The sequence below is a fragment of the Trichosurus vulpecula genome, chromosome 9, assembly GCF_011100635.1.
Source record: "Trichosurus vulpecula isolate mTriVul1 chromosome 9, mTriVul1.pri, whole genome shotgun sequence".
Taxonomy (NCBI): domain Eukaryota; kingdom Metazoa; phylum Chordata; class Mammalia; order Diprotodontia; family Phalangeridae; genus Trichosurus; species Trichosurus vulpecula.
In genome coordinates, this window is record NC_050581.1 from 124,287,991 (window position 1) to 124,360,079 (window position 72,089).

Here is a 72,089-nt window from a genome sequence, read left to right on the forward strand (position 1 = left end):
GTGTTAGTAGGCAGGTAGTGATAAAACAAACCTAAAGCTATTGTTCTGCACACACAAGAAACTAAGGCTATTTGTTTAGAAATTTGCAGCTGTTTAAGTTTTACATTTGAGGATCCTTGAGATTATATGTCATGTCCTGTTTTGTTAACACTATAAAAAGGATTTTGAATTTGCTTCCTTGAGACAATTCCGTCCTGATCCGAAACATTTTACATGCAAATGTTAAACGAGTAATAAATGCTGAGATTAATCTTGGGAGTATATAAAGACTTTTTTTTCTTTCTCTGACCGTATTATGTCACTATCAATCTGGGAGACCACTCTTCTCGCAGCTGTATGATATGATTATGTATGATAAATATGTGCCTCTAATGTAACTGATACTAAACACAATGTAAAATTGTTTTTTCCCTCCCAACAATTTAACAAAGGAGAAGAGGTACAAAGAACATCGAAATAGTGTCCTAGTAGCCCAGGGTATAAAGTGTCAGCCCAAGAGGAGTCAGTGCCCTTCCGATTTGACAGATGTCTCACTGCCACATGAGTCACCAACCCCGACATGCTTGATGACTAGATTGGGGGTGGGGTTAAATGTCCAGTGTTGTATCTTTACTGAATTTTCTTACCATGCTATGGAGAAATAAACCTTTTATTAATTGTTATGTGACCTTTAACTGTCTCATTTTATTCCAGTCTCAGACCTGAAGCATCAGAATGGCCTGAGTCATGCTTGCCCTACAACTGTCGATAGTAAAATTGTATCTGAATGAATGGTTCTTGTTGCTGAAGTGAAGGAAGGATAACTCAAAGAAGCAGACTCCTCTGAAGAAGGGAAAGCATGACCTGATACAATGACCACAGGCAAGTCCTCTAGTGAGACAGAGAGGAGGCTGAAGGGAGTATTTGCCTAGTAAGTGCTAAAGTAGATTGACATGGAAAATAAAGGTAATGCCAAGGGAAGCTTTCCCTGGTTATTGTTAATGGTCCTAGAAAATATGAATTACCAGCATAAGGAAAATGTAAGCAAATGGTCCCAGTGCATTAAACAACTAGGGGCAGAGCTCTAAGTCTTTAAGGATCATGCCCTGAAGCAGTAGGGTAGCTGGTGAACTTAATAATGCAAATTCTCTTATTCCTCTTTTTTTCTTTTTAAAAAATTCTTTGTTATAAGGGATGGCTCTTGGGGGAGAGAGAGGAGTTACAAGGGGAAATCTAGGTGACAAAAATGAAAGAAATCATTAAATAATCTATTAAAAATACAAGTGAAGGCAAAGCTGTTTTGGGGGGCAGAAACCAACAGACCACAGGCAAGTGGTAACCCAGAATCCAGGCTGGCAAAATGTGTTGAATCCCACTGAGATCAGGAATATAAGGAAGAGAATGGAAGTGGGAATGAAGACAGGAACTAGGAATCTAGCCCAGTAGAATGAGAGAATCTGACTTACCACATTCCTACCTCCACAGGCGGATCAAAGGGTTGGTAGACTTCTCGCACCAAGGAACTTGGGAAGTTGATGAAAAAGTTTTAAATGGCAGCCTAAGTCTTCAGAACAATGACTAGGGAGGGTGTGGCGTAATGGGGGCAACCTGGAGTTTATTCTGCTGGCAGAGGACCGTGGGTTTGGGGAGCTTATAGAAGACTTACTTTTGCAAAGCCAGGTAGATCTATTTAGAGGTCTAAATGAGGCCCATCTTTTGTCAATTCTTACATGGCTAATGTGGGGTAACTCATGAAAGTGTCTTCTCCATCTTTTGATGTCCCATAGTGTTTAGCACATGGCCTTGCACACAGTATGCGTGAGCTCTGTAAGTCTTAGTCAAATGGATGGCTGAATGATTGCGACTGAATTTCCATTACTGTTCTATATACCATTCTACTCTCTGAGCATCATGGGTCGGCTCTATTCTTGGGTTAGCCTGGAAATTTATCATATTTATTATAATAACTAAAGGTAGAAATAATTATGCCAACGACTGGAGTTGGTCATGTGGCAAAGGCAAAATCTTTCACGAATAAAGTGTCAGAATGGTACTTGTTACAACAAAGGAGAGCAAGGCTTAGGAGGTAAAAAGAAGTCGGGAAGACTTAGCAGCTGTGTGACCACAGGCAAGTTACTGAATGTATCTGAGCTTCCTACAACTGTCTAAAACTTCTCTACTAAGTTATAAACAGGCTACAATTTGAGTCAGTGGAAAGAGTTTTCATGCCAACAAAAGTCACAGACGTTTGATTATTGACACTGTTACGACACTATTAAAACCATTTTGTTTTCTAGGAGGGAGAAACATGGAAAAGAAATATGGTAAATGAGGGCTGCTTTTCTACACCATTTTCATTACCTATAAAAAGAGCAAGTCGGCTACAAAGGCAACATCTTCCTGAAGAGCCAAAGGCAGCTCATTCTGGTTATCTCTCTTCAAAATCCCATGTTCTAAGATGGTTAGTCTAGTTGTTCATAGTCAGCTAAGGTAAATGCCATACTTCTTCTACCTCGAATTCTATATTTTACTTTCCTGAATTTCTCTTTATTTCCTAATAATTCAAGTGTCTTAGAAACATACATCTCAGAAAGACTATATGCTTCTTTTTCCTGACTTGTGGGATGAATGACATTTGTTCTTCTCTAAAAGAAAAGACTATACATTGATGGCTAAAGTCAGTAAAAGCATCACTCAAATATCTTAGTTTTTGTTCTATAAGCAAAACTCTGCATTCTTCCTTTCTTGGGGAAAAGAATTAAATGTTTTTAAGAATAATTAAATGATCAGATCTCTTTTGGAGAGCCCTAAGTTTACTCAACTCTAGAGAAATCAGAGATTATATACTTGGCTATTAAGCTAGATCATATCAAAAAGGAATCAACAAAGAAAAAAACACAAATTAGTACAAGATGATGAAAAGACAATTGAAAATGCTACTATTATTCTGATCTGTTTCAAAATTATATCCTTCATTAACATTTAAAACTCCAAATAGACTGGAAAACAAACCAAATATTATGCCTACTATTTCCCAATGGGTTCCCATTTTCTAGTTTCTTATAAACTTATCGTTTTGTTAATACCAGAATCTCAGTGGATTCTTATTCAATGACATTTCTTCCTTTGAACAGGAAATGAGTCTCTGTACCACAAACCATTCTGATAGGCCTGCAGAACTAAATATAGGAACTGGTCCTCCTATATGTTCATGTTTTTTTCTGTGTGTATTTGGGTAGGAACTGAGTCCGAATAAAGAAGATCAGCTTGGTCTCTGTGAAGAATATGGTCACAAGGGTAGCTCCCAAACACAAAGCCCCCACAATGATGTGCAGAAACCTGGCCAGCCAGCCTCTCTCACAGCACAGAAACACCTAGAGGGAAAGAAAACATCATTAGTGCCAGGGGCCTACAGCCCAATCCAATCCTCCTAACATTTCATTCCAGAAGTTCCACTAGGACCATAAATAACTCCGTGACATTAAAAAACCTGAGAGACAGCCCATATTCTAGGAGTAACTGATGGAAAAATAAAGATCTTGTTCTCTCTAGTTTTTTTTTCAAATCGATTAACAAGAACTTAATCTATTATGCCCGCAAGCCTGACACTTTATTGCATGGTCTATCACTGACAAAGTACATACATAGGAAGAACAAAGTCCAAAGCTGAGGGGGATATGTGAAACACTTATATTGACAAGTACCTCAAGTTAGACAGCACTGAAACAAACAGGGCTATGGTCTGAGCCACAACGTGAAAAAAGGAGGGAAGCTTACCTCTGAAATTCCAGTAATCACTCCACTGAGCACATAGACCACAACTAGAAATGGTGAAGGAAGCAGGCCTACCAGCGGCCTGTGAGGACTCTCTCTGTAGTACCTATAGATATAACGTATGCTTTGTGCAATTCGAATCCCCATGTTCAAACAATTGGCAAATATGAAGCCCACACTGCCTTGCCACTTGGTCAGGAAATAGGAAGACAACAAGAACGTGAACGACAGGACCAGCATGATGAAGTTGTGCCTGTGAGAGAGGGAAGCAAATGAAACTAAACAAGCTGCTAATATCATCTATACATAACAACTTTAGCCTTCCTTTATTCTTTTTAAAGACAGAAATGACACTCTCTAAATAATTAGGCAGAAGTAAATTAGCACTCACCAAATTTCAACAATATTATGCTTTGAACATATAATACATATCACAGATCTAGTAGGACAGAAAGGAATTGGGAAATATAAAATCACAGTTTCCCCTAAGTTTTAAACCAAAAATTAATGGTTTAAGTGGGGCCTTTTCATTTATTAGTGCACATAAAAACATTGGCTGAGTCCCTGTTGTGAATGACAAGAATGAATATGAAATTCAAACATAATGCAAAACTCAATAAAACTGTCACAGGCACTGACAGTTTTAATCAAGGCAGAATATTTTATTTTAAAATGAGGATTAAATTTCATACTAGAAATGTAGATAATGCCCTAATGAATGAATTTTCTTTAGTGCTTTCTTAACAAACACATATTATAATCACATACACAAAGACTCACAAATTTTGTGAGGGTTAACAGGACCAGAGAGATTTTCTAGTACAATTTCTTCAATTTTATAAACTTGGAAATGGAGATACATAATGCTTTGTATTCTATCCATGTTTTATATTTTTTTTATTACCTACATGATTTTATAGGCACTTTAAGACATTCATTCCTTAAATAAGGGAAACTAAGACCCAGAGGAAATGAGCCTTACACTAAGTCATGGTGGAACTATTAACAACCTTCCAATCCCATGGATTTCTTCTAGTCTATAAATGCTGCAATTATTAAGTTACTTTCAGTGCCACTTCAAACATGTGACTGGGTTCACATAATAAAGTGTTTGGCAGAACTGTGCCCTTCTAACATTTCTCTGTCTCTGTGCTTTTGTTTGGCTGAATCAAACCAACCCTTCATGGATCCCTGTCTTACCAGTTGAAGAAGGAACTGAAAAGAGAGTCTCAATAATTGGCCCTCTATCTAGGCTTCTAGAAAAGGAGCTTATTTTCTTCTCACCCAGGACAGAAAGTCTTACTGGACAATCTGAGAGCAGAAGCCACAAACACCATTAAATGTCAGGGCTGGAAGGGTGCTCAGAGGTCATGTAGTCTAATCTGCTGATCTTACAGAAGACAGCACAAAAGCCGATAGACGGGAAGGAACTTGTTCAGAGTCACAGAACAAGCCAGTGACAGGACTGGAACTAGAACCCAATGCATGAGGCAGTTTCTTCATTAAATGACCAGCAGTTACAAAGACCAACTTTACACTGCAGCTAATACTCAGGCCAATGGTAGCCTACTTCTTTGACATTTTTTCCAATTAAGAAGCTGTTATTTATGTTACCTGTTATAATTCCCCATTTCTCTGAAGCTATGTCTTGGGAAGGCCTGACTAATATACCATTCCTTGGCATGGAATGAACAGCTTCAAAAAACTCTCAAAGTCATGTCTCCTAGTAAATGGTAAAATGGATGGAACTAATAACTAACCCATGAAAGCAGAGATTAATTCCATATTATAACCTGCTCAGTTTAGAATGCTAGAGTGAGCAACTTTTGGGCTGCTCTGGTACAGCTGATAATGAAGAGCCCTGCTGTCTTCCATCAGAAGAGCCATGTACAGCTGCTGCACTTCCCAATTAGTTCCAACCAGAGCTCACCATCTTAAAAGCATCATATACTTCTGGGGCAGAAATGCAAATGTGAAAGAAGTCATTAAAATACCACTTTCTCAATCAATGTAAAATTATTACATGGTGACAGTAATTATTGTTCTTTAAGACCTAGTTAACATAAACAGAAAATTAATTTTTAATGCTTCTTTCTCAACACTAAAAAGAGATTAGACTTAAAACTTGGACTTAGCAGAAAAACTGAGATTTCAAAAAAAGACACCATGCTTGAACAGTGAAGAGAGTTTAACAAATTAAATGTCATTTTATGCATCTTTTGGAGTCAGTCTCTACATATATAAACTTCTTCCATTGTTCTAAATATGATAGATTGCTTAATAAGATGGAATAAAAATTCATATATATATATATGTAAAATATTCTGAGAAGTCAACTTCAAAAAATTTATTAAATCTGCTAAAATAGTAATGTTAAGTAACTAAAAAATATTAATTCAAAGGAGCTACTATTCCATATCCAGCTACATGTCCTGTAGACATATCAAACTCAACATGTCAAAAACGCAACTCATTATCTTTCCCTCCAGACACATCTTCTTCCAAACATCACTATTATAGTCGAGGACACTGTCATCCTTGAAGTCACCAAGGTCCGCAACCTTAGTGAATCCTGAATTTTTCACTTTCACATGCCCCACATAGCAAGTTTGTTGCCAAATATTGTTTCTATCTCTACAACATCTCTTGTATACACTCTATTCTCTTCTCTCTACTCACATGGCCACTACCCTAGTGCAGGCCCTCATTCCTTTTTGCCAGGACTACTGCAATAGTCTCCTAATTGGTCTCCTTGCCTTCAGTCCCTCCTTACTCCAATCCATTCACCACAGAGCCACCAAAGTAATTTTCTTCAAGTGCAGGTTGGGTGATGTCATGCCCTTACTCAATAAACTCCAGTGGCTCCTTATTGCCTCTAAGATCAAATGTGAACTCTGCCATTTGGCATTTAAAACTCTTCCTACCTTCCTAGTCTTCTTACACATCACTCCCCCTGCACACATTCCTTGCTGACCAAAATGATACAGGAGAATTGAAAGGAAAAAAGACAAATAGGAGTGAAATGAAGGTCTTCATTCAATGACACTGGAACTGCCACATTTGGACTTCAGTGTGTGTCTATTATATGAGGATACAGAAACGGAACAAAAATGATTGGAAAAAGCAGATGGACAAAACTAAATACATGCAGACAAATTTAAAGGCACTCTGGAATGCACAGCAAGATATCACAAAGAAAACAAGATTCCAAGATAATGAAAAAATGATTATGTGGCTTTGTCTAGCAGTGTTGAGCAGCATGTAAGTAGTTGTGAAGGAAGGTGGGGTAACACAAAGATGGAGTTTGGCAAGTTGTGAACAATGATGGGATGGGGAGGCAAAGGGTTCAGGATTCAAAGGATTCATGGGATGTGTTGAGGTTTACTTGAAATAATCTATATAAAAGGCTTGTAAACCTTAAATTGCTATACAGATTTAGTTATTCTAAGGTCAAAACCATTAAGGAAAGAAAGAGACAAAAACAGGGGGTGGGGAGAGAGGGACTGGAGGAAAAGAATGGATCAGAGGGACTGAGGCTCCTCGTGAGGGAAGTAGAGGGAGAGACGGTAATACAGGAGCTTATGATTAGAGGAGGGAATATCAGAGGAGGGATTTCAAAATCATGAAGGTAGCACAGTCATGGGTAATGATGAGGTCTAAGATGTGGCTATCCTTGTGCATGATGAGGATGAGTGAAGATCAAGGTGATAGTACTTGAGGATGCTGATTAATTGGGAGGCCAGAGTGTTCAAGTGAATGCCAGTATATATAGTAAAATTTTCAAATATGAATGGGCATGGATCGAGTTGGAAAGGAAAACTATGAGTACTAATGTCTTCTCATTTGCCATTTTTTTGGAATTCATGCCAACCATTTTTTTTCATCATCTTGGAATCTTTTTTTCTTTGTGCCATCTTGCTTGTTTCCTCTCTTTTGATCATCGACAATTTTTCCTTACTCGTTGGCTCCTGCATGCCTGCCTAAAGCATGCCATGGTGGCCCTATCCTTTAAAGACTTATTTGTCCCTGCTAAACCCTTAAACTGATGTCTTCTATTTCTTTTCCTTTTTTGCAGCCAAAATTCTCAAAGAGTCATCTACCCTTGCCGCTCACAAAGCCTTGCTTCTCAATTTCTCAGACTCCAGCTTGTGACCTCACCACTTGATTGAACTTGCTTTCTCTAAGGAACTCTCTGAATCACCCGATACTCTTGATCAAATCCTTCTCCTGGATCCTTCTGTTCCTGTGGCTTGTGATACTGCTCTTTCCTGCTGCACCTACCTGCCCCTTCTCTGACTCCTCTGATCTGTCCCCATCCAGCTTCCTTGGGTGTCCCCTAAAGAGCTGTCCGAGGTTCTTACTTCTCAGGACCCCGTTTCTTTTAGTGACTCCACCCGCTCTCATGGGCTCAATTCCCACTAGAATGCAAGCTGCTTATATGGTGCAACGATGAACTGTAATAGACTTGGCTCTTCCCAGCAACACAGTGATCTAAGACAACACCAAAAGACCTGTGACAGAAAATGTTATCCCCACCCAGAGAAAAAACTACGGAGTCTCGATGCAGACTGAAGCACACTATTTTCACTTTTCTTTTGTTTTTTCTTTCTCATGGTTTTTCCATCTTGTTCTGATTCTTCTTTCACAACATCACCAATGTGGAAATATCTTTAACATGATTGTACATGTATAGCCTAAATCAGATTGCTTGCTGTCTTGGGGAGGAGGGAGAGAAGGGAGGGAGGGAAAAAAAATTGGAACTTAAAATCTTATAAAAATGAATGTTCAAAACTATCTTCACAAATAAAATACTTTCAAGTGTAAAAAAAAGACTGAGAGTAAGGATTTCATTCTTTGGATTCATATCCACAATACCTAGCACATACCAGGTGCTTAGTGTTTACTGGTTTATTCAGACAGTTCCCATATCCGTACATTCAGCCCTAATTTCTCCTGAATTCTAGTCCCATATCATCAACTGCCTCCTGGATGCCATTTTAGGCATATCAAACTTAACATGCCCAAAATGGAATTCAGTATCTTCCACCTAAACCTACCCCTCCTCCAAATTTCTCAATTTCCATTGAGGACACTAAAGTTTTTCCAGTCACCCAGGTAGTAACTGACTCTCCCTTCTCCCCCACCTGACATCTATCTGATCCCAAATCCTACCAATTCTCCCTTTACATCACCTCTGGCATCTACCCCTCTTCTCTATTTGCAGAGCTGCTACTCTAAGTTCAAGCCCTCATCACCTCTTGCCTGGACTAAAAGCAAAAAGCCTCTTAATTGGTTTCCCTGTTTCTAATTCTTCACTTTCCAATCTATTTTCCACACAGCTACCAAATTACTATTCCTTGTACGTAGGTATGAAAAATGTCTACCCCTTCCTCAAAAATCTTTAGTAGTTCTCATTTGCCTCAAGGGTAAAATATATACTCCTCAGCCTGGGGTTTAGGGCCAAGTGGCTCCCATTTAACCTCCCTTGTTTATATCTATTTACATAAACACTGTCTCCCCCATTAGAATGTTAGTTCCTTTGAGGGCAGGGGCTGTTTTTACCCCTCTCTGTAACCCCAACACTTAACACCACGCTTGTCACATAGTAAGCAATTTATAAATGCTTACTGATTGATTTTCTTACTCATTCCATATGATCCCCTTCAAAAACTACATTTCAGTCACGCCGGCCTATTTCCTTTTCTGCAAACTCGGCCTTCCTTTCCCTTCTTTGCACCTTTGAGCAAGTAGTCCCCCATACCTGGAATGCAATCTTTGCTTCTCAGAATCCCTAGCTTCCTCCAGCTCTCAGCTCGGGTGGTACTTTCTACATGAAGCCTCTTCTGGAAGGGAATAAGCATGTATTCAGTGCTTACTGTGTTCTAGGCACTGTGCTAATAAGCGCTTTACAAATATTATCTTATTTGGTTCTCACTATTTCTTGGGAGGTAGGTACTGTTATTATCCTCATTTTACAGTTGAGGAAACGAAGGCAGACAGAGGTGAAGTGACTTGCCCAGGGTCATACAGTAAGTGCCTGAGGACGAATTTGAACTCAGGTCCTCCTGACTCCAGGCTGTGAGTTCTGTGTGCTGTGGTGCTCCCTAGTGGCTTCTCTGATAGCAAAGGCTGTTTTGTTCTTGCCTTCTGTAGCCAGAATGGCCTTTGTTTTCTTTGAATGACTCAGCTTACCTCATTGAGCCTCTGGACACTGTGGCTTGCTCTTCCGGGGCAGGACCAGAACTTCCTGTGTGATGAGTCATGGGGCTGGCTGAGGGGAGGTGTTAACGGCTACACTAGGGGGAGGGGCCAAGTCAAGAACCAATCGGCCCTGGTCGTTCAGGCGGTGCTTGATGATGTCAAAAACTCTATAAGAGGGGAGAGGACAGCTTGAAGATCCTCTTTTCCTTTTCCGGTTGGAGCCAGAGACAGTTACAGCGACAGTTACAGCGACAGTTACAGCGACAGTTACAGTAACAGTTACAGCCACAGCCACAGCTGAAGCAGGAGCTGCCAGTAGCAGAGCTGACCTACGGGAGGAAGCTGAACAAAGACTTCAGTCCAGTGGGTAATCTTATTACAATAGAGGGGGAAACATGATTTTGCTTTACGCAATCATGCTTCTCTGTAGCCTCCTGGTTACTCTTTCAAGGCGTACTTATTGGGCCTGGAAGCTTTTGATCAATATATCAAAATGGGGTTGCTGGTTCATGGGTTGGTTACTGTGGAGCCTAAATAAATGTTTTGATTCTTCTGCCTTCTACTTTGAGAGTTTCTTATATCCGGCGGTTCCGAACGTTTCAGACATGTTTATGATCCTCTTTGAGATTATAAACTCTGCCCTCCTAATACATTTGGCGACGAGGATGGGATCGCTAGGTATAAGATCTCTATTTAGAAGCAGAACAATTCCAGAGGAAGAGATGAATATCCCAGGATGGGAGGATCCATTTTATTCCTCCCTAGCAAAAGAATTGGCTAAAAAAGCTGGACCCTGTGAAAACTGGGAACCAAGGCTACGGAGAGGAGATCCTAGGGATTTGGAAAAGTGTTTACGAGAAGTTGGGATTCAGTCAGGGGCATCACTATCTAGGCAAAGCTGGATAGTGTTATCAGCCTACCGGCTAGTATACGAAAGATTGAGATTAAGTGAAAGACATGGGGGCACTCCTACCCCACAGGAAGAAGGGGAATCTCAGATAGCAGGAGACCAAACTGACTCAAATGAGAACTTTTCTATTAATGTGGCTAAGAGCAACAGGAGACCAAAAAAGCCCAGAGTGCATTTCAACCCAGCCCAGAAAGAGCCTGACTGCCTGCTTCGTCCTAGCCATGGTGGCAGAGGAAGTGAGTGGGGGGAGAATGAGACAATGTTAGGGGCTGAGGCACAAAACACTACTGGGGTTCAGGATGTGCCTCACACAGAGAATAGGAGATGGTTAAATGATCAGACAAGGGCTCGACCCATACAAAGGAGGAAGACAGAAACCCGAGGTGAAGATTCAGTTACAAGGGAAATTCAGGAAGATTTCTCACCGCAAGAGGTCACAGATATTTTGAGTAGATTCAGCCAAAGAATAGGAGAACCATTGATATCTTGGATGGTAAGACTCAGTGATCAAGGGGCCAGTGGAATATCAGTAGATGGGACAGACTGCATGAGATTCATAGGTATCAGCCATGATCCTCTAGTTCAACAAGCTTTTAGGGAACATCATCAGCAAGGAGATGGTGATAGCAGGACTACTCTGTTGGCATTAGCCGCTGTGGGATGCAATAAGAGATATGCTACTGATTCTATGTGGCCCACTGAGCACAGACCCTGGTATTCACTTAGAGATTGTATCATGAGACTAAAGGAGGAGGTAATGAAGACTGCCATTATGATAGGAACTGCAGACAAATATTACAATGATTCAATGGAACTGCCTCATAGGAATTTAATAATTAGGACAGCTCCCCCTGCTTATAAACAACTAATTTTGAATTTATTACTTGGAGAAGTAGGGAGCCGTCTTACAACAGTGATAAATAAGATTTTACAGTTACATGACTTAGGTGACTGGGGAAGGGATAGATCTCCTCGAGAGAGAAGGGTGAATAACCAGCAAACTTGGCGCCAAAGGAGAGTAACAAGGAAAGAAATGTTTACTGCTTTATTGAGAGCAGGGGTAGGTTTTGAAATGATAGATGGAATTCCAACCAATGAATTATATAGAATGTACAGAGATAAAGGCCTTGATAACAGGAGAGATAGGGAAATAAGAACTGCTCCTGCAAATGCTACAGATGTTGAACCTTCATACCCAAGTGAATCACATGAAAGGGAATACTAGGGAACAGGCCAGGCCCCAGCCCAAATTAAGGAAATACGTAAGCTGGATTGCAGACCTCACATTAACTTGACCATATATTGGAAAAATGGGTCAAGTACGGTAACTGAGGCATTAATAGATACTGGGGCCGAGGCCACCCTTATTTATGGAAATCCAGACAAGTTCAGCCATGGAACTCCTATTACCATTACAGGACTAGGAGGGACTGAAATATCAGCCAGGCAAGTTAAATTAATGATGAAAATTGGACAGTTGCCCAAGAAAGAATATAGTGTGGTTATTGTGCCTATTCCCGAATACATCATTGGAATAGACATATTGAAGGGTATGACCTTAAATTTACCTCAAGGGAAATACCAATTTGCTGTGAGGAAAATAGGCATTAATGCAGTCTTAGTGGGGAAAATCAAGATGGATCCAATCACTTTGCCCGAACCTTCTGAAGTAATTACTTTGAGGCAATATCGTGTGCCAGGTGGGCAAGATGAAATTGCCAACACTATAAGAGAATGTGTTGAGGCAGGAGTGTTAGTCCCTACAACTACTCAATGGAACAACCCTGTCTGGCCAGTCCGAAAGTCAGATGGAACATGGAGGATGACAGTAGATTATAGACAGCTGAACAAAGTGACTCCTCCCTTGTATGCTGCTGTCCCAGACACGGTTACTTTAATAGAGAGAATACAAAAACGTGAAGGGACTTGGTATGCAGTTATTGATTTGGCCAATGCCTTCTTTACAATCCCAATAGACCCCAAGCAATGGAATCAGTTTGCTTTTACTTGGCAAGGCCGACAGTATACATTTACACGCCTGCCGCAAGGATATATTCATAGCCCAACTATTTGCCACAGGATTGTAGCTGAACATTTGGATGAATTAAAGTTACCTGGTGTACAGCTTACACATTACATAGATGACATCATGATACAGGGAAAGAATATAAAGGAGGTGGAGGAGAGTTTAGCATTATTAATTGACCATATGAAAAGCAAAGGATGGGAAATCAACCCCGCAAAGGTTCAAGGGCCAGCTCAAACTGTAAAATTCTTGGGGATACAGTGGAATAGAGGACTGCGAGAAATTCTCCCACAAGCTCGACAAAAAATCCAGGATTTTCCCACCCCTACCAATAAGAAAGAGGCCCAAAAGTTCATAGGGCTGTTTGGTTATTGGAGACACCACATCCCACATTTGGGACAGATTTTAAAACCCTTGTATAAAGTCACCAGAAAGAAATATGAATTTGACTGGGGACTTGAACAAAGTAGAGCTTTTGAGGAAGCAAAGGCTGCTATTCAATTAGCTCTAGACTTATGGCCTATGCAAAATGGGCCAGTGGAGTTACAAGTGACTGTACAAGATGACTATGCAAATTGGAGTCTGTGGCAAAAACAACAAAGCCGAAGTGTACCTTTAGGCTTTTGGTCAAGGAAACTGCCCTCATCTGGAGTGCAATATACACCTTTTGAGAAGCAGCTGTTAGCTGCATATTGGGCTTTAGTAGAAACTGAGCAACTAACTCTGGGTCATGAAGTGGTATTAAGGCCTGGAATTCCAATTATGACTTGGGTAATGAGTACCCCAGCTTCTCACAGAATTGGACATGCACAAGAGGCAAGCATAATCAAATGGAAGTGGTATATTCAGAATAGGTCCAGAGCAGGCAAAAATGGAGTTTCTGCTCTACATGAATCTGTGGCGAACATTGATACTGAGAGCAATGAAAAGCCCCTTGAATCTAAGCAACAGATGGTACCATCCTTAGTGAAATGGAATAATGGATATGACGGACTAAATGAAGAACAGAAGAAACATGCTTGGTTTACTGATGGGACAGCAAAATATTTAGGACAGAAGAGACATTGGAAAGCAGTAGCCTATAACCCCTGTACAAGGAGAACTCTGGAAAGTTCTGGGATAGGTGGAAGTAGCCAATATGCTGAACTGATGGCAGTGCATCAGGCCATCAGAGCAGAGAAAGGAGGACAGTGTCATATATTTACTGACTCGTGGGCAGTAGCTAATGGATTAGCTACGTGGATGCCTATATGGAGGAATCAGAATTGGGAGATTCATGGCAAACAAGTTTGGGGTAAAGAGTTATGGGAAAATATATGGGACATGTCTTTGGTTACAGATCTGTCAGTTTTTCATGTTGATGCTCATGCAACCCTAACCACACCAGAACGTGAGTACAATGCACATGCGGATCGACTAGCAAAGATTGCTACTGAATGTATTGTCCCTACTCCGACTCCAACTGATGACCCAGCCTTAGCAAGATGGGTCCACCAGACTGCTGGCCATTTAGGGGTCCAGGCCACCCATCGATGGGCACAGGATCGAGGTATCAGTATTTCTCATGCGTTGTTAAAACAAATAACAGAGGAGTGTTGTATATGCCAATTAGAAAAAGAACGAACTCTTCCTAGGATAGTTACTGGAGAAATAGCAAGGGGAAAAGTTCCAGCCCAAATTTGGCAGATAGATTATATTGGCCCACTACCCCAGGATAAAGGATGTAAATATGTATGTACGTGTGTTGACACCTATTCAGGTGTACTAGTGGCTTGTCCTTATAAAGACGCAACTCAGAAAAACACCTGTAAAACTCTAGATATTGTAAGTTTATATTATGGAACCCCAATGCAGATTCAAAGTGACAATGGGTCACATTTCAAGGGCAAAGAAGTGAAAAGATATTGTGTGTTGAATAATATAGAATGGATATATCATATTCCATATTACCCACAAGCATCTGGGCTAATTGAAAGAATGAATGGATTGTTGAAAGAACAGCTGAGAAAATTAAGCTCAAATAATTCATATCGACATTGGAAGGATAATTTGTCTATTGCCTTACGTAATTTGAATAATAGGCCCTTAGGGGGAAGTACACCTCTAGCCAGAATGATGACCCCAAATCTGCAGATCAGAGAACAGCAAACATGTGAGATCCACAACATTGAATTTTGGACTGTGAGGGAAGATGTCCCACTACCAAGTCCAGGAACACCTGGTTCAGCAGGATATGATTTACATTGCATAGAGAATTTTAGGTTAAATAGGAAAGAGATAAGAAAAACCCCTACTGGAGTATGTATGAGAATCCCCAAGAATCATCTTGGACGGATATTACCTAAACCAGGATTAGCGGCTCAAGGAATACATGTATTGGCTGGAGTGATAGATTCTAATTATCAAAAAGAAATTGTTGTGACACTCCAGAATATGGGTAAAAAACCTGTACAATTTTGTAGAAATGATAGGATGGTTCAAGTCATTATTATCCCCTGTGAAAAAATACCCTTTGTGAAAACTGACCCTCCTCCCAAAATAACTACTAGAGGGGCAAAAGGGTCTTGCTCCATTGATAGAATAAAGTCAGGAGCTAAGGTATGGGTAAAACGGAAGCCAGATGATATTCCAAAGGCTGCAGAAGTTATAGCCCATGGGAAGGACAACACTGTAACAGTTGTCTATTCAGGGGAAAATAATTACCAAATCGTACCCCTGAACCATATATTTTACCGTGAATAGGTTATAATAATAGATTCACAGACTCCACAGGTATGGCTGATGCTGGTAAATGCCATAAGCCACTCAGAGGAAAGGTAACTTTGTGTGATTAACGGATGAAAACTTGTACATTTGGGGAAAGGCTGGGAGGACAATCTTAGTCTATATCTAGGGTGGGATCCTCTTGGCTTCCTCATTATGTTCCTTTTGAAAAGAAACATTTCCCACCTGAGTTTGGCTCTGATGTTGGATCTTTGCATAACTGAAATCTCAACCAAACTTGAGATGATTTTATTTGAAGAATTATAGTCCATACTTGTCTATTCTTTTTGTCCTTTGTTTTGGCTAACCTTGTTGCTAGTTTTGTTTCCTTCAGGCTTAAGCACCCTGCACTTTCCGGTGACTGCCTAAGCATGTAGCATTCTTGGAATTCCTGCCAGCTCGTTAAAGAAATGACTTCTGGAATGGGACTTTTTGGGGGCAGGGCCATCTCTACATCCAATTTCAGCATGAAGAAGCTATGGAAAATGAGACCTTCACCCCTCACCCCAAGATTTTGAGCCCCAATCGTTCAAGGGGGGTGGAAATGATGATAGTGTTCTGTTTACTTATTTTGTGTTATCCTTGCTGTGTTGTTTTATTGTTATAATATTATTGATTCTATGTAATGGATACAAGGATTTAGGGGTGGACATTTGAATTATTAATAATTATTTTGGGGATGATTGATTGAAGAGATTATCTTGCTGGGACCTAGGGGTGGATCACATTTGAATCGTAAACCAATATTTAGGAATGTCACCAAATGATATGTTTTGCTTTATAATGAATGATATGTTTTAGTTTCCTTTGTAATTGGATCACAATGTATGTTCTAGGATACATGGCTGATTAGATTATGTATCCTATAACAAGGGGTGGAGTGTAGCCAGAATGGCCTTTGTTTTCTTTGAATGACTCAGCTTACCTCATTGAGCCTCTGGACACTGTGGCTTGCTCTTCCGGGGCAGGACCAGAACTTCCTGTGTGATGAGTCATGGGGCTGGCTGAGGGGAGGTGTTAACGGCTACACTAGGGGGAGGGGCCAAGTCAAGAACCAATCGGCCCTGGTCGTTCAGGCGGTGCTTGATGATGTCAAAAACTCTATAAGAGGGGAGAGGACAGCTTGAAGATCCTCTTTTCCTTTTCCGGTTGGAGCCAGAGACAGTTACAGCGACAGTTACAGTAACAGTTACAGCCACAGCCACAGCTGAAGCAGGAGCTGCCAGTAGCAGAGCTGACCTACGGGAGGAAGCTGAACAAAGACTTCAGTCCAGTGGGTAATCTTATTACAATAGAGGGGGAAACATGATTTTGCTTTACGCAATCATGCTTCTCTGTAGCCTCCTGGTTACTCTTTCAAGGCGTACTTATTGGGCCTGGAAGCTTTTGATCAATATATCAAAATGGGGTTGCTGGTTCATGGGTTGGTTACTGTGGAGCCTAAATAAATGTTTTGATTCTTCTGCCTTCTACTTTGAGAGTTTCTTATATCCGGCGGTTCCGAACGTTTCAGACATGTTTATGATCCTCTTTGAGATTATAAACTCTGCCTTCCTAATACACCTTCCTATCTCTAGTACCTCCTGGAGTGCTTGGCACACAGAAGTAGGCCCTTAATCAGTGTTTGAATGAATTTCCCTAAAGATCCATTTACCCACTTTCCCACCTCTCTCAAATCTTTAAGAGGCTGGTCTATGTAGGTACCAAGATTGTCCTTGATGAAAGTATGAGAAAGGGAATCTATAACCAGACTTTTGCTACCACCCCGTTCTCTACAGCAGACCACATCTTCACAGTCACGCAGCTGACTGAGAGGTATAAAGAATACGACATCTAGGTTTATTTTCTGCAACAGTAAGGCAAAAACACAGCCTCTCCAAAAAGTTCTCTTCCACACTGACCAAGCTCCGCTTGGTTCACTTAAGATTCATTTTTTCCAGTCCTTTGCATTTTCCATTAATTTTTTATTGTACTATATCTATCTTCCAAATTGAGTTTTTCTTCCATTTAGTTAAAAAAATTCACAGTTAATAATGTCAAATGATGAAATAATTTTAGTTATTTTTCACACAACTCCTGTGGGAATAAAGTATTTAATAGCCCATACCACAATTATTTTCATCCAAAGTATTGGCTATTGATCTTGACACTATTAACCAATCCGATTCTGTCTAAATCTCGGACCTCACACAGCAATTTGCTTTGTACCTCTCAAGTGCATTTACTGCACTGTTGTACATGATCATTAGTTGTGTATATCTCTTATTTCCCTACCAGACTGAACAGCAGGTAAGGACTGAATATGGGCTAAAGTGTCCATCAACTCCAGTACTTAGCACAGAGCAGGTAACAATAAGGGTGGGAGAGAACAGAAATGAAAATTTTCTGGGAAAAATTTGCTGGACTAATATATTTAAGGATCACAGTATCTTAACTTTCAAGAAAGTTAATTAAAAGCCAGATGAAAGCTCCATTAGGAAGGCACTCTGCTTAGCATGAGTACTGAATATTAACATGAAAATAATTATGTAGATGTTGTAGAAACTCCACTACAAGCAAAATAAAAGGAATTTCCTCTGGTTTATTATAATGGAAGTTAGCTGGAATAGATGAGGGAGGAAAGCAAACAGCTAGTGTCTACATTCCACAGTTTGGCCATAACGAGTCTCCCCACCCCCACCACCCATTTTAATAGGTTTGGTATTTAACTGACTGTCTCACATACAGCACTCAGTGCTCACTCTCTCGCTGTGTGTGTGTGTGTGTGTGTGTGTGTGTGCGCGCGCGCGCGTGTACACATACACAGAGACAGGTAGATATATATATATATAGAAAACTAGGGAAAAAAAACCTCAATAATGCTGAAATTACAATATACCAAAAGAACTTTTCCCTTTCAAAAGATGGACACAAGACAGAATGTTATATGGACACACACTTAAGTATCCCTGAGTCAGGGACTCTTAACCTGGTATTAAGGTTATGGATGCATGTGTACATGGGCACATGAAGAGATTTCTGGGAGTCTTGTGAACTTGGATGGGAAAAAAAATTACATCTTTATTTTCACTTACCTCTAACTAAAATTTATTATTTCCTCCAATTATGAATTTTTAAAAAGATATTATGTAGAGAAGGGGTCCATAGGCTTCATCAGACTGCCAAAGGGTCCAATACGCAACAAAAGGTGAAGAACTTCTTATGATAAGTAAAAGACAGAGGGGACCATGATTCAATAAGGAAGGCACCAGAAGTATATCCATACAATTACTACTGTAGGCCACAGTAGGCAACACTCTTTCCTTCCCTTCCTCCCCTCTTTCTCTTACTTTTCTCTTTTGATTTCCCATTTTCAAATACACTTGCCTACAGATGGCACTTCTGAGCACTGCTAACTCCCCACTTGTGGAATTTAGGGTGAAAGGGGTAACTGACCCACCCTAGTGGTTCTAGGTTCTGTTAACACTGAATGGGAAGAGAATGAGTTCTTTTCCTAGTTCTTCAGATTTACTTTGTGATTCTGGAAAAGTTGACTAATTTCTTAATGTTCAATTACTGAGAATAACAGAATTTGCTGCCTATTTATATAATAGATATGATATTATCAATCAATAAAAATGTATTAAGTACCTACTATGGGCCAGGCACACGAAAGGAGGCAAAAGACAATCCCTGCCTTCAATGGATTGTAATATTGATAATAAAATATTAATTGTGTCATATCTATATTGTGGGGGATGTCAACAATCTATTATTTTGAAAAGATACAAAGAGAAATAGAACCTCACTTTGAAGTGGATAAATTGTTAAATTATTTCATTTTATTAAGATCTAAATCTACAATTCTTTTTTTCAAATTTTTTAACATTTTTATTTAAGATTTTGAGTTCCAAATTCTATCCCTCTCTGAGATGGTAAGCAATCAGATATAGTGATTTGTCTGATATATCTGATAGCTATACATGTGCAATTATGTAAAACATTTCCATATTTGTCATTTTGTACAGGAAGACTAGAATAAAAGAAAAAAAGTGAAAAATAGTATGCTTCAGTCTGTATTCAAATACCAGTTTTTTCTCTGGAGGCAGATAGTATGCTTCATCATTAGTCCTTTGGGATTGTTCTGGATCATTATATTGCTAAGAATAGCTAAGTCATTCACAAGTCTTCACTGGACAGCATGACTGTTACTATGTACATTTTTCTGGTTCTGTTCACTTCACTATGCATCTTTCCAGGTTTTCCTGAAATCATCCTACTTGTCATTTCTTGTAGCACAATAATATTCCACTACAATCATATACTACAGCTTGTTTAGCCAGTCCCCAATTGATGGGCATCCCTAAATTTGCAATTCGTAAGTTACCCACCTGTCAACATCCTCTTTGCTCATAGAGGCAAATGTGAAACATTCAGTTACGCCATTTACAGCAAGCAGGAGGACATACAAACAATAGCATCGAAGGAGAACAGGACCTGGAAACAAAAAGCCAGCCAAAAGTTTAACAAAACCACAAACGGAAAGATAAAAAACATGACATCTTTCTTTCGTTTCTATTTCATGTTCACAAGAAAACCAACAAAAACAAACCAGTACTCTTCTCTGTTGTTGCTAGGACCAGTGTTTCTACAGATTTCATATTCAAATCTACAGTCTAATTATTTGGAAAGATTCCCAGTATTCCATGGCACTGAACAGAGGAAGCAGCCAAAAACAAAAGAACAATTATGAACAAATAGTCCAGATCTTCTCCTTGACAGCTGAAAGCTTGTTTGGATAGCAATTGGATTTTCTCACTTTTTAATAAACATGGAACTTTGCTAGTCTCAGCACCACACAGAAGCAACTCCCCTGAAAGCTAAGAGATCACAAGTGTAGAGGCTATCATGAAGAACAAACTTTGAGAAAAAGCACAGGGCCAATGGTCAAAAGCAAGCAACTGGGGCAAAACATCCACATATCTGCAATGAGAACCAAAGTTTGTGCCTTACTCTTGGTCAAGATGAAACAGATCCAATTTTACAATTAGCCAACAAGTTTCTAAATGATACTATCAAGGCAAGGGGAACCTTTTTATGAGATTAAAGCGCCAGATTTGTAGAATCTGGAATTTATCCACTGTTTATAAAGGTTGTTAATATGAAATGTCCCCATAGGGACCCCCCCCCCAAATTTTACAAAGATCATAAATTGCCAAATAAATACAAACAATTCAGTCTGGAAAACTACTAAGAATTATTTCAATATCCCAATCTTGAGTTTTAACTAAAGAAAGGGTCATTCCCCCAACGTCTTTTTAGGTCTTGCAGTAGTATCTGCCTGAGATAAGATAAAGCAAAGTACTCTGGCCTGCCACCTCTGCTGGAAGAAGCCCCTTGTAGTAGAATCTACAATGCTTGCCCTCTGGATTTTTTAAGAAGTTCATGGTCAAAAAGTGAGTTTTACATCTGATGCACGACTCCTTATTGCCACTGCTACTGTCTACACCTGTCCTTTACACCCTCTCTGCTGAAAGGGAAGGATACTGGAACTCTTTCACCAGAAGCCTCCAGGCTTATCTGACAGGAGAACACCGAGCCATTTTCAAGTGGGAAAAAAAAGCAAAACAAAACCCAGAGACAAAGAACATGAGAGAACAGATTTGGGTTGAGGTACTGAGGCGATACTAGGGTTCCCTAAGAGAGAAGATGCTGAAGCTAAAACATCCAAGCATAACCTAAGACCAGAATCTTAATTATAAGGCTAGAGAAGAAGGAAAGTTAGACATATGATGAAGGGCCAGATCTGAGAACAACCTGGCTTTGGGAGGAGAAAAGAGAGAAATATGTAAGGTAACAGTACAGATCCATCCTGGAGAAATGAAGGAATGATTATGCTTTCCCTTGTGATGGGAAGGTGGGTAAAAGAGGCTTCTGAAAAAAAAAAGGCAATTACCATATGGGATCTTAGTCATCGGTACCTATAAAAACATCAAAGAGCACCTGGATTAAAAGATTTGGCAAAAGGCTATGGAAGGATGAGCGCAAATCAAAGAGAGACAAATAAGCAGCTTCTGCCTCTTAAATTTCTCCTGTTTCACATTTTTAGTTGCATTCATTAAATGCTTACTATGTGCCAGGCACTGTGCTGAGTGCTGGGGACATGGGGGTGAGGGAGAGACAACAAGTAAACAACTACATACGAGCAAGATGCTTACAGGATAAATTAGAGATAATTTCAGAGGGAAGGCACTAGCATTAAGGGAGATTGGAAAAGGCTTCTTGTATAAAAATTTAGCTCTTTAAAAATAGCAATTTTTTAAAAAAAAAAAAGAAGCATACTTGTAATGTTTCTTTAATGAAGTCGCCAGAAATGACCTTCAAACACCTGGCTACCAAGTTTAAATGTAACTCTCCTCACCAGAGAAGAGACTTGGCTTTCATTTGCAAAGGATAAGAAATTAGAAACACTAAAACAGAACCTTTATAGTCTTCTACTCTTCACTCTTAGTCATCAATCAAAAGCATTTATGAAGCACCTGATTTTGTACAGTGTTGCGCTAGGTACTATAAAAGGGAACTAAAGTTGGGGATCCCTGCGGGCAAGGATTGTTTTTGCCTTTCTTTATATCCCCAGCCCTTAGAACAGTGCCTAGTACACAGCAGGTGCTTAATAAATGCTTACTGCGATTAACATGTGGGTTAGGCTCTAAAGTCAGCACAGAATGCAAAAACGGTTTAGAATCAAAATTATCTAATGAAGAACAATCAAGGCCTTGCTGCTCCTGGGAGATAGTGGATTTTTCTTCATCAATTAGAATTCTAGCTGTGAGCTAAAAAGTCAGTGCTGTTCCTCTGCTCCATCCCCCTACTGCTGCCTTTCTCCGTTGGTGCTTTCAATCTGGTACTTCTCTCCTCCTCACCTGCCGTGGTTGGGGACATCTGGAGGGAATCACTTTGGGGCCTGGGAGCTGCTAGTAGTGACCCTGGGCACCTACCACCCAAGGCTACTCAATGGTTCTGTATATATATAATCGTATATAGCAATATATGTGTGTATGTGCACACACATACGGATGTATAGTTCTGTCTCTTCCTTTTTGCTAGGCACCTAGTTGAATATGTGTAAGTTATCATGCTTTAAAGTTTGCAATAGGCTTTTCAAATATGATCGCATTTTATCTTGGGAAGTAGGTGCTATTATTATCCTCATTTTACAGACGATAAAACTGAGGCAAATGGAGGTTAAGTAACTTGCGCAGGGTTACACAGACAGTAAGTGCCTGAGACTGAATTTGAACTCAAGGTTTTCCTGACTCCAGGCCTAGCACTCTATCCACTGACCGTCTAGCTGCATTTGTTTTATCTCAGACTCAGAGAAACATATAGAACAGAGAGGGTAAAACTAAAACATTGTCAGCAGTATGGAAAAAAGGATTCCTTCTGTTGTTACTCTTCTCAAATTATCTTATATTGGAGAAAGGACTGGACTTACTGACTTTTAACTTTCCTTCTAACTCTAGAGTTTTGTGATTAAAATAATTTATGAAAAGATTAAGAAGGATATACCCTATGCACAGGACAAGGAAAAATCCATATCTGAGTGGCGACAGCAAGAAAGTTTACAAAATTGGATGGGAAATAGAGGTGTGTGGACATGGGGATTCCACATCTAGGTTTGGGAGCTGAGGCTAAGCCATGGAAAGTTGTCAGACTTTTCTGACCAATCTAGGAAGCCCTCATTGAGGAGGAGGTTTGAAGTAGCTTAAAGAATTGAGAAGTGAGAAAGACCTTGAAGATCATCTAGTTTAATCCCTGCCCCCCTTTTACAGATAAGGAAACTGAGAAGAGATGGATGTTTTGGTAAGCTGACAAGGTAATTTCGCTATGTGGCAGCACTGCTTAGGATAAGTCTGAAAATTAAGAGTGAGATAAGTGTATGATCGGGACTCCAAACTGATGGACTTGCAATGAACTGAGGAGACAAACTAAGGTACAGTAAACAAAGTCACTTGGTACACCCTGCTGAAAGGTTTTGAATCTTGGACTTAATGTGAAACTACGATTAATTACAATTAATATGAAACTACTGGAGAATAAATAAATACATGAATAAAGAGTTATCTGTGGAGCCAGGAAGACTCGAGTTCAAGTGCTAACATTGACACGTACTGGCTTTGTTGGGTAACTCTCAGCACCTCAGACAATTCTTGAAGACTATCAATTGCAGAGAAGGTGCCAGCCTGCAATGGAGGAGGGAGCTCCTTCACTGGAACTCCCTATATGATGATGGGATGTTCAGGCCCTGGACTTAAGATCATGTCTCTGGGAGCCTCCCAATTTCTCAATAGGCCCCTGCCCTGTGAGAAAATTGTCTCTTGTTGCAGAACACAACCTCTTATCAGAACAGACAGAAGGGTGCCTGGCCCAAGGGCTTTTGTCCTTGGCTGGCCCAAGGACTCTTCCTCCTGCCAGATTCCCAAGGCCCATGCCTCAGACAACTCCCTCAATGTCTGGTATACTCCTTACACTGTCCCATCCATAGTTCCCAAATACACCTGGACCCTTAGATGATCTAATTAGCGTCCCTGGCATTCCTTTCCCATGCTCCTTTTCCATATAAACCCCAACACCATCCTCACTCTCTAGCAGGTTTCTTAAGGACTCTTGCTCCCTTTTGCTAAAGTGTTACAATAAACTTTTTGCCACTTGACTAAGAGAAGGCTTGAATGTGTGAATTCATTCCAGGCAATTCTGTGTTGGCATTCTTGGGGTCCCAGAACCCCCAAACCTCTTCACTGAAATCAGAGATCTGACTGTCCTTCCTTTCCCTCTCCCTCCTAAAAGAGGAAGCAACCATTGGACCTTTATGGGAGTATAATTAAAACAAAAAATAGGAGCAACTAGGGGAAGCTGGAGGGTCAGGAAGAAGATAGTCTGATGAGGAAGACTGTATGAATGATCCACACCAGATGGAACAAAGTCCTTGACAATTTAATAAATACTTATTAATCTACACTTTGTGAGAGGTCTAGAAAGCAAATACATCTTGTTCACGTTAGAACTCCTAGCTGCTTGAAGAATAGGCTTTGAGAGGGTCTTTACAGGACTAGAACTCCTTCAGAGAACCCCTCACGACTCTGAAGTTACATCAGGTGATGGATTAGAGACTTTGGGTGTGTTCACCTTAGCACTGACTTGTTTTTAACTAGCAAATCTGGTTCTAACTTTTGCCATTGGTTCATATGTAAAAAAGGACTGCAGAGAATTTCTCCACTTTCTATCAATCTTTCTTTCATAATAAAATAATTTCACCATATTAATGCCAAACCAGACACAGCCAACCCCTCTCACTATGCAATGCTACATAGAAAGCTGGCATATTGTTGACTACACCTCCCAGCAAGCAGAATTGCAGTGAAAAAGCTGAGTCACCAATCTCTGAACACCAATTCTGTAATCATTTCCTACTACAATTTCCTTTCAGCGGGCTGGTTTTAATGAGGTCTCCATGTACTTCTCACACAATACCCTAAGAATGACGCCAGTGACTTCATGTGCTTAAAAGCAGTTGTTTCTCTAAACTTAATTACCTTTGTTCTTGTTTACACAAACTTGGGTCTTCCCTCTTCCCCCAACACCAAAATGTTGGGCCCCATTATCCCAGGCAGCTTTAATAACGATTTATAGAGTTCTTTTCAGAGACTCAAGAGCAAGAAGAGGTATTTGGAGTTCTTTTCTACTTATCTGAGGAATTAAAATAAATTTTCTAAACCTAAGAAAAACTACAAATGAATGGCCAAGCTGAACATAAAGCTGCTATCTGATATAGTCTGAAATGGATGAACTTTAATTTACAAAATCACAAACTAAAATAATAGAAAGCAATTGCTAAGAGAAATTTTGTCTGGAGTTGCTTAAAAGTTAAATCTATCCAGCCATCTTTTTCTTCCTAAACTCAGAGTTACTGTAATAAACACACCCCTCACTTTCTTAATTTGATCTAATTCTTCAACAATTACTCTGAGTTATACTTTAGAGGCTTTTATGCATGAAGCCATTAGACTTATATGGCATTTATTATCTTAAGAAACTCATTAACACTGTTGCAGTCATTCTAAGGGAACTTGGTGAACTGCTTTGCAAGAAACTTTTTGTGTCTGGAAGAAGGACAGCATTGAGGTAGGTTCATCCACCTCCTTCAGGCTGAGGCCTGTCTATCATGAAGAATTTCAGAGTTGTCCAAGTACTAATTAGGACACCTGGTTGTTTGTGTAGGTGATACAAGAGCCCTATCCAGTGACAAAACAATTAACCAGCGTGTACACAATCAATGAATTGTTGTTTCCTTTAGAAAGAATTACAAAGTAGATAAAAATGTGGAACGTACCTGACCCAGTGCTAAGCATGGACCCTCCGTAAATATCCAAAGCCAACTGAGAATAGGAATAGCCAAAAACAGTTATTGTCAGACCAATCAGAAGGACAAGCTTCAGCAGGGACTCTAAAACTGTTGCTGCCATGGCAATATCCTCCTGGGGCAGGAAGAAAAGTAAAGGAAACCATAGGAATCACAATCTAAAGGAAAAGATCTCTATTTTTGGGGCTTTAAAGCATCTAGACTTTCTCCTTCATCAATATACAATGTATAGTACGTACGCTCTTACAGCTGTTTAATGATCTCCAGAACCAGCTTTTGTAACCTGAATATGTTTTACATCAATTAGCAAAGGAAGAGAAATGGAGAGGAACAAATCACATATGAGGTAAGGCTTTTTCCAACTGCTTCTGGATAAATTTACTTCAACTGTCAGAATGTTACATTATGGAACACCCAAGGAGACTAAATTCTTTGAAACACACACTTTTCCCTTTGACTTTTTCACTAAACTAAAACTGCAGTGTGTTGTTATATCTGCTGGCAGAAGCACCCCCCCATGCCGAACCATTCAGCTCTCAGTATTCTGAAGGTGCTGTCAATGTATATTAAGGTCAGACTACATACTAGATGATGGAACGGTAACAACAACATGACGTATTTGTTAAGTAATCACTGCGTTCCAGGAACCCTGCTGAGCACTGGGGACATAACGACAGGCAAGGACACGATCCCTGACCTCAAGGAACTCACATTGTAATGGGGAGACAACATGCAAACAACTAAATAAATACATAATTTACAGATCTTGACACATTTGACAAAATCTCTTAGGATTTCTCAGGGCCAAAACTTTACTGAGCCTGATTATAAGCTGAAGATAAATCAGAATTTTAAAGCAGTTTCCTAAGAATGTATGGATTTTCCATTTCTCGGAATCTTCCCTATGTTTGCCATATAACATGTAGGATCTTAAGCTGAACATTTGTCTGCAAGCATCTAATGTTTTGCCCAAGTCTTGGTAGCTTCCATGCATCAGAGTGGGGAGGGGAACCATATGACAGCCTGTTCTCACCATTCTGCCTAAGCTTCGGTTCTTAAACTTCTTCATCCTATATAGATCACCCTGAGGCCTTCTTTGGTGTCCCATATCCTTCCACCTAAGAAGGAAATGCGATACAATTTTTGTTTTTCCCAAGGGAATTGCCACAGTAGTGGGACAGCTCTTTTAGTTCTAAGACAGGGTATTAGGGCAGGCTCCCAAAGTAACAAAGACGTAGGGGCAAACTAGAGAAAGAGGACAGCAGTACAAAAGGATGGGGTCGTGGGGAGAACTATCCCCAAAAAACCATGTGGAGTCTGGGACTATGCAACAGAATAACAAGAAGGGGAGGTTAAAACCTCAAAGGAACACAACTCAGATAGAAGGCATAAAGAATAACTGACACTTCTGTTTTTTCCTTCAGTTCAATAAGTGAATTGAATTTAAAACTAATATGAGAGCAAAAATTACCTGTTTTTGAAGCTTGACACTCTTTCCCCTCTCCAGAACTTTAGCAAAGAATACGTAAAAACTCTCCTCTATTGGCTGGAAAACCAGTCTGGCCACAAGTGAGCCCAGGTTATTCACTATGTCATAAACACCTAGCGGAACAAAAAAGGAACATAATGCAACATTACTACTCTTTTTGTCCCATTTGAATCTTCTACAGTGGCAGGTTTTTAAAACTCATACAATGCACATTTTATTTTTCTGTTCAGTTTCCATTTCCGTTAGCTTTAAGCAAACAGGTATTCAATTTTAAAAGAAGTACCTACAATCTATAAACATATTGATACATAAAGGAATCTCTAGCTACATAAACATACTCAAGAGCAGCTCAGCCTAGAGACGGTGAGTTCCATCCTCTACCAATGTAAACCATGTTCTCTTTTGGGATATCAGAGTCCCAGGCCCAGCAAAGCAGTAATGGAGAGTACCTCAATAGCTAAAACACTTTAGTGCCACTGCTAGACACTTAAAAAAATATTCTAAACCTTTCATAGACTTACAAAGAACAACAGTTTGGTATCTCTAGAAACTGACAATCTCATTTTCACAAAAATCAATAAACCAGAGAGAACAATATTAAGTATTTATTAAGTGCTATCTTATAAACATTAACTGTGGTAAAGCTTACCTTGGTCTCCAAAATTTAACACATTCAAAAATGTCATCACATACCGCTCACCTGTAAGTTTAAAAGCAAAATAATTAACATTTAAAACAGAGAATTCCAGTTTCTCTTTTCTAGCTGGCAGAATTTTTAAAGTGAAAAGTCTTAATCTCCAGCTAAGTGTAATTCCTTGTGCATGAGTCCAGTTTCGATGCTGCAAAATGTAATGAAAAATATTTTGAAACTATTTTTGAATATGTTATGATGAAATCTAGGACAAGATTCCAAGTGAAGGTAATTTCCTCAAGTTTTAAGCCAGAGCAAGGAATCTGGATCTAAATGTAATAGAAAGTATTCATGTTGCGGTGGAGCCAAGATGGCAGCTGGAAAGCAGGGACTTGCATGAGCTCCCCCCAGGTCCCTCCAAATACCTATAAAAAATGGCTCTGAACAAATTCTAGAACTGCAGAACCCACAAAATAGCAGAGGGAAGCAGGGCTCCAGCCCAGAACAGCCTGGATGGTCAAGGGGTAAGGCCTATCACACAGAACTGGGAGTGGAGAGGAGTGGAGTGGAGCCCAGCGTGGGTGGCAGCAGGACCAACGAGAACAGGAGCTGGGCGGAACAGGCCCTAGCGCCCTGAATCAGTGAGCTGTGGTAGTTACCAGACTTCTCAACCCACAAACACCAAAGACAACAGAGAAGCTTAGTGGGAAAAGCTGCTGGGACAGAGTGAAAGGAGTTCGCAGTTTGGCCACCAGGGGCAGCAGAGATGATGCAGCTCTGAGGCTGCTTACAGAGCTACAGCTGCAGTTGCTTCAGGCCCCAGGCCCACCTGGTGGGAGGAATTAAGTGGCAGATCAGAGCAGGAGTGCAGAGACAGCTTAGAACTGAGTCAGGTCCAGGTTGGTGGTTCTTGGGGGAGGAGGAGCGCTGGTGTGGCAGAGCTTGCTGTGTAGAAATAGCTTTGAAAACAACAGCGCAGCCCCTCAAGCTTGGGACAAAGTACTCTCTACTCGACAAGCAGTCATACCCCGACGAAAAACTCAAGGGTCAAGTAAGTTGGCTGGGAACATGGCCAGGCAGCGAAAACGCACTCAGATTCAGACTCAGACTTTGGAATCTTTCTTTGGTGACAAAGAAGACCAAAACGTACAGCCAGAAGAAGTCAACAAAGTCAAAAAGCCTACATCAAAAGCCTCCAAGAAAAACATGAACTGGTCTCAGGTCATGGAAGAGATCAAAAAGGATTTGGAAAAGCAAGTTAGAGAAGTAGAGGAAAAATTGGGAAGAAAAATAAGAGTGATGTGAGAAAACCATGAAAAACAAGTCAATGACTGGCTAAAGGAGACCCCAAAAAATACTGAAGAAAATAACACCTTAAAAAATAGACTAACACAAATGGTAAAAGAGCTCCAAAATGCCAATGAGGAGAAGAATGCCTCGAAAGGCAGAATTAGCCAAATGGAAAAGGAGGTCCAAAAGACCACTGAAGAAAATACTACCTTAAAAATTAGATTAGAGTAAGTGGAAGCTAGTGACTTTATGAGAAACCAAGAGATTATAAAACAGAACCAAAGGAATGAAAAAGTGGAAGACAATGTGAAATATCTCATTGGAAAAACCACTGACCTGGAAAATAGATCCAGGAGAGATAATTTAAAAATTAGTGGACTACCTGAAAAACAGGATCAAAAAAAGAGCCTAGATATCATCTTTCAAGAAATTATCAAGAAGAACTGCCCTGATATTCGAGAGCCAGAGGGTAAAACAAATTGAAAGAATCCACCGACTGCCTCCTCAAACAGATCCCAAAAAAGAAAACTCCTAGGAATATTGTCGCCAAATTCCAGAGCTCCCAGATCAAGGAAAAAATACTGCAAGCAGCCAGAAAGAAACAATTTGAGTATGGCGGAAACACAATCAGAATAACACAAGATTTAGCAGCTTCTACATTAAGGGATCGAAGGGCTTGGAATATGATATTCCGGAGGTCAGTGGAGCTAGGATTAAAACCAAGAATCACCTACCCAGAAAAACTGAGTATCATGCTCCAAGGCAAAATATGGATTTTCAATAAAATAGAGGACTTTCAAGCTTTCTCAGTGAAAAGACCAGATCTGAATAGAAAATCTGACTTTCAAACACAAGAATCAAGAGAAGCATGAAAAGGTAAACAAGAGAGAGAAATCACAAGGGACTTACTAAAGTTGAACTGTTTTGTTTACATTCCTACATGGAAAGATGAGGTGTTTGATTCATGAGACCTCAGTATTAGGGGAACTGAAGGGAATATGCATAGATATGTGTGTGTGTGTGTGTGTGTGTGTGTGTGTGTGTGTATGTGCATGTGTGTGAACTGAATATGAAGGGATGATATCTAAAAAACATCAAATTAAGGGATGAGAGAGGAATATATTGACAGAGTGAAAAAGGGAGAGATAGAATGGGGTCAATTATTTTGCATAAAAGTTGCAAGAAAAAGCAGTTCTGTAGGAAGGGAAGAGGGGGCAGGTGAGGGGGAATGAGTGAATCTTGCTCTCATTGGATTTGACCTGAGGAGGGAATACCATACACACTCAGTTGGGTATCTTACCCCACAGGAAAGGAGGAGGAAGAAGATAAAAAAGGGGGGATGATAGAAGGGAGGGCAGATAGGGGGAGGAGGTAATCAAAAACAAACACTTTCGAAAAGGGACAGGGTCAAGGGAGAAAATTCAATAAAGGGGGATAGGATAAGATGGAGCAAAATATAGTTAGTCTTTCACAACATGAGTATTGTGGAAGGGTTTTACATAATGATACACATGTGGCCTATGTTGAATTGCTTGCCTTCTTAGGGAGGGTGGGTGGGAAGGGAAGAGGGGAGAGAATTTGGAACTCAAAGTTTTAAAAACAGATGTTCAAAAACAAAAAAAAAAGTTTTTGCATGCAACTAGGAAATAAGATACACAGGCAATGGAGCATAGAAATTTATCTTGACCTACAAGAAAGGAAAGGAAAAGGGGATGGGAGGGGAGTGGGGTGACAGAAGGGAGGGCTGACTGGGGAACGGGGCAACCAGAATATATGCCACCTTGGAGTGGGTGGGAGGGTAGAAATGGGGAGAAAATTTGTAATTCAAACTCTCGTGAAAATCAATGCTGAAAACTAAATATATTAAATAAATTAAATAAATAAATTTTTAAAAAATTACTTGGAAAGACTTTAGAACCCTGATCAATGCAATGACAAATCACAATTCCAGAGGACCAAAGAGAAGGCACACTAACTACTTTTTGCCAGAGAGATGATGGACTTAAAACACAGAATGAGACTCATGTTTTGGACATGGGTAATTTACAATTTTTTTGCTTGATTATGTATATTTGTTATGAAGGTTTTCTTTTTATTTATTTTTAAACCATTCAAAGGGGGTGGGAAGAGGGAAAACAAATGCTGATTAATCAGAAAAAAATAATAAAATTTAAGTTTAAAAAAGAAGATATCCCCATACCAATGAAATCGTAGGTTTCGTTTGAAGGGGGGAAAAAGCATTTATAATAGTCTCCTTAGAGACTCAATCTCCTTAATCTTAATCCAGGTCAGTCTACTAACCACTGTTCCATGCAACAGTGAACTCTGTTCTGGGCCTTCTTTTTTCCCTCTATACTGTTTCACTTGGTGATCTCATCAGCTCACATGGCTTCAATTATCATCGCTATGCTGATGATTCTCAAAGCTACTTACTGCCCTGACCTTTTGGCTGACCTCCAATCTCGCATCTCCAACTGCTTTTCAGACATTTCGAACTGGATGTCCATTAGACATCTTAAACTCAATTATGTCCCAAACTAAACTCATTATCTTCCTCCCTAAACCTTCCTCCTCTCCAAACTACCCTATTACTGTTGAGGGCACCATCATCCTCCCAGTCCTCCAGGCTCCAATCTTGACTCCTCACTATCGCTTATCCCCCATATCCAATCTGTTACCAAGGCCTTTCAATTTCACCTTCGTAACATCTCTCGAATATGCCACATTCTCTCTCTTCTGACAGCATCCTGATGTAGGTCCTCAACACCTCACACTTGAACTACTGGACCCTGCTGGTGGGTCTCCTTCCCTCAAGTCTTTCCCCACTCCAATCTACCCTCCACTCAGTTGTGAAAGTGATTTTCCTAAAGAGCCAGTCTGATCATGTCACCTTTCTCCTTAACAAACTCCCTATCACTTCCAGGATCCTCATCCTACCCCATTCCTTTTCTAGCCCTCTTACACCTTGCCCTACATGTGCTCCTCAAACCAGTGACAATGGACTCCTTGCACTCTAGGCATTTTCTCTGGCTGTCCCCCATGATTAGAATACTCTTCCTTCTCAACTGCACCTCCCGGCTTCCCGGGCTTCCTTCAAGTCCCAGCTGATATCCCACCTTCTACAGGAAGACTTTCCCTAAGCCTCTTAATTCTAGTGCCTTCCCTCTGTTAATTATTTCTTATTTATCCTGTGGATAGTTTGTTGTACATATTTGCGTGCTTGCTATCTCCACAACTACACTATGAATTCCCCCAATCCCCGTGGACAGGGACTGTCTTTTGCCTTTCTTTGCATGCCCCAGTGCTTAGTACAGTGCCTAGCACAGAACTGTTTCATATCTTATTCAAAATGTACATTTCCATTTTAAAACTTTTTCCTTTTTTTGGCATTCCAAATTTGACAAACACCAACAAACATGAATATTTCCAAATACAAAGAACAGAATAATAGAATTTTATGTGACTATCAATTATATACAGTCTTTTTTAAAAAAATTCTGTAATCAATCCAATATATTAGTTTCAAAGCTGTCCTGCTTATGTATTTCTCTGAAATTCTTGTTCTCTTCTATGAATTTGTAAAAGATTCCTCTTTTTTCTTTTTCTTTTGACATTTTAATTAGTTCCCTTCTCACCATGAAATCCTTTCCATTAAAAAACAAACAAATAAACAAACAACAACAAGCCAACCCTCCCTTGTAATGAATGAGTGCAGTCAAGCATAACAAACCTACTCAATGGCCATGTAAGAAAGTGTATGTCTCATTCTGCACTTCCGTTCCATCTCTCTGTCAGGCTTCATCAATGGTCCTCTGAAGTCAGGACTGAACATTGCATTAATCAGAATTCCAAGTTGTAGCCATTATACAAATTATTCTCCTGGTTCTACTCACTTCACTCTGCATTAGTTCTTTCAAGTCTTCCCAGGTTTCTCTGAATCTATTCCTTTTGTCATTTCTTATAGTGCAATAATATTCCATTACATCCATATTTCATAATTTGTTCAACACTTCCTTAATATGGGCCCCCCTTTAGTATCTAGTTCTTCGCTATAACATAAAGGGCTGCTATATATTTGTACATATGAGTCCTTTTATCTTTTAAAAATTTCTTTGGGGTTATATGCCTAGTAGTGGTATTGCTGGGTCAAAGAGTGAACACAGTTTGGTGACCTTGGGGATATAGCTCAAAATGAATGCTTTATGTTTATGAAATTTTTCATGTTGGACTCCAGCTGCTTTTTGAAGTTCCATAAAATAATAAAGCAAAATTTTACAAACGTGTGGTATCATCATTTACTGCTCCTTATTAATAAGCCCGAGATTCTCAACCTCACCATGCCAGTCTTGGCTGTGACGCTTCATATAGCGAAGGATAAATCAGTCAACTGTTAATGACTATTACCAAGCCTGATTTTTGCAGTGAAAAACTCAAGAGAGCCCTTAGAGACCACCTGGCTGAACTCCTTCATTTTACAAAGGAAGAAGGTGAAGTCTACAGGGAAAAGGACTTGGAGAATGTCATACTTTTAGTCAGTAGCATTCTTTTAGTGAGTTCTAGCTACTGTTACAATAGTTAGAATGAATGTGCCGCCATATTAAGGCTTAGTTGGTAAATTTATAGATTATATTACCTCATATAAACAAGGTCATTTGTGGTCTAGAAGACTAAGACAGGCCACAACTTCGGTTGAATATGCTCCCTGTAGGCTTGCTATAATTGCTATTAAACATGTGGGGCCAAGAAAAGGTGCACATAAGCAAAAATGTGCTTTATCAAAAAATAATCAATTGGCCTTCCCATTTTAAAATGTGGCAAACTGATCAGCAATCTCATTAGCAAGTCCACAAAATGTTAGTGCTGGTTTTTCCCATCCTGTCACACAAACGAGTATTTGCATTTATTTCCTCTGGAAGTTTCTAAACACCCTAATTTTAAAAAGCTAAGTGTCTATGTTTAGGTTGAGAGCACCAAGTTTGATTTATATCACAGAACCACAGAATTAGAAGGGTCCATTCCCCAGGTTTACAGATGAAGAAAGCAAAGTATAAAAAAGAGAAGGGTTTTTATCCAAGTCATAGAATCAATCAACAAATATTTCCCAAATCTTTATTTTTAGCTTAATGATGATCTAACAAATAAATTTGTCACCATTATGCCTATATCCCAGCTATGCCTCTGTTAAAACTAGGGCCTCATCACACTCATTACATGAGTGAATCTCATATTCCTATGCAAATGAAATAATAAAAACCTGGTTCTTAAAAGTGTATTCATAATTTAATATGAAAATGGAATTCTAGGGAAGTGTGGAAAGTCAGTAGGCCTGTGTTCCAGTACTGATTTTGCCAATAATTAGCTTCTGTGACAGGTAAATAATTTCCCTTTTCTTTCTTTATATACAAAGTGAAAAAATTGAACAAAATCATCTCTAAGACTCTTTTCAGTTATAAAAGTCCTTATTCCATGTGAAGTAGCTAAAAAACTAGATGAGAGAGTCAGGATCCAAGAAGGTATTGACAGGCTGGAGCACCTGGCTGAATATAGAACAGATGAAATTCAACAGGGATGAAGGTAAAGTCTTATACTTGGGTTCAAAAAATCCACTTCACAAACACAACAGGAGGGAGGCATGGCTAGGCAGAAATTTGTCCAAAAACAATCTGGAGCCTTTATGAAGAGTTAGCAGTGTGCTGGAAGAGCCAAAAAAGCTAATGTAATTTTGGGTTACATTAAAGGAGGCTGCATCGTTTCTAGAGTAAGGAGGTGACAGTCCTACTCTATTAGACCGTGCCCTGGTCAGTCCCCATTTGAACTACTATATTTAGTTCCGGGCACCACAGTTTAGAAAAGCCATTGATAAGCTGAAGAGTGTCCAAAAGAGGGTGACCAGGATTGTGAGGAGCCTGGAGTCCATGTCACATGAGGGTTGCCTGAAGGAACTTGGAATATCAGACTGAAGGAGAAAAGACTTGGGGGGCATGACAGCCTTCTTCAAGTATTTAAACAGCTAAGAGGCGAAAGAGGGATTAGCTTTATTTTGTTTGACCTGAGGACAAAACCAGGATTAGCAAGCAGAAACTGTAAAGCAGGAAAATTTAGATTTAATGTTAGGAAAAAATGTCTCGGCCATTAGAGCCATCCAAAAGCAGGATGGGCTGTCAGGAGATAGTGGATTCCTCCTCAATGGAAATCTTAAAGCTGATGCTGGACAGCTGCTTACTAGGACCATTAACCTCCTTCCTCCTGGAAGCAATGCCTCTTTTAATGCAACCCAAGATTACATTGTAGTGGGGATTTCTTCTGAGGCACAAGTTGGACTAGAGGTTCCTTCCAACTCTAAAATTCTGCAATTCTGTGAAGTCACAATTAAATAAGGACCTCTATTTGTCGTTACATTTTACTTACTTCAAAATCTATCTTTCAGAAATTCCACTAATACTAAACAACTTGTTAATTTGTACTTAAGTTACTTCCAGTTCTAGGAAATTTTCCTCTCTGATTTGTTATCCAAATCAAGCTATGGCTCCATGACAGCTCAAAGAAAGCCTGCTATTTATTTTACTTACCTTCTGTCAAAATCTGTTTCAGAAAGGATTGTTGGAAGAAACTCCATGTCAATTTAGCCTCTTTCCAATTAACAAAAGTCTGCAGGGTAGAGGAAAAAAGGCGATTTAAAATTTTAGTTTTATACAATGTACTAACAGAGGGAGGGATAGCCTCCTTTAGGCTATAAATTACAAATTCTTAAATCTCACAAGGGCACTTGTCCTTCTATCCCTACTCCAATTCTTCAATCAATGCTGAGCACATAGTAGGTATTCAATAACTGCCAGATTGAATTGTGCCCATTATCAAATATAAATATGAACTCTTCCATCTTGGCAGCCTCCTTACAAGAAGCCTATCAAAATAGTCATACATTGATGACAGCTGGGAAATTGCTTCACTTCGTTCAAAAGATCCCAAGGGTAAATCAGCAACACTTCATTCAATATAACATCCCCCACAATCAATAAACAGCAAGTAGTTTCTTTGATTTCCCTGACTGTCGACTAGATGTGAAGTTGTGAGGCTGAATATAGGCCAACAAAATCCTTTAAATTTTATTGCTGCTTTTGGTTTTATATCACATTCATTTCTGAATATGCCTCTCTCCCTTATTCGTCCAGCCTTTCCTTGTTAACAAAGATTTAAAAAACCAAACAGTTCTACAAAACTAGCACAATGACTGACATGTGATGCAACGTTCCCCCTACTCCCATAGTCCCCCATTTCTCCAAGAAAAGGGAGGCTCATCTTCTGTCTACTCTCTGGGGCCAAACTTGCAAACGACCATTTATGCCGTATTTATACTTCTGTCTGACCTTTTACCAACTGGCTGCAAAGCCTTTTACTCACAATCTACCAAAACCTCTGATTGCTAAGCCAAAGGAATCATGACCTTTATGCTACAATGTAAGGAGTCAGTACTGAGTTTTTCTTCAGTTACAGCCTAAATCATGAATTGTCAACAACAACATTGATCTCTATCTGATCTCAGTCTCCATGTGGTAAAAAATACTTCAGATACAGGTTTATGTTTATTGAGCACAGGAGTCTAGAGGGATCCTTGAAAGGAAGGTAAGTTCTAACAACCTCACTAGTTCTATCCATTCAAAAGAATCCTAGAAGGCAAATGATAAACTAGGTCCTTCTGAAGTCAACCTGGCTGCCTGGGGCCCTCTTCTCTGCGGCTGAATGTGCAGTAGAACAATAAGGATTTAAACTAGAGTGATCCAAACATTTGTAGGTGTTGACTTTTAATTTATGCTACAAATTTTATATACTTATTGTTTCCTCCATATGAACATAAACACATTTTAAAACTTGTTTCCCTAAGCACATAGTAGGTGCTTAATAAATAATTGCTAACTGATGCTAAATCACAGGATACTTCATCTAAAGGAATAAACTCTTTTAACCAGATCCAAATGCATCAGCTGTCTTAAGCACCACTACGTCTTCTTCGGATAAACATTAAAACTTTGGGGTGATGTGTTCAGATAGTACTCTTTGAAATAGGAAATGACTGTAATATCCTGGATCTGTAGAGTAACTTTCTTCTTAAGCAAATTATAGTTCAACTTCCTATTAAAATGGAAAAACTGCCAGAGTGTATCAAGCTTTCAAGAGCTTCACAGGAGTGCGAAACAGGAATGACCACACAAAGAATTGATGGGTGACTAAGGCCCTCCTGTAGTCCACTTCATCCAGAAGTTCTGACTTAAGGTTGAATTTCTTCTGTTCAAGTAGATTTGTGTTTTGGAGGGAATGGCCTCACCATTTACTGTTTCCAAAATGCTCATTAAAGACAGAAGAAATTGAAACCAAGGTTGGACTCCACTCTAGGGCTTCTGATAAGTAGCATGGGAGAGAAAGAAGAAAGTTAATTTTTCTTCATGCTATTCTGAGTGACTTGTCAAGAGAGAAAGAAGGGAAGAAGACTTTTACTCCTTAGCACCTGAGAGAGAAGTCAATTTTACAGGGCCCACACTTGGAAGCATCTGACCCACATGACATTTTCCAGCCTTATTTTATAGAAGAAACAAGAGAGGCATTGGGAAAAGAAATGTGATCTGCTCTAAGTTAGGAAAAATCCAAGAACTAGAACTCAAGAGGCTCAAGGTGCTTTAGCTGGAGTCAGAACATGCTCACTCTCAAATTTCTCTCCAGTCTTATTAACTGGCTTCTCTCTATAAAGGCCAAATGTCTCTAGAGAATTTTTTTTTCCTAGAGAATTTTTACAGGCCTTTGGGTTCATGATGGTGTTCAGTGTTCTTTTACCATGATCTAACACAGCTCTAAGATTAAAAGATTTTTAAAAATCTAAGTTTCACAGGCAGAAACAATTTTAAATTCCAATAACTTTATTAATTTCATTAATGTATTAATATAGAATTCAAAGAACAAGAAGTAGGATGTAACACTAACTATAATATTCTTTGATGTTTTTTAAACTGTTCTAGGAGGAAATTCTCAACCTTCAAAAAAAAACCATCACAAAATAACCAGTTTAGACAATTTCATAAAGTAAATTTTTTATTGTAAAATTGCCTTATATTCTTTTATTTACCCAAATCCCCACCTCTCACTTTATTTACTTCTTACTTTTTGGCTTTGATCACTTCGTGGCAGAATAGTGCTATTTACTCTATCAATTCCACCTGAAAACACTTACCATATTTCATTTCTGGGCAGGTCCTTAAGAAAGAATCAGTTCCAACAGCCTCACTAGTTGGGCAGTTTTTGTTGGGTACTACGTAGGTGGGTTATTTACACTACCAAGAACTTTCTTAGCATCTTCAGAATTGACTTGCTGGTATGAATTAAAGGTTCCTGGCATGATTAATAAAAACCTTACTGAATAGGTTCTTTACTTAAGTGTGATAAAAGAAAACATAGCCTGATGAAAAAAATGAGGTCAAAAAGAACCTGTATTTTCTCACTCTGTTTCAAGTGAAAAGAAAAGAATTATAAGGAATTAGACAAGGTATATAAGAGCCATTTGGTCTTGACTGTTTTCATATAAATAAAGCAGGTTTAAGAAATACCTTAGGAATAACTTAAGAAATACATATTCTCTCACAGAAAGCTTTACAACAGAATTGAAGAACTTCTGAGGGCTAAATTCTGTATGTCCTTTTATCTTCATCAAGAACTAAAGGAAAAGAACAACCACAAATGCCTTCCCTTCTCTGTCCCATATAACTAACTGTTCTATTTGTAGAAAACAAAGATAAAAAGAGGATAGCAAAGGAAAAGTAGACTAACTGAAGACAGTCTTCACCAAAGCATCCTTCAGAAACCACCTGATTAGGACTACGATTATGTAAATGATGCCAAAGCAGTAAATAGCACCATTATGTGGAGAAGTACTCAAAGGATGCTCCTTTCAAAAGATGGAAGAAGGGAGTAGGGAAATTGTTACTTTAGACTTGAATTTGACCAATAAGGAGGAATTAGCCATGGATTAGAAACACTAGGAGTCTTGGGAGGTAATAGTCATGCAATTCCAGAATTCCTGACAGATAAGAAAGGGAGCAGCAGGCATTGTCTGCCACATACCCAAAACTTTAGGGAAGCAGATTAATAAGATTTCAGATATAAAACAGGTAGAACCTAGTGATCTGAGATGCTAACCAGAAGCTGAGCTTCAGAAAGATGAGATACTCTCTGACCCAGAGACTCCACTAGTAGGCATGAACTTCAAGGAGGTAGCTGATAAAAAGAAAGGCTCCATACATACCCAAGTATTTATATCAGTACTTTTACAATAATGAAGAACTGGAAACAAAGTCAGTGGATATTGATTGGGTATTGACTAAACACATGCTAGTGCATGAATGTAATGGAATATTACTGTGACAAAAAATTACAAACATGATGACTATAGAGAAGATTTACATGAACAGATGCAAAATGAAGTGAGTGGAGCTAGAAAAAAATATAACTAATGATTGCAACAATATAAATAGAAAGAACCAGAACAAAACAATTGAAAATGAATATTTCAAAAGCATCAAGAACAAGCTTAGCCCCAAAGAAAAAATATGAGAAGACGGAGGTGGAGGTCCACAGGTGTGGAACACTCATATATAATCAGGTTTTCTTGATATCTTGATTGGTTTTGCTGATTTTTTCCTCTTTTTTCAAAAAAATTACTTGTCATAAAGAATAACTGGGGCAGGGGGAGATGGTGAGGAAAAAAGAGCAGGGCAAAATCTATACAACATAAAAACAAAATATATCCCCCCAAAATCTAATATTTTTTTAAAGAAATGAGAAGTTATCAAGAAGGAAACTATGGCTAGGGAGTTCTAACTGAATCTAATACTGAAAAATGAGGATTGAAGGATACTACTGTCACCACACACATTTATTGACTGACTGACTTTAAAAGGGCATCCATGAGAGGCAAGAAAGAATAGGTGTTAAAAGAGTGGCAAAGTCTTATAAGAATAGTGTTAGGAAGGATAAAGTACATTATAAACTGAGGTATGTAATAAATTTAAACACAGCAAAAGAAGCTATTTAAAACGATGCCAAAAGTCAACAGTAAGGACACAGAAAGGATAGGACATCCGCTCAGGGCAAGAGCAGGTGAGAAGCGAGGACAAAAAAAGATGGCCAGGATAGGAAACTGTTCAACTGTATTGTGCTTCTATTTTTCTCAACCAATGACCTTCAGACCAGTAATAGCAGAATAAAAACTGTCAATAAGGAACTGAAACCCAAGAGAAGTAAGGAAATGGTCAGAGAACACCTAACTGCCTTCATTTTAAGTACCCATCACCTGGAATAATGACTATATCCTAAAGTATGGAAAGAATTTGCAAATGTGATTGTTGAGCTGCTACTGGAAGACTGAGGGATCATGGCAAACACAAAGATGGAAATGACATTAACAAAGTGCACATTAATTCCAGCAAAGAATATGACAAAGTCTTTCAAGATATCCTTGTGGACAAGAGGAAGAAGTGGACTTGAGATAGTACAGTTAAATGGTTTCTCAAAATTGATTAATGAACCAGTATCAACCTGAATAGACTTCTCTAACAGAGCACCACAGATCTCTCTCCTTGACCTCATCTCAGTCAACATTTTTATCAATAACACGGATGAATAAACAGGTGGTATGCTTATCAAATATACAAATGACAAAAATCTGGAAGGGATAGCTAATGGTTTATATGACAAAACTAGGATTTTAAATGATCCTGACAGACTGAACTCGTGGGCTGAAGCTGACAAAATGAAATATGATAGAGATAAAGATAAGGTCACTGAGATTTTTTTAAAACCTATACAAATAAAGTACAAAATGGGAGAGGTGTAGCTGAACAGCAGCTTGTGTGAAAAAGATGTAGGGGTTTTAGGGAAGTGAAAGCTCAGCATGAGTCAGCAGTGAGTAACAGGATCCAGAAAAGCTGATGCCATCTTAGGCTTTGCAGACAGGATGATAGTTTCCATAGTGAGAGAAATGATGGTCCGACTTCCCTCTGCCCTAGTGAGACCAGATCTAGTGTGCTGGGGTCCACAGTTTAAAATGAGCATGGAGAAGATGATGACAGGACCCAGAACCATGGCACAGGATGCTAAGATGAAAAGCCCTGCTTAGCTGGAGAAGATTGGGGGAGGGAGGCACCTGAGAGAGGTCTTCAAATATCTGAAGGACTGTCATGTGGGAGAGGGACTGGGTTTGTTCCACTTGGAACCAGAGAGAAGAAATAGTATCAAATGGCAGAAATTATAAGGAGGCACTCTGGGGCTCAAATTGATGAAAAATGCCCTACAATTAAAACTGTCTAAACAAATGTGGAATAGATTGCCTTGGGGAGGAGGGAGGGTGAGGGTAAGGGGCACACTAAGAAGCATAGACAGTTCTCTATCACTGGAGATCTTCAAATAAAAACTCCAAGTCGATTTCTTGCTGGGGATGGTATAAAGAGGATTTGTGCTTTGGGGAAGGTTTGGATTAAATGACCTCTGAGCTCCCTCTAAACTCTGGAATTTCATGACTTGCAAAACTGCAATTATTAATAGTTAAGTGAACTGTGAGACAGAGATCTGAACAGAAAAAAGACTCTATTTTATTCTCAAACATCAATATGTAGAATTCCAAATGTCCCAAATGAGGAAGGAATTGTTCATATTTAATAAATAATACTAGTAGATACCTTCTGTGCCCCAGTAGAAAAGACAGGTCTATACTTCAATAAAATAACATTATTTTTATGGCCTTCCTTTGTCACTCTACAACTAACACAGTCAAAGCTGAAGTCAAGTTAGGAACAGACTGACTTAAATAGAAGGATAAACCAGTTCTAGTTTCCTTCCCTCAAGAACAGAACAAGCGCCCATGATTAAAGTGAAGACGACAGGTTATTTTGGTTATTTACCCCATTTAAGGTGATGTGAGGTAAGAGATCTGTCATTCTTGAGATCGGAAGAGACTTCTTGGTTACTTCTCGGGAATTCGTTAACTTTATGAAATGAATGACATAGCAGAACACCAAAACAGTGGTATACAAAAGCTGGAAAAAAAAAAGAGAAAAGTGAATTTCACAAATTTAAACAAAATGGTTTTTCAAACTAAAGTAAATATAACTTCAAGTGCCAATCAAGAAATAAAATTGTTATTGAAGATTCCATGGAATCTTTCATCAGTGATCATTGAGCATACAGTTAATCATTAATCATACATCGAGCATGCATCATCCAGCTTTATCATTGGTAAAACTATCACTTCAATAGAGAACTGCTATACCCAACAGAAAAGAGCATGGCCACTGTTCAATAGCACCCAGGAACATTACAGGATAACAGTGAGAAATGTCCTAACTTTTGCTTAGCCAAAATGACATGAGTAACTTTAGACAGAACATAATTTCCAACACTACCACTACTCAAAGCTCCACAGCAATATAAGATAACAGACAAACTAGATTAGTGTTTGGACAGAGTAGTACAGTTACACCACCCAAAAGTACCTTGTGGGCATTCACAATTCACTGTCTGTGAGTGCCTGATTGTACTGAGGCCTGGGGATTTTCTACCTTTATAGGAGTACTTTCCATAAATTCCGGAAATCTGTGGAATTTATGATTACAAAAAAGACCCCACATCTGCTTTATTTGCAGAGAAGCTGCCAGCCCTCTCCTCTCAGCTCTCAAGTACACAGTCGACAGGATGGGAGGAGGGCTGATAAGAAAAGTCCCTCCTCCCTCCACCCATCCTGGAGACAAAGACTAGCCATAGAGGCTGGCCAGGAGGTGCAGGTGGAAATGTTTGTTCTCAGGCTGGGTGAAGGGAGAGGAAAAAAACACTTTCATAAATGCTTATTTGTCCTCTTTTCCCACAGAGAACAGAGCTGAATGGCAGCTCTCAGAACAGGGGCATTATCTCCATCTCTTCCTTTCCAACAGAGAACACCACTGATACCCCTGATGTTATGGAGGGAGAAGTCTCAGCCGAGAGAGAGAGAGAGAAAGAGAGAGAGAGAAACCCTCTCCCACAACAGGTTTTTTTTTTTTGTTTCACCCAACCTTAACAAAAGAACCTCCAATCAATTCTTAGGGACACAGAAGCCTGAACGTGGGAAAAATATGATAAAGAGAAAATTCCTGCCCTTCTACCTTTCTATTATTTTAGAGACAGATGTAGCTTTACTAAAAGTGTCGTAAGTGCTCACAGTGGCAGGCTGCAATTTCCCTTGGCCAAGAACCACAGAGAAGTGGGCAAAGCCTATGAACACTTGAAATATAATGTACCTTAATCACTGTGTATTTTACTAAACATTTGCTACTAACATTTGGGAACAAGTAAGATAATTACTTTGAGGACAGGAAGGAGGTAGGTTAGTGAAAGTGAGGTTATATCACTATAGCAGGCAGGGGTGGAGGTGGGTGATGTTTCTTTCTGGACTTAACAGAGCAATCTAATAGAATCCCTGAAAGGAATTTTAAATGGAGGAGAAAGGAAAATCAGGACCCTGAGAAGGCTTCCTGCAAAGCAGTGAACTCAGAATCAGATTTTATTTAACTGCTTTATGAATTGGCACATAGCCTGTGTAAGGACTGAAACAAGACAAGAAGACTATGCCTTCCCTAAAAATAGCTGTATATGCCAGGGTGTGGTCCAGTCCAAGAGAGCTATTCAAGGAACTGCATCACAAAACTGTGAAAAACAGAAGAGAGCACTAAAGCTTTGCCTTTTCTAGTCAAGCATGACCAATCAAACTATCAAAAAATATCTATTAAATGCCTACTATGTGCAGGGCCTCAGGGTAGGTACAGTGGACAACACAAATGGTCTTTGCCCTCAGAGAAGTATGCAAGTTGGGGAGTCAGAGCTCATACACATTAAAAAGATAACCAACTAAATTATAAAGTAACAGATGACAGGTGTCAAATGAGTGATAGAGACAATCCATGCTACAGCTCACAGAAGGCCAGAGCTCACTGGGGGCTGCAATGGTTAAACAGGCTTTGTAGAAAAGGTGGAACCTAGGTGAGACCTTGAAGAAGGGTGAAGAGGGTCAGAGAAGACAGCTGCCACAGAATCATCTTCTTCGTCCCATATTCGTGTCCTTCAAATTCTTTCATTTCATTCTTATGTGCAATTTTGCATATGTTTCTTGGTCAACTGTGGTCAAAAAAGTATTTTCCTGGGATTCAGAGGTTAGCTGTCACTTCATGAATCACAAGCAGTGATTCACAGGCTGATGTATCTAACATCTCAATTGGTCAGACTCCTCATTTTTGACCACCAATTTTCCATTTTTAAAACTAATTACTCTCCAATTTTCAATTTTTATCAAACTTAGCTTTTTAATTTTGTAATTTTCAATTTCTATTAAGTACAAATTATAAAGCCAAGATACAAGGGATATTTTTTAAAAATCTAATTTTGGCTCACATAGTTATCAAACTTCTGAAGTCTCAGTAACATGGTGCCCTGTGCAAAGTAAGTGGTTAATGAATGTTTTCTGAATTAAACCCAATACTTTCCCATTTTATCAATAAATATAGATGAAATTGAAATTGTTATTCAAAATTATAATAAGGTATCTTCCCATGTGGTCAAAAACTTTCCAAGCATTTGTGGATTAAGCAGGACAATTTAAGACTTAAAATTAACAAAATCAAAATGCACACTAAGGAAAAAAAGTTTATGGTAAGGGTACATAAATTTAGAAAAATATTAGGTTAACTTATTAAAGATAAGGTTTAAGATGAGGATAAAACTAACTTGGAAGACATTCTACCTAATTCACAAGAACTTCTGTGAAACCCCAAGAAAGAAACAGATTCAATCTGATTCTTTCCCCCTCCACCAGCCTTACTGTTTTCAAAGGAGAACGCAATACAAAATATCAGTTTGGTACAGATTTGCCCAAGACAATCAAGAAGTATCTTACATAAAGGCATATTCTTCTTGCTTGGTTCAGCCCTTGCACCAGCTACGTGCCAATTCATTAAGTGGTTAAATAAGACCTGATTCTGAGTTCACTGCTTTGAAGGAAGCCTTCTCAGGATCCCTATTTTCCTTTCTCCCTTATTTAAAATTCCTAAACAGGCCAGGCTTGCAGAACACACCAGGTTACCAGGAAGTACGTGAAATCTCTGTGCTTCCATTAGAAGTCCATAGAGGCGACAACCAAAGTTGAAATAGTAACAAAATGCAGTCTAACATTTCTATGAGCCTTCTTTTTGAAGATTCTTGGGACACAGACTATTTAAATCAACTAAAAGAATAAATGACATGAAAAAAGAAGAGAATTTTTTAAAATGGTTATTATATAAAAATCTAAAAAGCTATGAACTTTACCTGGGCCAAAGAAAAGATGTAAAGTCCCCAGTGAGGCAACCACATGACTAAAACAGCTGTCAAAATACATTTGAGGATTACTGACAAACTTTCAGCAATCACCTGCAAAAACATTTTTAAAAGATTAACCTTAGTCTAAGACTAATAAGGACAACTAGAATAATCTGAGAAGTCCACACAAACTTCTTATATGCTGATTTACAATATTACTTTGCTTATTAAACCAATTTTTCATAAATCGCAATAGTAAAAGTCAATTTTGGCCTAGCCCTCTTCTAAGACATCAAATGAGTAGAATCCAACTTAATGAACTTTCCCTGTACTATGCTGATATCTTTTTTCCGGACTTCATTTAAGCATAGAACTAGAAAAGCCACTCTCTCCCCAGAGTAACCTTTTCTCTTCCTTTTGGCATTTTGTTCAAACAATCATAGTAGATCATAGTACTAACCTTAATCCTGACCAACATATGTGTTTGTGCTAAGACCCAGAAAGGTTCTCCTAAGAGTTCAATCACTGCAGAGAGACCAAACGCTGCCACTCCAACTCCATAATTGGGTATTACATTAGGATCAGGCACTTCAAGGATCTGGGACCAGACCCAACCCAGGAACAAGGACCAAAATAAACCCAAAGGGACTCTAAAAGAAAATTTAAACATCTGTATTAAGGAAATTCAGTATTACCATGAATAATACAAATTTTAAAATCAATAAAGCCATATAGGAAATTCAACTGTATTAACTAGCTTCCCAAGATATACTTGCAAATTAAAGATACTAGAAAAATTTCGGTCCTGTGACTTACAGGGTATGTGGAAATGACAGAAAGCATTGTTAGTAACAAAATTCTAGGACCCCAAAAACATACAATGCATTAAAGCAATCAAAGATGCTCCTTCAGACATTCAGCAAGTTTGTCTTCTTCCAGCACAACCTCATGCTCTGAGAAATCACATGTGAAAACTAGATTCAGAAATTACCTGGTTTTAATTAGGCAGGAGTTACTATTTAATCAGTTTCCTCAAACAATCAGACACCTCCTTTGATTAAGCTCTCTTTTCCCTACCAAATCACACTTACGTTAGCCATAAGAGGTTGATTGTTTGGCTCCAATTTCGGTTTGTACTTCCACTCAGACATGCCCTTCGGAATGCCTCTCTTGCTAAGAAGGTGACAGTTGAGTAAAGCAACGTTAGCCTAAAGCAGAAAAATAGGGCAGCATGTTCACGTTTGTGTCTTCACAATAGCAATTCCTACGATTTTGCCAGTACCATGACAAAATAAGATTTTGTTACAAACGATGACGGTTGTCATCACCAGAATTTTCCCAGAGGCCACATCCAGGTGTGCATCAAGACAAAGTATATACATAAGAGTTCTGTGCACACCCATATAGGCCATGGTCAGCTTTGAGACTCAAAGGAAGTATAGCACCATTCAATAGCCTGCAGACCTTATAGATGGGGGAAAAGATGTCTTTGAGTATGAAGAGGTGAAGAACACCACCATCTCAGCTCTCTGGCTATTAGTGCTATTAGCAATACTGGTGCCATTGGTTCTGCTGTCAACAGGAGTGTACCTGATGCTTTGGTTAGCAGAGAGACTACAGAATCAGAGTGACACTCTGGACAGGTACTGAAACTATCAACTAGAATGAGACTAGTACAATTCAATTTTGTGGTAAGCCTTTACTGAGATTAAGACCAAACTAAATGCTGTGAGGGATACAACAAAGTCCTTGCCTACATCTAAAATTATCTTTGGTTTCCTTTCTGTAATAGAGGGAGTGGGTGGCAGAAGAGCAGTTCTTTTCCAAAGTATGCTATCTTTTAGCAAACCAAGGGAAGGTTATACCATAGTAACAGAAGTGGAGACAGTGACACTCTAAAGACTATTTTATTCCAATTGTTCCTCAGTTACTCATTATAATTATCTAAAAAGCTGATAGACTAGCTACTTGGCCCTGTGATTAAACAAATCACTATCCTTTCCTACTGCAGAGGTCACCCCTCATGGGATTTCTTCCACATGTTTACACTGCATTACTCTCCTCCCCTCCACAAATCCCCTATGGGGCTCTGCAAGCGCACAAAACAGAACACCTGGCAGGGAAAACAATCCATGTGTTCATTCAAACTAAAATCAATTATTTCCTCAGCTACTCCACAGTCATAGCATTTCCCTACCACAACAGTAAAGCAAACAAAGAAAACCACAAAAACACCATCACAATATAAGAATTGACAAAGAGAGGCACATGTACTGCTCCTGAAATAAGATGACAGGCTGTTATAAAGTCTAAGGAAAAACATAACTAGAGACATCGGGTATGGACAATGCTAAAGCATGTCTCTATTTACCTTACATTGACTAGTCCAAGTATTTCTTTTGAAAGAAATCGAAGTGTAAATGCATTCAAACCGAAGGTAATCAAACGAAACAACACCTACAAAACAAAGAAATGTCAGAGTACAATCCTAACAACAGTGAAATTGCTGTCATATGAATAAAGATACAATCTCACTAAAATCATGTAAATAAATATAAGATGGATTTATATGCTATTGCAATTAGATTTTCATTTTTCTTCCTAAACATCCCTGTGAGGAGGTATAAAAAAGTGCCCTGGAAAGTATTTTATAGCATTCCCAATTTACAGAAATGGCCATCAAGGGATATTAAATGGTTATTTTCAGGTTGAAAGGAAGGCAAGGAAGAAAAACCTAGTTTTGGAACCATACTGGCATTCCCTCTAACTGAAAAGCTGTATTACGTTTATAAACATAATACACAGAGTACCTGAGATAGGACTCAGCCAACTCAATAAAAGAAATACAGAAATCACTGTGTTGGTGTTGCTACAGTTTCATTTAATGAGTCTGAGGAGCCACTCAATATGTTTTTACTTCAAATTGCCCCTATAAAAATAGAATTTGAAATATCTCAATCTTTCTAACTCAATACTTGGCACTGATCTAACTAATTTCATTCTTAAGGTGAAATAAAATCAAATATTTTGAAAATTTTAGGAGAAAGGTATGACAACTAAGGCAAAGTAATATAACAACATTGCTTAGAAGCCCTTAATGAAAAGTAGGCATCTGAGGATAGTGGAAAAAGCATTGAGGAAGGCAGCATGTCGTGGTAGATATGGAGCTGACTCCAGAGCTAGGAAGACCTGGGTTCAGCTCCTAACTCTGAGACATGAATCACAAAGTTTGGCTAAATCAATAAACAAATAAACAAGGAGATAAATAAATAAATGAGCTGGGTTAAGGGTAATAACTTTTTCACTGTCTCCTCTTCAACAAACTTCTGTGCTTCAGTTCCCTTATCTGTAAAATAGGGCAAATTAATTGTCCTGATTCTTTTACCGGGTTACTACTCAGGATCAAGTTAAATGCCACTGAAAGCAATTTGAAAAAGTAAAAAGCACTATATAAATGAAAAGTGCTACTATCTTCCCCCTTTCTCCACCCTCCCCACGCCCCAGGGGAAGCACTAATAGGTGCTCAGTAAATACATGTAGAATTATGGGTCTAAGTATAAAGCTATCCCCAACATTTCCATAGATGAAGCTGAGAAACCATACAAGATTAGGTAAGGGCATTTTAAGAATGCTAAATATTGTGGTTATTGTAAAAATCATGCATCTATATTCTATCCCCAAAGTCAAATAAGATTTTCATGGAAATGCAAGGCTTTTAGGAGCAAAGGAGCTAAATAACTTGTGGGTACAAAGAAAACAAAAGATATCATTGCATAATCACCTAGATCTACACGCACAGGATAGAAGAGAAATGATGCCTTCACCTTAATACTGGTTAGTTTGTCCTTGTACCATTTGTTCCTTGATAGTGGCTTTTACATGTTTACCTTGTACCTCTCAATCTAAGAAACAAACCATAATGGAATGTTTGTTAAACGACTCCTGGCACAAAGTAGTGCACAGGGTGCTCTATAAAAAAACAACTTATTACGTTAAGGTGGCTAAATTTAGAATAGGATGTAAACACACATTAATAGAGAAATGGAATGTGAAGGAAGGAAATAAAGGTAGCTTGGTGAAGCTGAACAAGTACTGGATCCAGTCAGATGACCCTGGGGGCAAAGCATCCTCCAGGCCTCATTTTTTGAAGGTATAGGACAAGATGATTTCTAAGGTCTTCTGGCTCTAAAACCTATGATTAAAAAAACCAATAAACAAATGCAACAAATATGGTTCTTACAATGCTTTATGTGTTTAGAGGTATGTGGGATGGTCCAACTAGAGTTTTCTATTTACAATTTTTTTTCTTCTGATTGAACTGGCAATTTAAAAACCTCACACCATTCTTTATGTATCTGTGGTGTTTATTTTTTATCTATTTTATTATATATCTATGGTGTTTATTTTTTAATCCGCTGTCCCAGTTAATTTCCACGACCATTTTATAAGGGTGTCAGAGCAGTGTGGTTTAAAGTTTCTAAAAAAAGTCCCTTAAACACCTCAGCAAGCATAAGTTTCCTTATCAGTTTAAAAGAAGAATAATGCGTAATAGTGTAGACCTTCCAAGGTTCTTGTAGGATTAAATGAGAAATGTCTTCATAAAGTGCTTAGAGGACTGTATCAATGTTCAACTCTTATCCTTCCCATTTTCAGAGGGCAGGAAAAGGGGACCTGGGTCTGCAGGGTCCCTTTCTTTCTCCGTGTAAAATGAGAGGCCTGAACAAGAGGATTTCTAAAGTTCCTTCTAGCTCAGGTGTTCTAAGAGATAACAGCTAATTACAATGGCTAACATCTAGAGACCACTTACTATGTGCCAGGCACTGTGCTAAGCGATTTACAGTATTCTCTTACTTGCCGCTCACAGCCACCTTGGGAGGTAGGTACTATTTTTATCCCCATTTTACACAGTAGTTAGAGGCGGGCAGAGAAAAAGTGACGTGCCCGGGGTCACACAAGGTTTGCACGTGTCTGAGGCTAAATTTGAACTCAGATCTTCCTGACTCCAGGTCTGGAGCCCCATAAGGGCACTGAGGCTGCAAATGGGCAAGGGGCTTGTCCCACTAATAGAACCCTGGGGTCCCAGCTCGTTCGAGGGCTATCCCCCGCTCCCTCCCTGACAAGATAAGCCGCGGGAGGCAGGGGGAGGCGCGGGCCCGGTTCCCGAGGATGCGCCGGGCCCGGCCCAGCAGGGGCGGACAAGGGGCACGGCGCGGAGGCGCTGAGCGTCCTGGGGCGGCGCGCAGTACCTGCAGCAGAAGCCCCGAGGAGGCGAGCCGGGCGGCCTGGCCCAGCACCTCAGGCCCCGCCCGAAGCTCCCGGCCTCCCGGCACCTCTGGGCCGCGCATCCCCTCAGCGTCCCCGCGCCGGCAGTTACCAGGAAACACCGCGCACCGCCCGCGCGCCGCCCTCCCTCCGTCGCGCGGAGATGGCGTCACGCAGCGGTCGGCCCGCTGATTGGCGAGGATCTCGAAGGAGGGTGGGATGCTCAGAGCGCCTGCGCGGGTTTGTTTCGTGGAAGAGGCGATACGGGACACGTAATCCGTCTCCTTAACGGAGAACGAAACTGAGGCCTAGAGCATCCCCAAAGTCACATAGGCAATGAGTAGGGTGTGAACCCAGGTCCTCTGGTGCCAGTCCAGCCCTCTTGCCAAGCACGTTTGCCTTCATTCCTGTCGCTCCACGGCCAGTCCGGAAGTCCAGCCTGGCGGAGGGGGCAGGGCAGGCGGCCAGAACCCAGGACCAGAGTGTGACGATGTGTGTAGGGTTAGGGTCAGCAACCGGACCTCTAATTTCAATGGTGTCGGGAGCCAGGGAAGCCAAGACGCAGAGATGAGGAGGGAGAGAATTTCAGGCATGGGGGACAAACAGAGAAAATGCCTGGAATCAAGAGGTGGAGTGAGGGGAAGCAGTGAGGCCAGTGTCACGCATCGAGGAGTACCAGGTAGGGCGTCAGGCATGAGAAGACTGGAGACGTAGGAAGGGGCCAGGTTATGAGGGGCTTTAAAGGCCAAACGGAGGATTTCATATTTAAATCTAGAAGTAACAAGGAGTCCCGGGAGTTTATTGCATGGAGTGGGGGCGGGGCGGGGCGGGTAGGAGATCTGTGCTTTTGGAAGTCAGCTTGACAGCTGAGTAGAGGATCACTGGAGTGGGGAGAGACTTGCAATAGGCAGAAAAGCTAGCAGCCTGTTGCAGTCATTCAGGCATGAGGTGAGGAGGGCCTGCACAAGCGTGGTGGCAGTGTCAGAGAAAAGGGTGTTTACAGGAGATGTTATGATGGCAGAAGGTTCAGGACGTGACGACTGATTGGATATAGCAGGTGAATAGGAATGAGGAGTCAAAGGATGACACCTAAGTTTCCAGCCTAGGTGACTGGGAGGGTAGCGGTACCTCTAACAGTAATAGGCTAATTAGGAAGAGGAGAGGGTTTGGGGGAGTGGGAAGATAGAGAGTTCAATTTTGGATATGTTGAGTTTAAGATATCTATAGGACACTACAACGTGAGAGGTCCAATAGGCAGTTGAAGATGTGAGACTGGAGGTCAGCAGAGGAGTTAGAGCTCGATTAAGTAGATTTAAGAATCATCTACATAGAGATGATAATTGAAACCTGTCTGATGAGATCACCAAATGAAAATGTATGGAGGAAGAAGAGAAGAAGGTCCAGGATAGAGCCTTGGAGGACACCCGTGTTTAGCAGGAGTGACCTGGATGAAGATACAGCAAAAGAGACTGAGGAGAGGTCAGACAGGGAGGAAGAGAACTGTGTATGAATAAATCCCAGCTGATACTAACCTTTGAACCAGGCAGACTAAAACTTTGATCAGTGAGGAGACACTAGGGTCCAAACCAACATTCTCCCTTCCCCAAACTGTTTTTATTGCAGAGCTTTGTGCAGCCACCCTGGGCGTGAACCCCTACAAACCTGTGGAATACTGCCTGATTTTGAGCAGCCACAACTAGAGACTTGATCATTCAGAACGCCACAGCCAACAGGAGTTAAACAAGCAGTCATTCAGATTGTGCTAGCCCTAGGCCCAAGAACCACCAACATGATCATAGGCAGACTGGATCCAGACAGACTAAAGGGCCCAAGGGCTGAGCATGTCTTCACAGAGAAGGCACTGAATATGTAATAAACTATAAGACTTTATATCTTCTTAATCCTGCATAACTCTTATTCATAATGTAAAGCTACCTTAGGGGAGCCATCCAAGGGGTTGGAGACCTTCCTCTAGATCCTTGAGCATTGTGGGGATACTAATTGAGCATGACTACATACTCAACTACACAACCAGTTTACCTCCTTTTCCATTTACAGTGCCTTAATGACATCCTTATGTTGCTCCTGTACACAATGAGCAGAGCCCAGAATTGAAGAGCAGCAGAGCAAGATGAACCATTTCTAGAATGTTGCTCACTACTCTTAATGACCCTAAGATTCTCCCTGAAATGATGGCTCATCTTTTTAACATTAATAGTGACTATGACTGTTGGTCATGGGATACCATAGTTTATGAGGAATTAATGTTAGGGGTCACTTGAGGTCAGCAAAGAATGCATAGCTGCAATGGTCTACAACACACTACCAAAGAACACTTGCGTAAGAGAAGTGGCCTTGCCCTGATAGCCATGAAATATTGAAAGAACTAGAGGAAGGCCTTCATTCTGTGGGGTAGCTCCTACATGGATGATTGGTAAAAAGTTAACAAGAATTGCACAGAGGGCATAGAGGGATTGCCCTCTGAACCAAGGGAGGAGGCACCATGTGAAGAAGGTCACAGATCCATGGTAAAAATCAAAATCTGTGCTTTAGCTCCGTGTAGCAGAAGGCACTGGGCTGGAAGTAAAGACATTTGGGATACTTCTGTATAACCCTCTATGTTGTTCAGCACAGGGCTGGGCACTCAACAAATGCTCACCTGGAAAAACTGAGGTTGGACTGAATCTCATACCAGCTGCAGGGGGAGGCTTACAGCACCCTACCCCATACCCCACCCCTGCCTAAAACTTAGTTATGTTAAGCAGTTCTTTCTCCCTTTGTTCAGATTCATTCATTCCTTCAACAAACATTCAGTTCCTCCTGTGTACACATCACTTATAACAGGCAGTAGAGAGAACACAAAGTTCCAATAAAACATGCTTTCCTGCTTTCATGAATTTAACAGCTTGAATATGCATACTATTGTACTGATGGTGATGAAGTGAACTGGTCTGGTCATTCTGGAAAGCAATTTGGAACTATGGCTCAAAAGTCATTAAACCGCCTACCTGTTCACCCAAGTGGTGTCACTATTAGGCTTATACCCTAAAGAGCTCCCAGAAAGAGGGAAAGGACCCATTTGTACAAAAATATAGCATTTCTTTTTGTAGTGGTAGAGAACTGAAAACTAAGGAGTTCACAGGCAACTGAGGAATAATTGAACAAATTATAGTGTATCCTATGGAATACCATTGTGCCAAATGAATTAATGAAAAGAACAGTTTCAGAGAAACCTGGGAAGATCTATATGAACTGATGCAGAGTGAAATGGGCAAACTCAAAACAACTTATACAATAACAGCATTGCAAAGACAAACAACTTTGAGAAATGTAAGAACTGTGATCAATGTAGTGACCAGCCACAATGCCAGAGGACCGATGACGAAGAATGCTACCCACCTCCTGACGGAGAGGTGATGGACTCAAGATGCAGAATAAGACATGGCCAATGTGGGAATTTGTTTTGCTTGATTGTGCGTTTATGTTTTTACACACAAAAATATTTTTAATATTTTTTTTCCAATGGAGGGGGAGAGGTAAAAGAGACAGAAAATTGAAATGCTTGTTAATTGAATTAAAAAACTGAAAACATTTTACAGTTTGGTAGGATACAAATGCAGATAATCATAATACATGACAGATGTATTAGAAAGATGCAAAACTTATATTTTTATCTAGTCTTTGTGTTAAGAAGCTAAGATTTAGACCTTCACAATCTGGGTTCATTCTGTCTTTCTAGGCTGATTACTCCTCCTCCCATATACTGTATTCCAGCCAAAGTGGTCTCTGTTGTTCTCTATATATAACATTACATCTCCCATCATCATTCTGTTGCATGACCTGTTCTCCATGCCTGTTCTCCCTGCTTACCTCTGACTCTTTACAAAAATAAAGGAAGACAAATAATTGGAGGAATATTGAGTGCTCATATTTGAGCTGAACCAATATGATAAAAATGATGATTAATTTATGCATTTTGTGCTTTACCAATCAGACTACCAAGAAGTTACTTTGTAGAGCTAGATAAAATAATCAAATTCATTTGGAGGAACCAAAGGTCTAAAATTGCAAGAGAAATAAAATAATTTTAAAGTAAGAATGAAGGGGAAAACACTTCTAGATTTCAAACTATTTTACAAAGCAGTAATCAAAAACTATTTGACATTGGTTTAAAAAAATAAAAAAGCAGATTAGAAATAGACCAGGAAAGCAAGAATTTGAAACAATCTTAACTCAGTAACCCAGGATATGATAAAGCCAAGAACACATACTATTTGTGGAATGATTTCCTATTTGACAAGAATTACTGGAAAAAACAGGAAGGCAGTTTGGCAAAAAAAAAAAAAAAAAATAGGTATAGACAAGCACCTTACAAAATGTACTACAATAGGTTCCAAATGGTTACTTGACCTAAATGCAAAAAGGTCACATAGTAGAAAAATTGGAGGAAAATGGAAAGAGGTTCTGTTCACAACTATGGCTAGGAGGAGAATTCTTTACCAAACAAGGAATAGAAGAGCTCAGAAAAAAAGAGGGCCATTTCAGTTACATGATATCAAAAAACTTTTGCATGAGCAAAATTAACAAGGCTAGGGAGAGGGAAAGTCTCAACTGGAAAAACAAATCTTTCTATCAAATATCTCTAATAAAGGTCTGCTTTCCAAAGCATGTAAGGAATTGTCACAAATAAAACTGTCATTCCTATATAACTACTGTTAAGTGATCAAAGGATATGAACAGTGTGCACAAGAAAAATTACAAACTATTAACAACTGTGTGGATGATCTCTCCAAATCATTAAGAAAAATATAAATGAAAGCAACTGAAGTTTGACCTCACATCCAGCAGTTAGGCAAAAATGACAAAAGATGGGAATAGTTATTGTGGGAGGAACTTCAAAAAGACCGGCACATTCACACACTGTCAGTGGAGCTGTGAATAGGGTCTAATTGTTCTGGATTTCAGTGAGGAATTATGCAAAAACGTGACTAAACTCTATAACTATTGTTCCAGAGATTCCACTGGTGGGCAAATATTCCAAGAAGACCAAAGATATAAAAGGTCCTATATATTGTATACCAAAGATTTAGAGCAGAACTTTTTTTTGTGGTAGCAAAGAGCTAGAAACAAAGTAGCTTTCCATTAATTGGGAAACTGCTAAACAAATTGGGCCATATGAGAACACTGGGATGTTACTGTGCCATAAGAAATAGTGAATATGAGGAATTCACAGAAGTGTAGGGAGTGTTGTATAAACTGATGCAGAGTGAAGTAAGCAGAACCAGGAAAACAATGACTTTGATAATGCCGATGGAAAAAATGATACTATGAAACTGAATACTGTGTAATTATAATGATTAGCCTTGGCCTTGAATAAATGATGAGGAAATGCCCCTTCCTCTTTTTATTGGTGAGTTGGGGGGTTATGGATGTGGAATGTTGCATACACTGTCCAATTATGGTCAATGTATTTGTTTTTGTTGTTACAAGGGAAAGTTTACTGGAGGGGAGAAGGGATGTATTCAGAAATTACAGGGATATGAAGAAAAAGGCATTAATAAAACTTATTTTAAAAGTCTAATAAGAGGGTTGGACCAAGGTCCCTTTCCATCTCTAATATTCTCCCCCATGATGACCTCTGCCCTTCTAGCTTCATCTTTCCATATCTCCATGATTCTTTGCTCATTGGTGGAATTATTGCTGTTGACTGGGAGTTAGGAGATTTGGGTTCAAATGCCAGCTAAATTACTTAACGTCTGGATGACAATGGGTGAGTCACTTTACTACTCTTAAGTTTCAGTTTCCTTTTTTGTAAAACAGGGATAATAATACTTGAATTCCCTACCTCAAAGAGTACTTGTAAGGACAGGGTTTTGTAAACTTTGAGGTTCTCCAAAATTACCAACAATCTCAATTGCTAAATGTGATGGCCTTTTATCCATCCTCATCCTCCTTGATTTCTTTGTAGCCTTTGACATTGTTCCCCAAACCCTTCTCTTGAATCTTCTTTCCTCCCTTGGCTTTCTTGATCCTCCTTTCTCTTGGTTCTATTCCTACCTGTCTGTCCGTTCCTTTTCTAGAATCATCTAGGTCCCAGCGTTTAACCATAGATGGACCTCAGTGCTTTGGCCTTTGCCTTCTTTTCTTCCATCTCTATACTCTCTCCCTCTCAGTTATCTCATCGCTTCCCATGAGTTCAAGTGCATTACCTTAGTACAGATGACTCCCAGATCTATATATCTAGCCCTGCCCTCCCAAACTACAGCCCCACATCACTGCCTAGTAGACCTCTCCACTGGATGGATGTCTCAATGGCATCTTAAACTGAACGTGTCCAAAATGTAACTTCTGATTTTCCCTAAACTCATCCTTCCTTCAAAATACACTACTTTTGTTGACGCCGTCATGCTACCTGTCACCCAGTTTTGTCTTGGAGCTGTCTTTGACACTTCCCTCTCCCTCACTCCCATATTCAATCTGTTTTTTAGTTTTGTCCATTTTGCCTCCATGTCTCTTGCATCCATGCCTTTCTCTCCATTCACAGGCTGCCCCTTATTTCAGGCCTCCATCACCTCTTGCTTGGACAATTCTAACAGCCTAATTGGTCTTCCATCTTCTAGTTGTTCCCCTCTCTAAATGATCTTTTGTGCAGCTTTTGAAACAATATTCCTTAGGCAAAGGTCTGAATATGAATCCTCTTCCAAAAAACCTCCAGTGTTTGCTATTGCCTCTAAGATAAATGCCATTTTTGTTTGGCGTTTAAAGCCCTCCACAGGCTGGTTCTCAGTACTAGACTTGGGTCAGGAGACCTAGGCTTGCATCTCATATTAGATATTTAGAATTTTTGTGTGCAAGTCACTAAACTGTTCAAAATCTCAGTTTTCTCATCTGTAAAATGGTGATATTACTTGTACTATCTATTTCGTGGGGTTGCTATGAGGCTAGGACTTTGCAAAGGTGCTATACAAATGCAAACTCTGATTCTATTTCCAAACTTTTTCATGTTACTCCCCTTCCTATACTTCAGGTTTTAGCCAGATTTCACTGCTAGTTCTCCCATCTCCTTCCTCCATGCATTTATTTCAGTCTCCCTGAATGTTCAAAGCTCATCTTAGGTGCAGACTTCTCTATGAATATGAAGTCTTCTCAATGTTGCCTTCTTCATCAAGTGGCCTTGTATTTAATTATCTGTGGACATGTTGTACACTCAGGGGCCTCTAGGTGGTGCAGTGGATAGAGTACTGGGCTTGGAATCTGGAAAACACCTTCATGAGTTCAAATCTGGCCTCAGACATTCCGTAGCGCTGGGACCCTCAGCAAATCATTTAACCCTGTTTGCCTCAGTTTCCTCATCTGTAAAATGAGCTGGAGAAGGAAATGGCAAGTCACTCCAGCAACTTTGCTACAAAAATCCCAAATGCGATCAAGAAGAGTCAGACATGACCGAAACAACTGAACTGCAGCATATTATATGCTTGTATATAGAATATAAATTCCTTGGGGGTAAGCAGTCTCATTTGGATAATTAACAGGACTTGGAATCAGGAAGAATGGGTTCAAATCCCGCCTCAGGTACTAGTATCTGTGCAATACCATGCAAATTACTTAACCTCTCTGAGACTCAGTTCCTTCATCTGTGAAATGAGGAGTTTGGACTCAATGACATTTAAGGTTTCTTCCAGGATTAAATCCACAATCCTGTGATATCCAGTACCTAGCAAAGTATCTGAAACACAGTGGATGCTTAATAAATGTTTGTTGAAGGAAAGGAATAAGCATTTATTAAACACCTACTATATGCCAGGCCACATTCCAGCTCTTTACAAATATTATCTCATTTGATCCTCACAACAACCCTGGGACATGGGCGCTATCATGATCCCCATTTGGCAGTTGAGGAAATTGAGGAAAATAGAGGTTAAGTGACTTGCCCAGTGTCACAAAGTTAAGTGTTTGAGGCTGGATCTGAATTCCGATTTTCTTGACTCCAGGCTCAGTGCTCCACCTATTGTGCCACCAAACTGCCTTAGAGCACTAACAAACTGTGACATCTTTGCTATTACTGTTATTTCTACTGCACAATGTAGAGCCCAGCTCAAAGCAAGCTCTGTCTGCATTTAGCCTGAGAGCTGCAGAATGGAAGGAGAAGGGATGGGAGAAACCCTGCCATTCTAGATCTATGGTTCTTTGGAAACTTTCCCTCACATGAACACTTGTCCTAGGGGTGGGGGCAGAGGGCCAGCAGGGAGCTCCTTTGGAGCAGGGACTATTTTTTGCCTTTCTTTGGCAGATGTTGTTGTTTAGTGGTTTCAGTTGTGTCTGACTCTTCTTGACCTCTTCTGGGGTTTTCTTGGCAAAGACACTGGTGTGGTTTGCCATTTCCTCCTCTAGCTTTTTACAGATGAGGAAACTGAGGCAAACTGGGTTAAGTGACTTGCCCAAGGTCACACAGTGTCTGAGACCGTATTTGAACTCAGGTTTTCCTGACTCTAGGGCTAGCACTCTATCCACTGAGCCACTTAGCTGCCCCTCCTAGCACATAGGAAGCACATAATAAATGCTTTCTGGTTTACTGATTAGGAAGGGAAAGGTGAATCTCTTCATACACAGAGAAGAGAGGCATTGGCAACATGCCCCTGAGCCTTTCCTGCTCTCTAGTGTCACTATCTGGGGCATGGCTCCCTGGTGCCGGAGGGTCAAACGTTGTTCCCCCAAGCTGGGCAGAGATGCTGGATTTCCCTGGGGCCTTGTGCTTTGTCATTTTCCCATCTTTATATCCAGATGGACCCCAAACTGAATAATGTTCCCCTGCAGAGAAAGCAACAGCCCATCCAAATTTCATCCGTGTTTACAGAACTAGAACATTTTGCTGAGGTCTCATCACTCTTTTTATCCTGGGCCAAAGTTGTGACAACACAAAAATGAAAGCAGGTCTGTTGATGCAGAAGGCACAACTCTTCACATCGGTAAATTGCAAAGACCCAGTATCAAGAAGAGTGCTGGTGTAGGAGATCCAAGACAGACAGCGGAGAGAGCCAAAGGACCCAACTCAGCTCCTTTTGATAAGCATTTATTAAGCATCTACTCTATGCCATACATTGTTCTCTCTACTCATGTTACAAAGTCAAAAATTTAAAACACTCCCCACCTTCCAGGGACTTACTGAATGGGGGTGGGGGTGGGGATCAAGGGATAGGGTAGGTTATGTACTGTAATATTTACATGGTAATTTAAGTAGAGAAGGGCCAAACACAACATCAATAAAAATGCTTCACTGTAAGGCCAAGGAACCCAGCTAACTGGGTTCAAGTTTTGATTCTACCACTTAACTGGTTGACTGTGATCTTGGGAGAGTCACTTAATGCCTCTTTGGGCCTCCCTTCCCTCATCTGCAAAATGAAGATGGTGGACGAGGTCAGGGGTTCTTAACCTGGGGTCCACGGGTCTATGGTTAGATTTCAAGGGGTGCCGAACAAGGATGAGAAAATAACTACATTTTTGTTTTCACTAATATTTGGGGGTTTTTGTAATCCTATGTATTCTATTTTTCTTCATTTAAAAACATTATTGCTAGAAAGGGTCATAGGCTGCCATACCAGGGGAGTACGTGACACAAAAAAAGGTTAAAATTTGAGAGGGTTATAAATTCCCTTCCAGTTCTAAATCTATGATACATCCAATTCTAAGGCTCCAAAAATGAGGGAGCTGGACTCAGTAGCTTCCAAGGGCCCTTCCAGCTTTACATCTATGATCACCTTTTACCTGCCAGAGGAAGGTGCCTTAATTCTAGTGCTTTCTCTCTACTGATTATCTTCTATTTATATCACATATAGCTTGCTTGTACATGGTTGTTTGCATGGTATTTCCCCCATTAGATCATGAGCTCATCGAGGGCGGGAACCTTTGCATTTGTATCTTTAGCACTTAGCATAGTTCCTGACACATAATAGGTGCTTAATAAGTGCATATTGGCTGACTATGGTCAACATAGCTTTAAAGCCTCTGCTTCTGGAACTACAGCCATTAAAATTCCCAGAGAAGGCAAATGAGTAGGAGGTGTTCAGGCCTTACTTGCCTAAAGAGTTCATTCCCCAGAGTGAGAAACTACTTTTCCTTTGGATCCCTGAATGTGCTGGGGGAGATGGCACCTTTCAGAAATAAATGTGAATATTTGGTATGAGTTTGTTGTTTTTATTTCCCCCAACAGGAAGAGGTCAAATCATGTCAAGAAACACTTATTAGGTATTTACTAGGTGTCAGGCACTGCATTGAGGATACAAAGAAAGGCAAAAAACTGCCCCTACTCTGAAAAAGCTCATATTCTAATGGGGGAGAAAATGTGCAAACAACTATGTATATACAAAATAGATAGGACAGATGGATGGATGGATAGACAGATAGATGGACAAGATAGAAAGATAGATGGTTAGATTATACAGTCAAATATTTAGATAGCTAAATGGATGGATGGAATGTTGTTGTTCAGCCATGTCCAACTCTTTGTGACCCCATTTGGGATTTTCCTGGCAAAGATGGAGTGGTTTGCCATTTCCTTCTCTAGCTCATTCTACAGATGAGGAAACTGAGGCAAGTGGGGTTTAAGTAGGTTGTCCAAGGTCACACAGCTAGTGTCTGAGGCCAGATTTGAACTTAGCAAGATGAGTCTTCCTGACTTCAGGCCCAGCACACTATCCACTCTACCACTTAGCTACCATGGATGGAATAGATAGATTGATTTGTTGAGTCATTTCTGTAGTCTTTCTCTATGTGACCCACCATTTCCTTCTCCAGTTCATTTTACAGATGAGGAAACTGAGGCAAACAAGGTTAAGTGACTTGCCCAGAGTCACACAACTAATAAGTGTCTATGGCTGGATTTAAACTCAGATCCTCCTTGACTTCAGTATGGGAGCTCTATCCACAGCCCCACCTAGCCTCCCTTATAGGTGGATTAGACAGACATAGAAAGATAGCTAGCTAGATGGATTGGATAGATAAATTGATAAGATAGATGAGATAGGATAAAAGGATGGATAGCTAGATAGATTAGACATAGATAGATAGAGGCAGACAGACAGACATATAGATAGACAGATGGAATATGTATAGGTAGATAGATAAATAGGTGGGTGGATCAAATGGATAGTTGGATTAGATATAGGTAAGTAGGTAGATGGATAGATGGATGGATGGATAGATGGATGGATGGATGGATGGAAGGAAGGAATAGATAACTGGATTAGATATAAGTAAGTAGATGGATGGATGGATGGATGGAACAGATAACTGGATTAGATATAGGTAAGTAGATGGATGGATGGATGGATGGATGGAACAGATAACTGGATTAGATATAGGTAAGTAGATAGACGGATAGATGGATGGATGGATAGATGGATGGATGGATGGATGGATGGATGGATAGATGGATGGATGGAAGGAATAGATAACTGGATTAGATATAGGTAAGTAGATAGATGGATAGATGGATGGATGGATGGATGGATGGATGGAAGGAAGGAATAGATAACTGGATTAGATATAGGTAAGTAGATGGATAGATGGATGGATGGATAGATGGATGGATGGATGGATGGATGGATGGATGGATGGATGGAAGGAATAGATAACTAGATTAGATATAGGTAAGTAGATAGATAGATGGAATAGATATAGTTAGGTAGATAGATGGATGAATACATACATATATACATGCATTTGTACATACATAGACTGATGAAGATGGCTCTTCCCCTGCCCCAGATGTCAATTCTGCTCCTTCCCTTCCGCCCCACCCCCACCCCAAACGTTTCATGCAAAGTTTACAAAGGGCGGTGAGGGGGGCGGTCTGGAGGAAAGAGAGCGGTTCCTTACTGTCCTTGCCCTCTGTACTCACTCCCCTGGAGGATGTGGGAGCCTTCGGGCTGCTCATGGCACACCTAACCATTACGGGAGTGGGCGGGCACACTGGTCGACGTCATTAAAGAAGAAGCCCTGCCGGCTCCTTCCTGGGGTTGGAGGGGAAACTGCAGCAAAGGGGCGGCTCGGTTTGTCCCACGCAGGAACCGAAAAGTTGGCACAGCAGCAGTAGGTCCGAGGACGCGCGCAGCTCCTTCATTCCCTAGCAGCTCCGCTCTCCGCCGCTAGATGGCGAACGTTCCCCGAGGAAGCGGAGCCCGGAGCCGGGCGGCTGATGTACAGTAGATACAGTAACAGCCCCAGACTGTGTGGCCGAGGAGAAGCTGCTTGTCAGAGACTCGGCTTCCCGCAAAACCAGGGTGGTTGGAAGCTTCAGCATGTCACTTGCAAGGCTGCCCTACTTGTCCTGATTTTTTTTTTCTGACCTATTCTCACCTGTGCATGGAAAAAAAAAAGCTTTAATGGCCCTCTTTTCTTTATATTTCTTTGTTTTCTATTCTATCCCTATGTACTCTCTGTATCCCACCCCTCACCCCCACCATTGAAAAAAAGAAAAACAAAACACGTGTAACAAATATTCCTAGTTAAAAGAAATTCTTGCATTTGGTCTTGTCTGAAAATGTATATTTTATTCTGCATCTTGGATCCATCACCTCCTCGTTATGGTCTCCCTTCTCTCCACTCCCACTCGTGCCCCAAACACACACTCAGAGTTTATTATTTTTTTTATGTTGTTGAAACCTTTTGTTTTTATATCACCTTCTTTACTTAATATATACAATTCCCTACCCTTTCCCCTGGGATAGATTAAGCATCAACTTCAGAATGAAAAGTATCCAGGTGGCCTTAATCTGGTGGGTGATAGAAGCCTTCACCTTTCACCAGCTCTTCCAGGTTTTTGAGGTCATTGCCTGGGAGGAGCTAGATGGGTAGAACCAATCTAGCCTCTTTCTCTTAGTAAGACATACATACCTAGTTACACAGCGGATAGCCCCAGGGAAGGGACTTTATGCTGGATGTTGTGGGGACAACGTTACAAAAATAGCCCTGGATTTTGGCAGCAGACTTGAGCTTAGATCCTGATCCAACATTTACCACAGTGATCATGGACACTTTGAACTTCAACTTCCTTATCTATAAAATTGAAGACTAATTTTTATTTTTTCTTTAAACACTTTTATTTATATCTTTTGTTTTTCTATCAGCTACATTTCCCAAGATGGCTTTTTCTTTTTTATTATAAGTTTAACCATCAAACACAAACATTCCAATATAAAGAAAAGAAAAAAGAAACTGATATAGGAATCTGTTAACTTCTGTTACATCCAGTGTTTCTTTACCTCTGCCCTCTCCCAGAGTCATACCTTATAAAATGAGTAAAAAAAGGAGGGGGAAGTGAATTCAATAAAAGTAACCAACATATCAACCAAACAGTATTCCACACCCATACTCTCGGCCTCTGTCAAAGAGGGAGGAAAATGTACTCATTTATCTTCTTTGGATCTAATCTCACTCTTTATAATGACATAGAATTCAATTTCAATTCTTTGGGCATTGTTCTTTCTGTTTTTATTTTGTAGTTGTTGTATATATAATTGTTCTGGTTCTGCTTTCTTCATTTTATGTCAGTTCATGTGTCTCCCCCCATCCTTCTTGTTCATTTAAGGAAATGCTTGCCAAAGACCACAGAAATGACACAATGTGTGTTATTTCCTAAGATTTGCAGCTTAGAGGGATTTTAGAGATCACCTAGTCCATTTGTCTTCATTTTACAGACTAGCTATGTGACCTTGGATAAGTAGTTTTCTCTCTCTGGGCCTCCCTATCCTTGCATGAAGTTAGACCTCAGAGTGAAGACGCCAGCATTGACTTGGATGCCCCTGAATTGGACTAAGCCAAAAGGGGAATGGTCTACCTAAAAACTGAGTCTGGGGGCATTGAGCTTTTTCTTTTCCCTTTGGGCATATGTTCTTGAGAATGTTTGGGTTTTACTGCTCTGTCAAAAGCTTCACAGAGGAGGTCACAGTCTGGTTGGAATCTAGAAGAGATAAAAGGGTTCAAATAGGTGCACAGAAGTTTAGTCTGTTACATAGTACATTGGGTGTTGTTCTTAGGTCCCTAAGAGTTATGGGAAAAAAGAGATTTTGCAAATATCTTTGGTTTAGTTGGTTTGGATCAGTCGAGGCATTTGAGTTAGAGAAAATTCTGTGGGCTTTCAAATGCCTACACAGAAAATGATTCCTCATCACATGGTGATGCTTCAGTTTTGACAAAGAACTTCAAATAAGATACATGCTTTACCATACCACTGCCCTGCTCATAACTTGTCAGTGGTCCCTTATGGCCTTTGGATTAAAACCATAAATTCCTTAGTCTGACCTTTCCAGACTTCATTTTACTGACCTTTATATGCATTGAGCTCTGGCCACATTGACCTAGTTGCTGCTCCCCAATCTGGGCCTCCAGGCTTTCATATGGTGGTCCCCATACCTGGAAGGTCTTCCGTCCTTGCTGCTTCCATCTTTAGTACCCTTTGATTTCTTCAAGGCTCAACTCTGGTGCCATCTCCCCAGAGGAAGCTTCTCCTGAGCTCAGCTCTCCTTGCCAGCAATAATAGCACCCTCTCCTTCCCCAAATTGCCTTGAACAAACTTTTCTGTAGACATGTTGTTTTGCCACCAATAGAACATAGAATACTTAAAAACAGATTTGTTTTCTTTTTTTAATCTTCATATCTTTATGTCCCCAGCATCTACCCCTGTGCCATGCATATAGTAGGCACCTAATTAATATTTGTTGAGTAGAGATGAACGTAGATGAGCAGTGGGCATGGAGGAAGCAATGCAGGCCATGAAAAGAACAGTGGACTGGGAGTCAAATGGCCTGGATTCTAATCTTCAATCTGCTACGGACTGCTTGGGAAACTTGGGCAAGTCCCTTTCCCTCTGAGAGCGTTGGCCTAGCCTAAAGGCCCCTAGCTGACTTTGCATAAATCCTCTGTGACCAGGATCACCCTAGGATGCAAGCCTGGTAAATTCCCAGGGTGATAGGTTGCTGGCTGGGTAGTAATTGGACAAGCATTTATTAAACACTTGCTATGTGCAATGTAAACACTGGGGATACAAAGAAAAGCAAAACATGGTCTTACCCCTAAAGGAATTCACATTCTAATGAAAGAGACAACCTGTAAACAAGAAGGAGCATCAATTAGGCCAGTGTAGTTGGACCCTAGAGAACATGGAGGGGTGTTAAATGTAAAAACACAAGGCGGTGCTGGTGCCTCCACACACCTGGTCAGGTGCCAGACAAGTGGTGGATTGCTTTTGGGAGTTTTCTAGTTTTCTAGGGAGTTTTCCTACATCTAGGCACATACTCTCACAGAAAGGCTTTCAAGGGAGTATTAAGTCATCGGGAAGCAAATGCTCCCCTGTCCTTTGTTGGTGAAGTGAATAAGGAAATGGGTCTATGACCTTACTTGGCCATGTCTATGCATGTGCCAAAGACATATGGATCTTATTGTTCGTATTTCCCAAATAGCTAAATCCCAAAGTTTTGGATCTGGAAAGGACCTCAGAGACAATCTATTCTAGTCCCACATCCTTTTTTAATAAATGAGAGGGGAAGGGACTCCCCCCAGGGCAACCACGTTTTTGGCAAAGCTAAGACCAGAACCCAGGTGTCCCCCGACTTCCAATGCAGGGCCCTCTCTATGAGAGCAGGCTACAGAAGAGACCATTAGAAAGTTTCATCTGTGATAATAACTTTCCTTTTAGAATCTCAAAGTACTTTGGGGGGGTCATCCACTGGCAGTTCCTATTAGTCGTTTTACAGAGAGAGGAAATGAGGCAGTGAGAAGTTTAAGTGCCTTTAAGAACTTAAGTGCTTCACAGACATGAAATGGCTGTTTTATTCCAGTCACCAGACCTTGGCTCCAGACTCTGACCGGCAGTCAGTGTGGGAGGCAAAATAAGATCATTTAGCTAGAGTTTAGGCCTGAGGTCAGTTCAACGGCTGAATCCTCTCCTGGCAGGAGATGCCAGCCAGGAGGGACTTCAGAGGCCCTGCCTTGCTATAACATCAAATGCACTTTGCTGAAATGTGACCATGGGGCCTGGCTCCTCAAAACTAGTATACCGGGTGGGTGGGGAGGGTGGTAGGCATGAGGCTTAATGCAAAAGAATGCTGTGTATGTACCTCTGGTTTAGCTGGCCCTGGAGGCGAAGTGGGGGAAGAGGACCCCAGGCCTTCTACCACTTAACCACCTGTGCCTGCAAATATAGAAACAGAGTCCTGGGCTGCACACACAAAAGATCTTTATGAAAATGCCAGCCTAGATGGAGGGAGGGACCGGCTTATTTAAAGAAAAAAAATCATTTATGAACATGGGGAGTCTGGTGCCTTTAATCTTCCGAGAGTTATTTTTTGCCCCTGCCAATCAGCTGCTGAGCATGAAGTTACAAGAATGTTCAGAGGCCGCTTTGAATGTGACAGCTCCAGTGGGGCAGGCACAGTGTGGGGGGAGGGGGGCGGAAAGAAAGGGGGTAGAAATGGGCAGGGGTTTATTTTTGACCTGGCTCTTTTCTACAGTAGCAATTCGATTCAATTTACATTTATCAAGGCCTTGTGTATGTAGCCTTATTTCTGGGCTTGGGAGATTCAAAGATCAATGATATCCAAATAGCCCTCCCCTCCCACCCCCACCCCCATCAAGTTATAATTTAGTAGCATTAATTTGTATTTATTTGCTGAATGATTTGCTGCACATGTTGCTGGGGTGGGGGGGCGGAGAAGGAGAGGGTCCTCGAACCCTGATCTGGGCCAACTCTCTGAATAGGAGCTTGTAACCTTTTTTGTATCAAAGGCCCCTTAGGCAATTTGGTGAAACCTCTAGATTCCTTCTGGGAAAGAGAAAGAACAGGTCACAGCAAATTTAACAAACCTACTCCCTACCTTACAAGGCTCAAACTCCATCCTAGCTCAGACATAAACTCTCTCAATTACCTTAGGCAAGTCTAAGTTTCCTATGCTGTAAAATCGGGATAGTAGACATAGTTTTGTAGGGGGTCAAAGCCGGAAGGGATTTTCGAGGCTGAAATAATGGGGAGATAGGAAGGAGACCAGTGATTTCATTGTAGGGAGGGAGCATTCCCTGTACCAACGCAGTTTGGTACTTTCTCTGCAACTTACTGTCTTGGATCATGTAAGGGGTTCTTAATCTGGTCCATGAATTTAAAAAACTTTTGGTAGCTACATTTAGATACAATGCCTTTTCTCCTACGTATTTTATTTTATGAATTTAAAAACATTATTCTGAGAAGGAATGGTAGATTTCACCAAATTGCCAAAGGGTCTATCACACAAAAAGCATTGTGAACTCCTGTTTAGAGAGTTGCCTAGACCAGGGGTTCCTATTTAGTGGTACAAAACCTCTTGGGGGTTTGAGACTATGGTCCAGGAGGTTTGTGTTAAAAATATTATGATAAAAATATTATGATACAGTATCATACATAACGTAACTTGATATAGCATATGATATAGTATCAAAATATAACTTAATATGATGTATCAAGTTACCCTGGAAATTTGCAACACCTTTTTGTTGTTGCTGAAAGAGGTTCACAGAACAAAAAATAGTGGAAACCACAAACTTAGACCATTGAGAAGTTATGTGACTTCCCCAGATCCATCCACATATTACTAGTATGTGTCAGAGGTAGAACCTGAACCCAGATCTTCTTGGCTTCCAGGTCAGCTCTCTATCCACTGTGCCACCTAATTGCCCGTTTTGTAGATGTAGAAACTGAGGGTCTTACCTCAAATCCCTCACAACTTAGCGTGTCAGAGCTAGACTTAGATTTGGATTTCTTGATTGCCATTGGTCATTCTCTCCACCGTGCCCTGGTGACTCAACTGGGATGGTGCAAGGATCAAATGAGATGCCACATAAGAGAGGGCTTTGCAAGTTGTAAAGCTACTGGACAATATGAGGGATAATTATTATAAAGTAACTGATCTATTGAAATTTGCTCAACGCTATTTTCATGATGCTCCAAATCTTCTGTGCTAGCTTGCCTACCAACCTTACCACGATGTATTACTTGAATATAGAGCCTGTCCCTTTTCTCCCAAGGGAAAGAACCCTGTGCTTAGTGTCAGGAACTATCATTCCATTCCTGGCCCCACCACTAACTGGCTCTGTGACCTAAGGCAAGTCCCTTTCCTTCTTTGAACCTCCGTTTCTCTGCTTTGTCCCAATGACAGAGCTAGACTAGCTGGTCTCTGAGTTTCCTTGCAGCTTAAAGAATCTACTTACTATGTGTTACTCAAGTGTACTTGGGGAGCACAGATTTTTCTCTCTGGGCAGCCACTCCAGAATGAACACAAATGACAAATTGGAAGGCGGTGAGTTTTCACTCCAACCTGCTCCATAGGCGTGAAGATAATCATATGACCCTTTTCTGACTCCTCCCCCCCCCCCCCCCCGCACCCAGTGACCAACTCCCTCCCCCTCAATGATGTCCTGTGGCTCAGTGAGGATGCAACACCATTTGAACTCACTGGAGCAATTTTAAAAGACAATTATTTTAACTGATTAAGAAACATTTTGCAAGTGAGCAGTGCTGTGGGTTTACAATAGCCTTTTGGGCCAGCCTAGGGATGACTGGGAAGAAAGTGAGAAGAGAATTAGTTAAGCAAGGATCTCCAGAGTCCCTTTGGGTTTGAACTTAGGAAGCTGGAAATGTTCTAAGAGCCCACATCATTGCTTTTTATGGGAAGCAACTGCAGTATAAGTGGAAGCTCACATTGAGGAGACTAGGGACCAGCACAGGCTGGATAGCCAAGCCCAAGAGGGCAGCTTTGCTTCTTTCTGGTGGAGCCCTCATTTCCCCTGGCCTCTCACCCCTTCCAGCTAACTCCTTTGGCATGTAGGCGGAGGGGTCAGTTCCGTGGCTGACAGTGTGCTGAGCTCATGGTACAGGGAAAATATGTTTTCTGAGAGGGTGAAAATAGTTCCTTTTCCAAATATGATCATTTGAAGATAAGAAAAATAAATAGAACAAGGAGGGGAAAGTGGACCAGGGACTGACCAACCAAATAACTCATAAAAGACTAGCTCAGATATTTATAACTGTAAGACTTAGGAGCTCTTAGGACAGATGAGGAAAAGCAATAGAAACTTCAGCATGAAAGGGTGTGTGTGTGTGTGTGTGTGTGTGTGTGTGTGTGTGTGTGTGTGAAGTCAAGGGACGTCTGAGGATGTTATGGCAGAGAAGGACTGATTTTACCACCTCACCAATTGCCACTGGATGGAAGAGACTGCACACCTAAGTGTACACTCATGGACTTGACATATAACATATGTTCCACTGTGTGAACTGCTGAGTTCAGTGTGAAGGAGGAGATTTCAGATCTAATGAAACATGATTTCTTCCCTAAGTTGTCCTTTGAGCTACAGATGCATAAAACCTACCTGAATGTATTTATAATTGGGCATTTGCTTCCAGGTATATGTTTTAGGGAAGACCGAGTTGTCAAAAAAAAAAAAGACACACTGAGTCCTCCATCAGTTAGAACACAGGGCCTCTGACTATATCATTAGCCTGACTTGCCAGAAAGTTAAAAAAAAATCTTCCTTTTTGCTAGCAGATAAAAGTCAGAACTTTCAAAAAAGAGTTTTTAGGAAACCAGGCTGAGTCTTGGAATTGGGTAAGTGAGTGAAGCTTTAAGAGATGACTTTCCAACGTAACCAAACTTGACCCAGAGTCCATCCTTATTTCCCACAGCTCCTCGTAATGGAGGATTAAAGGGGTAGCTAGGTGGCGCAATGAGTAGAGCACTGGTTCTGGAGTCAGGAGGACCTGAGTTCAAATGTGACCTCAGAACACTTGACACACTTATTAGCTGTGTGACCTCGGGCAAGTCACTTAACCCTAATTGCCCTGCCTTCCCTCCTCAAAAAAAACAAAGGTAGAAAAAATGGAGGATTAAATAATCCTTGAGCAAAAAAGGTACCTTTCAGATCATCCAGTCCCACTGTTTCATTTTGCTTTAAGAAAGTAAATGTAAAGTAAAATTTACTTTAGATTAGGAGACTGAGTCCCAGAAAGAGGAAATGACTTAACTAAGATCACATAGGTAGTAAGCAGCAGAGCAGAGATTCAAACCCATTTTTCTAACTCCAAATCTATTACTCTTTCCTTATGCCATTCCCTATTCCCTATCCAGGGGTGGGGAACCTGTACTCTTGAGGCTACGTGTGGCCCTCTAGGTCCTCAAGTGTGGCTCTTTGACTGAATCCAAACTTCACAGAACAAATCCCTAATAAATGTCTGTGAAGTGTGGATTCAGTCAAAGGGCCACGCTTGGGGACCTAAAGGGCCACATGTGGCCTTGAGGCCTGTATACCACGATGCCCATAACACACCCTTAGCTTAAGTTAAGCCAATCTCAGCACTGTCCCCTGAAAACACCATGATCATGTAGTCATGTTGTTTCCCTCCTTTCTATGTTTTTCCAAGTCCTATCCATCCTTCAAGCCAAGATCCAACCACACCTTCTCTTAGATGACTTCCTTGACTCTGTCATCCATACTGATTTCACCCTTCTCAACTTCCTACTGCACCTATAGCCTGTTCTACATAATTTAATCATAAAATACCTTGTATTATTCACTCTCATTCCGTGAAGGTATGACCTTGTCTTTCTAGACAGATTGTGAGCAATCCAAGGGCAGGGACTGTATCTTTATCTTCTCTATATCTCTGACCACATAGCAGAATATAGGGCTGGGCACATGATGGACTTTCAGTGGACCCACTGGCTGATCGGTAGATTGCTTGAAAATTGTCCCTGACTTTGGCTTTGGTACAATAAGGTGCTCAGGTCTTTGGAGAAAAGTATCTGGTTAAAACGTCTGCTCCCTGGCTTATCAAGATGATACTGAGGTGTATCACTTATTCACTTTTTTCACCAATGTTTATAATTTTTTTCAAAAGGGGAACAATTGTGTGACAGGGGAGACCAAGTAGGCAAGTGGTATTTCTCTGTTTCTTGGGTCAATGACAATTCAAGGACCCTTCAAAAC

General features: G+C 40.3%; 1 protein-coding gene across 1 annotated transcript; it reads right to left on the minus strand.

The window, feature by feature from the left end:
- Window positions 1-1,484: 1,484 nt before the first annotated feature.
- On the minus strand, window positions 1,485-51,169 carry RFT1 (RFT1 homolog). The gene is made up of 13 exons (XM_036737551.1): window positions 51,071-51,169; window positions 48,196-48,281; window positions 46,916-47,032; window positions 46,285-46,474; window positions 45,834-45,935; window positions 42,404-42,538; window positions 36,032-36,110; window positions 28,191-28,241; window positions 27,524-27,654; window positions 26,023-26,167; window positions 20,024-20,129; window positions 3,757-4,006; window positions 1,485-3,353 (listed from the first exon to the last, which is right to left on the minus strand). Exons 1-13 carry the CDS (start codon window positions 51,167-51,169, stop codon window positions 3,189-3,191), a joined length of 1,656 nt encoding a protein of 551 aa, XP_036593446.1. The 3' UTR covers window positions 1,485-3,188.
- Window positions 51,170-72,089: the final 20,920 nt, after the last annotated feature.

What these genes read in the sequence shown, in the direction of transcription:
- RFT1 (XM_036737551.1), bottom strand. Translation starts at nt 51,169, where the DNA reads ATGCGCGGCCCAGAGGTGCCGGGAGGCCGGGAGCTTCGGGCGGGGCCT. An exon ending in GAAACAGATTTTGACAGAAG is followed by an intron (nt 28,242 to 36,031) that starts GTAAGTAAAATA and finishes TTAAACTTACAG; the next exon opens with GTGAGCGGTATGTGATGACA. An exon ending in AGCAAAGAGGATGTTGACAG is followed by an intron (nt 4,007 to 20,023) that starts GTGGGTAACTTA and finishes CCTCTCTCACAG; the next exon opens with GCACAACTTCATCATGCTGG.